The sequence below is a fragment of the Pan paniscus genome, chromosome 3, assembly GCF_029289425.2.
Source record: "Pan paniscus chromosome 3, NHGRI_mPanPan1-v2.0_pri, whole genome shotgun sequence".
Classification (NCBI taxonomy): Eukaryota; Metazoa; Chordata; class Mammalia; order Primates; family Hominidae; genus Pan; species Pan paniscus.
The window spans coordinates 171822900-171894988 of NC_073252.2; the positions used below are offsets into that span (position 1 = coordinate 171822900).

The 72089-nt window shown below is 36.8% G+C and overlaps 1 long non-coding RNA gene across 2 annotated transcripts; it reads right to left on the reverse strand.

The window, feature by feature from the left end:
* Positions 1 to 21562: 21562 nt before the first annotated feature.
* Positions 21563 to 50443, reverse strand: LOC117980121 (uncharacterized). 2 transcript variants are annotated; one of them, XR_010112073.1, is made up of 6 exons: positions 50203 to 50443; positions 49786 to 49980; positions 43920 to 45510; positions 27516 to 27778; positions 25272 to 25368; positions 21563 to 23217 (listed from the first exon to the last, which is right to left on the reverse strand). It is a non-coding gene; the product is annotated as an uncharacterized LOC117980121 (long non-coding RNA). The 2 variants fall into 2 exon arrangements; XR_010112072.1 differs by lacking the exon at positions 43920 to 45510 and having other exon boundaries at positions 49786 to 50406.
* Positions 50444 to 72089: the final 21646 nt, after the last annotated feature.

A 72089-nucleotide genomic window follows, 5' to 3' on the forward strand; every position in this document is an offset into this window, starting at 1 on the left:
ACAGAGTGAGAAATTAAGCAGAAGCCTGATGTAATTAGCTACAACAATCAGTGCTCTAATTTCTGATTTATTGTTTCCTGTTTTCCTGCTGCACTCCACTCTGTGTATACTGTATGTACTTCATATAGGTCAAACAATTGCCTTATCAGTCCTGGCAAAGCGAGAGGTCAGAGTTAACAATATTTATTTAAACATGCAGGATGCTTCCCTCTGCAATTAGGAAATAACTATTACTAATAGGTCCTTGGCACTATTTCCTCATTTATACAATTTTTGGGGAAAAAAGAAACAGAAGCAAGGAAGAATTGGGATTCATTTCTTACATATGCACAAAAGTTTATTTAGTTCTCCCTCTTGGATAATTCTTTTACTCTCAAAAGATCTATGATTCTAAAAGAGCCAAATGAATCATTACTGTTACAGATGAATATTTATAAAAATACAGTAAAAATATCTTTCTTGATAAATAGCGGGGTTTCGTTTTCAAAGCCCTGTTAAAAGGTTATTGCAGAACCCCCTTGGAAACTCTAGTCTATGGAGAATTTTCTTGCTGTCCATCATTCAACCACAAACAGAAAGTGGTGTTAGCTGTTCTTTTCATATTTTTAGAAAGCATTCTTTCAAATTGCATATAGGTTCTATTTTGTAGAACTATGAGCTTTCTTACATTCAAAATAGAATTTTCTTAAAACCTCTGAAATAAAGCAACAAACTTCTATAAGATAAAAATACGACTTCACTCAAAATAATGTTAACATTTCTGAAAGAATGAAAATAACTTAATTCAGGGTAAATTAAATGAAATTTACATCACTGGCATGTAAAAGAATAGGTTCTAGGTTTCTTTAAAAACAAAGGACCTGAATATAATAAGATAAATATTTCTGTTTGTATTCTTTTAAATAAAAAATTTTATACGTTAATTCTCTCAAGACACTGTATACCTTTGAGAAGATAAAATAGAACATACTTCCAAGGCTTTCAGAAAATCCTCAGAATCTAGTCAGACTGAAAAGCAAGATGGGACATAGAAGACACATTAGACTGCCAGGAAATCTGGATTTTTCTAAGGTCATCTCTTTCTTAACTAATAGCCTTGGGTAAATCATTTGACCTCTTTGAGTCTCATTTTCCTCATAGACCAACCTGTACTATGAAAGGCATGCATTCATTAGTTCTTTCATTATTCCACAAAATTTTACCGAGTGCTAAACAGGCACTGTTGCACTGTGCTAAGTGTTGAGAAAACTGGTGAACAGCAGCAAGGAAGAGAAATCTTTGTTCTCATGAAGCCTACTCTAACAACTGCAAGATAAAAGTAGATATGCTTCAGGACCAATGATAACAGTGTGTCATTAAGTCAGTGATTATAATAATGTCTTTTTCAGTTGCTGAGATCCACCAAAACGAGGGAGGGGAGAATGAGCAAATAAACAAATAAATGATCATAATAGGCTGAGAGAAGAAAATAAAACAAGTGAGTAACAGAGAGTTACTGGATGACAACTTGAAAGGGGAGGTCAGGGAAGGATTCTCCAAAAGGTAACATCTGAGTTGAGACTTAAGTGACAAGAAAGTGCCCACTATTCAAAGATCTGAGAATAGAGCATTACCAGGAGAAATAGGAAATAGAAGACTTCAAGTGGGAATAAATAAGTTGTGACTAAGCAACAGAAAGGAATCCAGTGTAAGCTGCTGTAATTTCCAAGTGCAGTAGTGGAAAAGTATTTAAATGAGGTCAGAGAAGTAGGTACAGTTGTTATCATACATTTTTAAAACCATAAGCAATTTGAAGTATATTCTAGGTTGGATGGGCAGTAATTGAAGCTAAGTAGGCTTATACTGTAATCTAATTTAATATGTAAAACTAATTCAGCTTCTAGGTAGAGAATTGAGAGCAAGAGTGGCAGCTATGGCAACTGATTGGGAGTGGATGGCAGTAGTAATATTGGCTTGGACTAGGCAGTGAAGATGGAGAGAAGACCAACATAATGAACCTTGGAGACAGTTGGTAGGACTTGCTCTTGGGTTGGATGTAGAAAATGAGAGGAAATGAGAAATCAAAATGACTCCTAGGTTTTGGACTTGAGCATCTGGGTGGATAGTGTTTGCATTAATGAGGTAGTGACTACTGATTGGGGTAGAATAAATTTGGCTTCAGCCATGGTAAGTTTCAGTTATCTATTATATGCCCAAGTAGCATATAAAATAGGTAGCTGGATATTCAAGTCTAACTAGCCAGATCAGGACCAGAGTTATTGATACAGAGATGGTATTTAAAGCCATGAGGAATTAGATGAAATTATCCAGAAAAACATTATAAATAGAGATGCAGAGAAGTCCTAAGACTAAACTCTAAAGTACCTTAACATTCAAAGGTTCAAGAAAGAAAAAGGAATCCACAAAGGTGATTGAGAAGAAGAAACTCCACATGATTTGATATTATGGGAGCCAAGACAAGAAAGAATTTCAAGAAGGAAGGAGTGATCAGTTTTGCCAAATATTACTGACTGGTAGAGAAAACTGATGACAGATGATGGTAAAATAGAAGTTAATGACCTTGACAAAAGTAGTTTCATGAACTTTAAGGTTACACATCTATGGATTTAAAAATCAGGCTTAGGCTGGGTGTGGTGGTTCATGCCTACAATCCCAGCATTTTGAGAGGCTGAGGTTAGAAGTTTGAGACCAGCCTGGCCAACATGGTTAAACTCCATCTCTACTGAAAATACAAAAATTAGCCAGGTGTGGTGGTGCATGCCTGTAGTCCCAGCTACTCAGGAGACTGAATCAGGAGAATCTCTTGAATCCAGGAGGCAGAGGTAGCAGTGAGCTGATTTTGCATCACTGCACTCCAGCCTGGGAGACAGAGTAAGACTCCATCTCAATAAATAAATAAATAAATAAATAATAAATAATAAAAGTAAAATTAAAATCAGGCTCTACAACTTAATAGTGAAGCAGGATATTTCCCTGCCCCTTTGCAGGTGGGAACTTGAGTACAGGGATGCTGGAACTAGCTGGCTGCTTTGGCACTGGCAGGGGAAAATTCCACTCACTTGGATCCACTGCACTTCACCCTTCATGGGAGGGGGAGTGTGCAGGTGAGGTGGATGCAGGAGCTGGGGCGAGTGCTTTTGAGCACTGGCAGAAGCAAAACTCTGTGGGGCCCCACAGCAGCATCTGGGGAGGTGCCCATGACCCCTGAAGCCCCAGAAGGAGTGTTACCATGCCCTTTTAGCTTTACTGTCCATGGACAGCTTAAGTGATAACAGCTCAGTGGAGGGTCATTGTGACAACATTTTGCACCTGCACTCATGGCACCCAAGTTCTTGTCCAGCATCCAGAAGGAATGAGATCGCATGAACAAATTGAAGATGGTAAACGAGGGGGATTTTATTGCCATTGAAAGTAGCTCTCAGCAGCAAGGGGAGCTGAAAAGGGGATGGAGCCGTAAGGTAATCTTCCCCTGAAGATTCCCCGTGGATGGCCAGACTCCTCTCCAAAGCTACGCTGTCAAGCTGTCCCTCTGAAGTAAAGCCTCTTCTGTCTGACGTCCTACCATAGTCTCTGACGTCCAGCCACTTCCCCTCCTTCTGCTGGCTGAGCCTGGGGTTTTTATGGGCACAGAATGGGGGTGGGGTAGGCCATGGGTGGTTTTGGAAAGGCAACATTCGAGCAGGAAAACAGGGATGTAAGTTCTCACTTTGGGCTGCAGTTACAGGCTTTTCGGCTTAAGGGTGGGGCCCTCACCAGGGACCTGCCCTCTTCTGCCCAGAATTTCCCTGCCTCCTGTCCCTATCAATAGCTATATGACCTTGGGCAAGACATTTAAATCTTCTGTGCCTCAAATTTTTCTTCTTGGCAATGGGAGTATAGCACCTACAGTCAGACTGGTTGAATGATTCAACACAGTAATATATTGGAAAGATCTTGCCATGACTCAATAGACCTTCTTTCTGTTCCCCTTTTCCCAACTCACCAGAAAATTTAAAATATAGTTAACTAACCAATTCTGTTAAAGTCAAATAAAGTCCATACATCAAAATTTGAAAAAATAGATGCTAGAATTCTTTAAGCTACTCTTGTACTCACAATTTTATGTAGGACAGCAAAGCTTAAACTTTGTAATGGAAATGGTCATAAGTTACTACGTAGTTATATGTAGTTATGTAATAGCCAATAATTCTAATAAATTATCTAAATTTCTATCACAAAGGAAATAACTAAAACATATTTTTTACCCTTAGTACTAAAATTTATTCTGAAATAAAGGCACAATGAAAGAAGAGATCATGACAATGGGAGTATTCTAACGCACATTAATTTTTAAATTAAATAGTATTAATGTCTCAGTAGGAATGAATCTATGCTTTTTTGACTAAGAGAACAATTTCATGTATAATCTCTGACAAGATAAATACCCTCCTTGCAATGGAATCTGTCGTTTTACAATTAATTAAATGTTTTAGCTAGGTTAAAGCTCAATCTCTGCCCAAATTCTTAAAGCAATATGAATTTCTACCAAGATATTGAAACACCTAAAACATTTTGTCATCTGGCAATTTCTGTAATATCTTCTTAATCATATGTTTAGATTAATAACATTTTCTAATTTTAGTGGACTCTGATTTGTCAATTTTTTTCCTGAAGGGTTAGCACATTATTTGTCTAACGAACTTTTAGAAGTTTTTTTTTTCTCTTCTAAGCATTTATTATTTATTTAACAATATTACTTCAGTGCCTTCTGGGTCAAAAATAGGATATAAAAGTTCTCTCTCTGCCTAATTGATGAGAGACATGGATCTTCTGCCCTTGGACTGGGACTTACTTCATTGATGCTCCTGGTTCTCATGCCTTCAGACTCAGACTGGCATTTATTTAATACAACACTGGCTTTCCTGGGTCTCCAGCTTTCAAACAGGAGATCATGGGACTTCTCAGCCTCCTTAACTGTACTAACCAATTCTTATAATAAATTTATAAATATATATGTATAAACATGCATATGTGTGTGTACACATATATCTCCTATTAGTTCTATTTCTTTAGAGAACTCTGACTAAAGAATGAGAGATAGAGATTAAATGATAACTTTATTTCCCATGTTGATATTCAATTGATGTAGTACAGTTTACTGAAAGTACAATCATTCTTCACTGCCCTGCAGTGTCAGTTTTTTATAAATTAATTATCCTTATGTGTGTGGTCTGTTTCTGAACTGTCTATTCTGTGCCTTTGGTATATTTGTGTATGTCTGCCTAACTTCTACACTGTCTCAATCGTATTAACTTTATACTAACTTATAGAAGAGAAATGACTCCTCAAACTTTATTTAGCATTTTAAGATTGTCTTAGACATTCATGGCTCTTTGACTTTCCATAGAAACTTTTGTATTTTTCATAGAGACAGGGTCTCACTTTGTTGCCCAAACAGGTCTCAAACTCCTGGCTTCAAGCGATCCTCCCACCCCTGCCTCCCAAAGTGCTGGGATTACAGGTCTGAGCCACCATACCACAGACTAGAATCTTCTTTCAATAGAAGGCTGTTTTATCTACAGTGAAAATTTGTTCTTTAGTTCAGCCACCTTCATCAATTACCTTAGTTAGATCTTCTGGATTACTTGCTACAACTTCTCCGTCAGCACTTGCTGCTTCACCTTGCCCTTTTAGGTTATGGAGATGTCTTCTTTCGTTAAACCTCATAAACCAACTTCTTCTAGCTTCCAACTTTTCTTCTGCAGCCTCCTCACCTTTCTCAGCCTTCACAGAATTGAAGAGAGTTAGGGCTTTGCTCTGGTATAGGATTTGGCTTAAGGGAATATTGTAACTGGATTGATCTTCTATCCAGACCACTCAATTTCCTCCATATCAGCAATAAGGCTGTTTTGCTTTCATATCATTTGTGTGTTCACGGGAGTAGCACTTTTAATTTCCTTCAAGAACTTTTCCTTTACATTTATGATTGGCTGACTGTTTGGCCTAGCTTTCAGCCTATTTCAAGTTTGGACATGTCTTCCTCACAAGCTTAATTATTTCTAGCTTTTAATTTAAAGTGAAAGACATGTGACTCTTCCTTTCACATGAACACGCAAAAGTCATTGTAGGGTTATTAAATGGCCTAATTTCAATATCTTTGGGTCTCAGGGAAGAGAGGCCTGAGGAGAGGGAGAGAGATAGGGGAACAGCCTGTCAGTGGAGCATTCAGAGCACACACACTTATGGATTAAGTTTGCTGTATTATAAGGGTGTGGTTTGTGGTACTCCAAAACAGTTATAATAAAAACATCAAAGATCACTGACCACAGATCACCATAACAGATATAATACTACTAACAATAAAGTTTGAAATATTGCAAGAATTACCAAAATGTGACACAGAAACACAAAGGGAGCACAAGTCAGTGGAAAAATGGCACCAATAGACTTGCTCAACACAGCGTTGCCACAAACCTTCAATTTGTAAAAAACACAATATCTGCAAAGTGCAATAAATCAAAGCACCACAAAATAAAGTATGCTTGTACTTATATATCATATCTTCATTATTATTCAGTTTTAAATATATTCTAATTGCAGTTATGTTTTGTTGCCCCATATATTTCTGCAAAATTACATTGGGGATTATATTGAAGATTTTCCAGTTAATCTTTTTAAATTTAGTATTTTTATGATGAATTTTAGCAAATGTTTAAAATACATTTGAAAAGCATAGGCATTCTTTGGTTACTGTGTACAGTGGCCTGTATCTATTGATTATATCAAGTAACTTAATTGTGTTTATAACCCTATAATTTTTTCTTGCCTGTTCTATCAGTTACTGAGGGATGTTTGCTAAAATCTTCAAATATATTGTGGATATTCTGCTGTCCTTTTAGTTACATCAATTTTTGCTTTATGAATTTTCAGGCTATGTATTAAGTACATGCAAATTCAGAATTCATAAGTCATTCTACTGAATGGAAAATTTTATCATTCCAAAATGTTCTTCTTCAGTTCTAGTAATGTCTCTTGCCCACAATCAACTTTGTCATTCATTTAAATATATCAGATTTCCTTTGGTTAGTTTGTACTGTATGTGACTTTCCATCCTTTTACTTTCAACACTTTTTTCCTTTTTTGAGGCATGTGTCTATTAAGTATTACATACTTGAATTTCTGAAGGAGTCTGACAATTATTGCCTTTTAATTAGAGTCTTCATTATATTGATATTTAATATAATTCCTGCTGTATTGGGATTTAAATCAATGCCTTGCTTTTTATTTCTTTTTCTGCATCCAACGTGTCTGACATTCCATTTTCCTCCTCTCTTACTTTCTCTATGGTTAATTAAATATTTTGTCTTATCTTATTTATCATTTTGTTTCTTCCTGGTAACATTAATATTTTTAGTCATTAGTCAGAAATTACAGCATGAATCCTTGACTTATTAAAATCTAATATAAATTAGCATTTACCACTTTCCAGATATTGCTAGAAGCTGAAAATAATATAACTGCAATTACCTAGCTTACTTGTTGTACAATTATTCTTATGTATTTTAAATTGACATATATTTCAAACCCCCTATTAAAAGACAAACTTCAGCTGAATTAAATTTAAAGGAGTTTAATTGAGCAATGAACAATTTGTGAATCAGGCAGGCCCCTAGAATCACAGCAGATTCTCAGAGACTCCAGGGATGCCTCATGGTCAGAATAAATTTATAGACAAAAATAAAAATGATGTACAGAAATTAGAGGTGAGGTACAGAAACAGCTGGATTGGTTGCAGGTTGGTGTTTACCTTATTTGAACACAGTTTGAACACTCAGCAGCGTATGGTTGAAATATGGCTGATAAGACTGACCAAGACTCAGCCACTGTTACAGGCACATACTCCAAAGTTAGGATTTCAATCTTGTCTACCTACTAAGTTAGGTTGCAGTTTGTCCACAAGAACTCAAATATAAAAGTACAGAGTCCTTCTCAGGCCATATTTAGTTTGCTTTAACACTCCTAAAGCAATTTATACAATTAATTTTCATTTCTATATACTCAAATATTTACCCTTTATTTTGCTTGTTTTTCTTAATGCAGCTACATGGTTCCATCTGGATCATTTCACTTCTGCTTAAAGAAATCCTCCTGAATATTTGCTGCTTTGGTAGATAATCAACACCTTCAAACAATTACTTTAAATTTTTGTTTAGATTTTCTAGTTATTATTGGTAGGACTTTTGGTCTGAAATAAGCTTGTCTGATATTGCTGGAAGCAAAAGTCTCACAAAATATCTCCCTCTCAAACCTTTCTCCCAGATTCATATATTCAAATACCTGCTGGACATCTCCATGTAGATGTCTAACAGCTCAAACCATATTGAAACCCTGGTCCTTCCCTCCCCTTCCACAACAAAAATCTCACTCCACCCATATCACTTCCATCTTATTTGATGAAAATGCCAACCTTTTAGTTGTTTGACCCCAAATTTTGGAGTCATCTTTTATTCCTGTCAGAAACTGTTGGCTCTATCTTCAAGACTTGTCCAGAAATCAACCATTTCCCTCCATCTGTACTGTTACAACTCTGTTCCGAATCACTATAATATATTTTCTGGATTGCTACAATAATTCCCTGATAGGTCTCCCTGAGTCTATATTTGACCCCCACAGAATGCTCAACAGTGCAGCTAGAATGACACTTTAACTGGTTAAATCAGATTATGCCACTTATCAGCTTATACCACCCAATGCCTGCCCATCAGACTAGCCAAAGATCTTACTATAACTTGCAAGGTCCTCCTGGATCATCCCCTCCTTGCCTTGGACTTCATCTTCTACCATTTTCACTATGCTCCATCACACTAGCCTCTTTCTGTTTTTAAACATAAAAGGCATTTTCATTCCCACATCTCAAAGTCCTCGCTCTAGCTGTTTCTTTTGCATGGAAGTCTCTTCCTCCTTATAATCTACTGGCAAACCTTTACCCTCTTGAGTCATTGCTGAAATCCTACCTTTTCAACAACCCCTACCACGATCAATCTGTTTAGATCTGCAACTCACCCCAACTTCTGCATGGCCCTCTCAATCTCCCTTACTCTGCTCTACTTTTTTTTCTATTGAATTTTTCATCTTCTAAAGTAAAATGTGCTTATTTTTATGGTTTATTTATATTTGCCTTCAACTGCTAGAATATGTGTCCCAAGAAGAAAGGGGTCTTTGTGTTTTTCATAGATGTATTCCAAACATCCACAACAATGTCGAATATATAACAGGCTCCCCATATATATATCTGTTGAATGAAGAAGTGAATGAATGAATAAATGCTTTCCTCTTTCTACACAGTCCTGCTTAGAAGGTGAATGAGACATTTGGTTTTCTTGAACATGGAGAATATATACCATTCCCTAGGGTATTACCGTTTGTATCTGCTATAAGAAATTACCACAAACTTGATGACTTAAAAAAACAAAAATTTATTATCTCACAGTTCTGGAGGCAAGAAATAATCAGATTGCTGGGCCAAAATCCAGGTATCCAGAGCCACACTACTTCCAGAGGTCCTAGAGGAGAATCCATCCATTCCTTGAACTCAGAATTCAAGACGGGAACTCCTAGGCTTGTGACCACATCACTCCAGTCTTCAAGTACAGCATCTCCAAACCTGTTCTGCCTTCAGTGTGTTTGTGTGCGTGTGTGTGTGTGTGTGTGTGTGTTTATAAAATCTCTCTCTGCCTTCATTTATAAGGATATAGGTGATGGCATTTAGGGGCCACCTGAATAATCCAACATAACCTTCCCATCTCAAGATCCTTAGTTTAATCACATCTGCAAAGTCTCTTTTCCCAAATAAGGTAGCATTTACAGATTCTCAGGACCTGATATCTTTTGAGGCCTAAGATCTTTTTGAGGACAGCCCACCACACCTGGGCACAATGTACAGTGAATATAGTTCCCTTATGACTTAATGCAGCAAAGCAGTCATGCAAGCCTTGGAAATCCTTACTTTGAGATACTAGGTTGAAGAGAAATAAACCTATTTTAAGCCACTGTTACTCTGGCCTTGTTGAGTTCAATCATAATGAATCCTAACTGATAACAGTGAATAACTGTGAATATTTTTAATTGAAATATTACATTTACCCAAATGGAGTTGCACAAACTCCAATGTTATGTTTCTTTGCTTTAGACTGGAATTTTATTGCCTATTTGGGTAACCCTGGTTATTTCATGTTGAAATACTCTCTGATACACAGTGGAAATAAAATGTATAACTTTAAAATAAAGTTTGGTAGATAGTTTAAAAACTTGAAGTGCCTAGAGAATATAAAAATTAATATTTAAAAATCTGATTGTGGAACTGTTTAGAACCACTGCTCTACATGAAAGCACATTAAATGACTGAACAGTTATCCTCTTGACCTACTACATTTTCTCCTAAAGCCTGATAAGGAGCAAATTGCAACAGCCTAGACTGAGTCACAAAGACATGGATGTTCACAAGAAAACATGTGCTAAACAAATACCATATTTGGTAAGTACAAGGGGTTAGCAACTGAAAAGCCTTGCTTTGTAAATAGAAAATTCCCTCTTTAACCTAATGGTAAAAGCTGGTATTTATTCTGACATGTTTGTCAAACAGTAAATTAACAAAAGAGCGGCACTTCTAATTCTGCAAAATTAATACCCAACAAGCTTCCCCGGATATCTTTGAGGATCAGATACTATTGGAGATAACAAACTTAAAAGGTGTTAGAAGATTGGAACTGTGAAAGACAGCTCAGCAATCTGTGGAATTCCAATGAACATTTGTGTTTGATCATTGCCATGTATGTTCTATTATTAAGTAACTCTTGGGTAACATGTCTCAGGCCAAAATAAACAGTATTACCTGATAGATGTATGCACTAAACATTAATATATTATAATTAACAGAGCTACATTGCTGCCCAAATGATCATATACAGATCATACAACAGTGTAATCTGTTTATCACGATACCAAATATCTTGCGTTCTGGCTTTTTCTATAGAGTATCATCAGTTAACATTCAGAATTAATGCGCCCCATCCAGCCAGCTGCCCAAGCCAGAGGGTTTTTTTTCCCAGTCAACCCCTAAACATCTAGTGGAGAAGTCTTAGCTGTTTAATATCTCCATCCATGTGTCTCCATCCCCATTGTTACCACTTAGGTCAACTCTTGAATTCACATTTCTCATTCAGGTTCCATTAAGCTCCTAAGCGAGCTCCGCACACCCACTGATGCCTCTTTAATACATTCTCCACTCTGCATCCAGAGGCATCTTCTAATAGTATAAATATGTCATTGTTCTGCTGAAAACCGTTTGATGATCCACTATATTCTTCAAGGCTATTCATAATCTGGCAATACAGTGGAGCCATCAAGAACTTGGGCCCTAAAGCCAGACAGTCTAGGTACAATTCTTGGCTCTAACACCAAATGTGGTTCTGGGAATTCACTTTATGTCCCTGCTTCTCAATTTTTCCTTCTGTAAAATAATTAATGTAATATTAGTGTTGCATTAATATGGTTGGGATTAAAAGAGATAATGCTTATAAAGCCCTTAGTCCAGTGTCTGGCACACACGTAGTACACATTCCATAAAAATAATCTGTTATCATGTCTTGAGTTCTGTGTTCTCTACAGTTAAAACAAACTGCTGGCACTCTCTGAAGACATTATTCTGCCTCTGGATGCTATCTTTACATGTGCTGCTTCCTCAGGCAGGAAACCAGTCTTCTCCCATGGCCCCAACACCACTTTCTCTAGTTGATTCCCACATTTAACCTTTAAAAAATCATGGAGATTGAATGTCCTCCTAAAAGCCTTTCCTCACTTTCTGCCATCTAGGTTTAATTCATACACTCATGGAGTAGTCCATACATAACACTACCCTAGGGCCTTACAGGTTATATTGCAATTGTCTGCCTAACGGCCTATAACCCCACGTGGGTTATAAGCTCTTTGGAGGTCAACAATATAACTATTTGTCTCTGTATCATTAGTTCATTTTTTGTTTTTTTAAGAAAGAGTCTCACTTTGTCTAGGAGGCTGGAGTGTAGTGGTGATCTCAGCTCACTGCAACCTCCGCTTCCTGGGTTCAAGCAATTCTCTGCTTCAGCCTCCCAAGTAGCTGGGCCTACAGGCATGCACCACCATGCCTGGCTAATTTTTGTATCTTTTATAGAGATGGGGTTTCAATGTGTTGGCAAGGCTGGTCTCCAACTCCTGGTTTCAAGTTATCCACCCGCCTCTGCCTCCCAAAGTGCTGGGATTACGGGCATGAGCCACCACGCCCAGCCTCATTAGTTCACTTTTGCACTGCTATAAAGAAATACCTGAAACTGGGTAATTTATGAAGAAAAGAGGTTTAATTGGCTCATGGTTCTGCAGGCTGTACAGGAAGCATGGCTGGGGAAGCCTCAGGAAACTTACAATCACAGAGGAAGGTGAAGGGGAAGCAGGCATCTCTTCATATAGGCAGTGCAGGAGCAACAAAGGTGGAGGGAGGTGCTACATACTTTTAAACAACCAGATCTTGAAATAACTCATTCACTATCACCAGAACAGCACCAAAGAGGAAACCTGCTCCCATGAGCCAATCACCTCCCACCAAGCCCCATCTCCCACATTGGGGTTTACAATTTAACATGAGATTTGACAGGGACACAGACCCAAACCATATCACACAGTGACTGAAGATAATAAGCAAAGGAGAAGTAGCAGGAATAAAGATTCTGTAGACTTAGATGAATCTGAGAAAAAGAAGACTGTCTAAGGGTCTCAATCATCAAGTGCATGGTCATATGCAAGTACTTAGGACTGTATCTTTTTCTCACCAGATAAATTCCAAACTAATTATATTCAAATGTAGAATATGAAACCATACTAGTACAAGAAGAAAACATGGGCTAACTCCTTTATGGCCTGAGAAAGGGGACAACATTCACAATTATGATTCAAAATCTAGAATCAGTAAGGGAAAAGATGGATAAATGTTAATCGAAATACGTATAGATAAATACACCCATATATACATTCATACCTGAAAGTTTTGCATGACAAAAAAAAAGCACAAGCAAAGTAAAAAACAAATCATAATACAGTTTTGAAAATCTTACTTATACAATAGGCAAAGATTTATTATTCCTAAGGTGCTTATTTTAAAATATGATAAGTAAAATGAAAGAATAGTGGGTTTTTCCTGCCTGGAGTGTTTTTAGATGAAATAATATGATGTTTGAAATTTGTTTTGTGAAAAAAAAAAAAAGCCCTCCCTTTCGACAAAAGTAAGGGGATAGGTGAAATAAGTTTGACAAAATGATAGCATTGGAATTATGCAATTGATTCATAGATACTCATTCTGCTGTTCTGTCTACTTTTGTGTGCAAACTTGCCATAATAAAAAAGCTTTGGAAGTGCATTGGAAGAAAATTATGCAATCATCTGAAGAGTTAGGCTAGTTGAATTCCAACACTTACTTATCAGTTTCATAAAATATATTTCCTAGGAAAAGCCTTTATCAATATTATAATTTTCACTTGGGATTGAAATCACTACATGCTAAGCTCTATAAAAAGTTAAGAAATTTTATCTTGCATGTTTTGTTTCAGGAAGGGTCAGCAACATTCAAGGACGTGCTATCTGAATTAGGGATTGAGCTTCCTAAATCTCAGCTTAAGCTTGAATGTGTCAGAATGGTTCCCAGCTGTCATGATTGCACTCAATTAGGCTGAACTTCTGGCCATCATCTAAACCAAGACCTTGCTAGACACCTCACAGGCCCAGGCCCACACATTTGAGCTGCTTTGAAGCCAAGGCAGGTCCAGGATATTGATATATACCATATACACATGACTGTTACACAACTGTGGCAGATGCATCCTTACCATCTCACCATCTCCTACTGCTTCCCAGTAAAGTCTACTCTGCACTTCACTGCAAAATTATTTTTCAAGAAGGTCTTTATCGCTATATTCCCTTTTTGGAAAACGATACATCTTTAGCTGTAGATTAAAATTCACAGTGTGGTATTCACTGCTCTCAATCCAGGCAAATTGAGAAGCTTCTGGTCTCACCTTTGTGGCTATAAGCCTCCCTCAAATGTTTTCTCCCTAGTCTATGTTATTCTCACTGGCAACCTGTACTTAAAGCGCATCCTCTTTTGAACAGGTGCTTTTCTGCTTGTTATACGATGCTCGACATTTGTAAAAGTAAATGTCTTATGTCCCCATCCAGATTTTTGAGATTTCTTCCCAGTATTTCCTGAATCCAGCATTAGGATAAGGAGTGGGCACTCAATAACATCGATTGATTCTTAGAGTCGAAGCTGTAGAATTTCGTGGTGAGGAATATGATTCTTGCAGGACAAGTCAATGAAGATACCATCACAAGCTACTATATGGTTCTTTAAGTGGCACAAAATGTGTGAGAGCATTTAGTGTGTCAAAGGAACAAGATTATCAATCATTGAACACATATAACAATTTCTACTTGTCCACTCATCACTATAATTTTCAAGTGTTCATTTCATCTCATATACTATTTCCGGACTTCAGAGTTATTCGTTTAGATTCCCCTTTCAACTGACTCATATCCATCCTTTATTCCAGTTTTCCCATTATTCTCACCCCATAGTTAAGTACCTCATCACTTCCTTCCTGAACTGGAATGCTTACTATTAAAGGAAATCTCTTCTTCCTCTATGTCAGTGATTTCAACATTCAGCAAGAAGCCACCATTCCCCATGACAATCATCCTGCCATAAACCACTGTTAACTGATCAGAGTGTAACAACTCCTCAAGTTCAGGGAAAAAATCATTTTGAGAATTACTTCTCCAATCAACTTCCTACAAAATTTGTCCTAAAATTATCATCCTAAAATAGCCCTGTGATCAAACTACTCCCTACTAATAAACCTTCAATGGAATATTGTTCTCATAGAATAAATTGCTAACTCCTTACAATTTCACATTACCTGACATATCTACCTGTAACCTTTGCACATTTCAAGGTAGCTCATCCCTTATCTACACAGAGCATTTCAAACTTACCTCCCTCGGGGCCTTTTCTCAGCCGACTCCTTATCCAAAAAGCTGTGCATTGCCTGCGGCACATCTTAGAGTATCATGCTTTTACTTATTTTTATAATTGTATTCTTTCTACCTCCACCTTGACACTAAACTTCTTAGACAGTAGAAACTACATCTTAAAATTATTTTTCTCCCTCAGCATTCTTAACACAGTGTTGTAATGTGTAGTCAACAAATTAGATTTATTTTTACAGTACACATTTATCAAGCTATAATTTTCACAATGTTTTAATTCTGTTCTGAGGTCTACAGATATCTCTACATAAACACTAAAGCCAGTGATTTAATAAGTGAAAGGAATGCATACATTGCTTTGCAAAAAAATTAGCCTGATACATTTATATCTATATATCTATATATTTATAGAATCATTTTCCCAAGGCTCATGAAACTAAAGTGCACACATACACCATACACACACACACATGCACACACACACCATTATAGTCAATTCAAATGGATTTATATTGTGTCAAATTAAATGCCATATGAAATTTATAATCAGATACACAAAATATGAATGGAATCATGAATACACTGTTGATAACGGATACCATAGCTCACAAATATGATCTCCAGTTAAGAAGAGAGAAATAATTGTTTCATTGGATTTTTGGTATGCGCTAATCACCATCACAAAAAAATCAATTTAATTACACAGTATTCAGAAATTTAACAAACATGCAGATATTAAGTTGACCACAATAAAACCTTTAAATCTGCAAAAAGACATGAAAATATATGGTCAATAATACCATTGTTCACTTGAGTCAGCTTAACATTTTACTTTATTCAGATGCCAAAGATAAGGTAGTTAAACAAGATAACCTGTTAGGTTTCTTATTCTGGATTTCTACACGCCAGCTCTTACACATCTGAGACCAGGTATTGAACTGTAGTTCAAAGGAGCTTATTGGTTTGCAAATGTGTTTTAAATAGATCCACTGTTAGATCACTAAGCACATTGCATGACTCATTTTCAGAAAACTTACATTTTCATACTTATGTAATTTTCCCGATAAACCTAAAAAGTTGTTTTTATTTATGTATTTTTTTGATTGATTGATTTAGAGACACAATCTCACTCTGTCATCCAGGCTGTAGTGCAGTGGCATGATCATAGCTCACTGCAGCCTCAGACTCCTGAGCTCAAGGGATCCTCCCATTTCAACTTCCCAAAGTGCTTGGATTACAGGTGTGAACTACCGCACCCAGCCTATTTATTCTATAAATAAACAACTCTAACAATTATTTGTTAGATCATAAGTTTACGGTGGCACAGAGCCTCTGGGAATTTATGGGTATGTGAAAGAAAATTTGTATGTGAAGTGGCAATTGCTTACTTCCCTTGTAACATCAGATGAGACCTTTTCTAGAAAGGTATAATAAAATTTGGGAAGCCAGGATTCGCTTCAAATTGGCAAGCCCCAAGCAATTTTTTCTTAAAACTTTGAAAAGTTTCTAATAATGATGATTATTCCTTAAAAATCAAGATTATGAAAAAAGTACGTTTAGGATGCTAATAATTCAAGCGTATATCTGAATTTATCTGTCCATCTATCCATCTAATCTCTCTTTCTGTCTCTCTCACTGTCTAAGGCTCACTATAGGAAAATATAACATTATGAATAAAAAGTGTTGCTCACTTTTGAACTGCAAAGCAAAATTTAGTAAAAGTATACGCTGATGCTTATCATCTAAGCATGATCCGTTACTTCATGGGAGTTTGGTTTTCTTAAACGTTAAAAAAAAAGATTATCCTATTCATAGCTACAATTGCTGAGATAAATCAAAGTAAAAGACACCATTTCACTTCTTCATATTACCAAAATCCACATGTTGTTGCCAAAATAGACACGTGCTCATTTTTCCAGGGGTCTTTTTAGGAGGGAAGTCCCTGCAAGACGTTATCACTAATTTGCTGCCAGTAAATGTGTGGTACAAACCAGAATTTCAGTTTGACGCTTGATTTTATAATTTAATACCAATATTACTTACATTATTAGTTTTACTGGTAAATCAGGAGTAAGTTGTTGGAGTCCAGCTGTGACCCCAGGGCAAGAACTTTTTGCCTGCTCTCACCTTCTGACAGTTTAGGCTGTTAATTACCTCCATCAACTAGAACACAAGCACCTCTCTGTCTGCCAGCTGGCAGGCTGAGCTTCAGAAATTGGTAGCTTGGGAAGATCTAAAAGCTGTAAAGGGGGCTGCTATGTAAACAGTTTATTGTATAATATTTGATGACCACAGTAGGCCCGCATCAGTAATCAAAGGTAGGCTCCGCTATTGGGCATTGATCGGTTAGCAAAGAAGAAAGTTTAAAATAGCTTTTGTTTCTATGTTTTTTATCCGGCAGAGTGAAACTAAGGGTTTAGTTCTGGAGGCATTATGTTGGTGGCCGTGGGAGGAAGTCAGTCAATCATTTAGTTCTGCTGAGATAAGCTTGGACCCAGTCGAAAGAAAGGTAAGTCAGCGGTTGTGTGTGCGCCTTGAAAGTTTAAAGCTCACTGCTGGTTAAGGATACTCTATGGACATTCCCTATAAAAAGGAACTTGTTACCATAGGCATCTGTGTAAATTATGTATGCACTGTATGGAATAACAAATTATGTTTGCAACTATATTCTGATCAAAATGCCTTTCCTAACATATCAATGATTTTGTTTTGTTTTGTGACGGAGTCTCACTCTGTCACCCAGGCTGGAGTGCAGTGGTGCAACCTCAGCTCACTGCAGCCTCCGCCTACTGAGTTCAAGTGATTCTCCTGCGTCAGCCTCCAAAGTAGCTGGTATTACAGGCGCCCACCACTGCACCCAGCTAATTCTTGTATTTTTAGTAAACACAGGGTTTCAACATGTTGGCCAGGTTGGTCAATGATGTTTAAGACACATTTTCCAAAGCCATGCTCAAATTTTGAGATTGTATCTGATATTTCACAGTCTCCTTTCCAAACTCCACAGAAACATTTATAAATGTTAATTTGATAAGACTATCAAATAAATAAAAATGTTAAAAACAATACTGACTTAATCTTTAATTCTATAATTCTATTTGAACATTAAAATTCTGTCATCTGGTCTTTGTTGATTAAATGGCTAATTTCATAAGCCACGTGGGCTTAAGTTTAAATCACAATCAAAATCCAAGTTACTTATTTGTTTTAAAGAAATAAAAACAAGCATAATACACTGTGATAAAACAACATTCATTAATTTTCAGCAAAGAAATGCAACCAAGTTAGCATGCATTTGCCTTTGATTCATTTCTTTGAAGCATTTCTTCATCAGTCTTTCCAGAGAAAAAAGTAGCCCTCCTGACATTTTCTTTGGAGCCTCTTTTTATAGAAATTATCAGACCTGTTTAGAATTAACCATTTTTATTCAGGTGCATGCATGAGTGCGTACACACACACACACACACACACACACACACACACACACACACGCCCCATCCAAACATTCTACAGGTATAAAGATGACTCTACTGCAAAAAGACTTGAAAACTCTACATCTGCATAAGAGGAATTCCTACAGGCCTGTAATCTTTGCCTTTGCCTCCAGAGAAGATCTCAGATCCGCATGCCCCTCATTCTTTTTAACCTTCCCAAAGGATCTGTCACTAATATTGGTAATAGTAGCTAATACAGATTGCTTACTGTATGCCATACAATATGAGAAGCACTTTAAGGGCATCATTTCTCATTTATTTTTGGCAACTGTCTTATGAGATAGATTATAAAATTGCCCTCACTCTACAGATAAAGGCCAGATAACTTGCTCAGAGCCACGCAGCCTACAAATGTGAAAGCAGAGATTCAACAGGAAGTCTTTCTAACTCCTGGCTCCAGACTCTAAATCACTCCACTACACCACCTCCCAAGTTACTTTCTTGAAAGACAATCCCATTTCTGTGCTTTCCTGGCTCTCCTTCTTTCTGCCAAAACTTCATCAACTTTCTATTATTGTCTCTACGTACATGAAAGACTTTTCCCATTCCAAGCGCTTCTTCAAATTCACTGTTCTCATTTATTTCAGTAGTTTTGAATTTTACTACTATGGGTGTGGTTCTAAAATCTTCATCACTTTTCTTGAGTCCCTGAACGCTCTGTTTGGCTGTGGTTGTGCTTAGCCAACCAGGCTATGACTGGTCTGTCCAACATGGTGAAACCCGTCTCTACTAAAAATACAAAAATTAGCCAGGTGTGGTGTTGCATGCCTGTAGTCCCAGCTACTCAGGAGGCTGAGGCAGGAGAATTGCTTGAACCCAGCGAGCCACTGCACTCCAGCCTGGGTGACAGAGCGAGACTCTGTCCTCTCTGGCAAACCTGCCCTTCCACTTGTAATTGCATCTTAGTTGATGGCGCACCATCCACTCAGAATTTAGGATTATCTTTCATCTTTTCATTCACCACTCATTCAGGTGAAAAAAGTCTCATGAATTCCACTTTGAAGAAATCTTTTTTTCCTGTACTTGTCGTATGGCCTATTTTGTGTCCCCATTGTTACTCACCAAAGTAATAATGCAGCAGCCTCCTAACTGCTTGCATAGCCTCTTGTCTCTGTCCTCACTAATCAGTCCCACATCGTATCACCAGAAGCATCCTTTTAAACACAGAACCAGTTCTTAAACTCTCCTCCTCAAAAACCTTCAGTGGCTTCCCAATGTAAACAGATGTCCAGTATCAGTAAACCCCTGGACTTAGTTCTGGCTTATCTTAGCACAGATTAACTTCTACTTCAATACTCCAAGAGGCATGTGCAGCCATTCCCTAATCGCGCCCTCCCCTTGCCTCTCCTATGTTTGTGCTATCCCTTCTTTGTGGGCTTTTTCTCCTTCTCTCATCTTAATCCCTCACAATCCACCTCTAATTTCCTCCATGAAACTCCTGATGGCCCTACTAAAAATTTATCCTTTTCTTCATTTACTTAACAACTATTTATTGAATATTTACTAAGCTTTAGAATCTTAAAAATAAAAGACAGGCTCCCTTCCCAAGAACAGTCTATAACATTCTAATGGGGAAGACAAGTAAATAAGCAATTAAAATTACATATGGTTTTCATGAAACACACAAACTACCAATGCTCTCTCAAGAAAAATAAAATTAGTATTTTATTAATATATTATATTATTTAGTTTTAAAAATTTTGTTTTGCTATAATTTTGTTTAAACAAAAAAAAAGATTGTTGGCTGGGCGCAGTGACTCACGCCTGTAATCCCAACACTTTGGGAGGCCAAGGCGGGTGGATCACCTGAGGTCAGGAGTTCAAGACCAGCCTGGCCAACATGGTGAAACCCCGACTCTACTAAAAATAGAAAAATTAACTAGGCATGGTGGCACATGCCTGTAATCCCAGCTACTCTGGAGGCTGAGGCAGGAGAATCACTTGAACCCAGGAGGTGGAGGTTGCAGTGAGCTGAGATTGTGCCATTGCACTCCAGCCTGGGTGACAAAAGTGAAACTCCGTTTCAAAAAAAAGAAAGAAAGAAAGAAAAAAGAAAAAAGAAAGATTTATTCACTAGTGAGCTCTTCTCAACATTTAAGGAACAAGTGATACCAATTTTATACAAACTCTTCCAAAAATTGAAGAGTTCACTAGTACACTGATATTAAAACCAGGCAAAGACCTTATGGAAAAGAAAACTGGGCCAGGTGTTTTGGCACATGCCTGGGCTGCTTGAGGCCAGAAGTTTGAAACCTGCCTAGGCAACATGGCAAAACCATGTCTTTACAAAAAATAAATAAATAAAAAATAAAATAATTAAAAGTTAGCTGGGCATGGTGGTATATGCCTATAGTCCTAGCTACATAAGAGACTGAGGCGGGAGGATTACTTGAGCAGTCTTTAATTGCTTCGGTTTGAGGCAGCAGTGAGCTATGATCATGCTACTGCACTCCAACCTGGGCGATAGAGCAAGAAGACTCTGTTTCAGAAAACAAAACAGAAGAAAAAAGAAAACTAAAGATCACTATCTCTCATTAGTATAGATGCAAAATCCTACACAGTATTTTAGCAAATTAATTCAAGCAATATATTTAAAAGGATAATGCTTCATAATGAAGTAGATTTCATCCCAGAAATATGAGATTTGTTTCAATATTTAAAAATCCATAAATGTAACAGTTTCTCAAATTTTGCTTGTTTCGATGACCTAGGCAGTTTTGAGAATTACCAGTTGGGTATTTTTTAGAATGTTCTTTAATTGGAATACATATGAAAATTTTTAAATAATTAGTCTGGAATTATGGGAATAGGAAGAAGAACACAGAGGTAAAGTGCCTTTTTTAAATCACATCATATCAAGTGGACATGACATAAACGTCACTATCACTGTTGATGTTGACCTGGATCACTTGGCCAAGGTAGCAATTGTCAGGTTTCTTTACTGTACAGTTATTCTTTTTCCCTCTTTTCATATTGTACTCTTTTGAAAGAAATGAGTATGTTCACGTCCGACTTAAAGAGCATAGAGTTATGCTCTTCCTCACTGAGGAAGTAGTATCTACATAAATTCTTTCAAATTTTTCTGCACAAAAATTTGACTCTTCTTCCTCATTTAATTATTTTTTTATTTTACTTATGCTTTAAGTTCTGGGATACATGTGTAGAACGTGCAGGTTTGTTACATAGCTATACATGTGCCATGGTGGTTTGCTGCACCCATCAACCCATAATCTACATCAGGTATTTCTCCTAATACTATCCCTTCCCTAGCCCCCGACCCTCTGACAGGCCCTGGTGTGTGACGTTCCCTCCCTGTATTCATGTGTTCTCATTGTTCAACTCCCACTTAGGAGTGAGAACATGCGGTGTTTGGCATTCTGTTCCTGTATTAGTTTGCAGAGAATGATGGTTTCCAGCTTCATCCATATCCCTGCAAAGGACATGAACTCATCCTTTTTTATGGCTGCATAGTATTTCACGGTGTATATGTGCCACATTTTCTTTATCCAGCCGATCATTGATGGGCATTTGCATTGGTTCCAAGTCTTTGCTATTGTGAACAGTGCTGCAATCAACATACAGGTGGATGTGTCTCTATAGTAGAATGATTTATAATCCTTTGGGTATATAGCCAGTAATGGGATTGCTCGGTCAAATGGCATTTCTGGTTCTAGATCCTTGAGGAATCTCCACACAGTCTTCCACAATTGCTGAACTAATTTACACTCCTACCAACAGTGTAAAAGCGTTCCTATCTCTCCACATCCTCTCCAGCATCTGTTGTTTCCTGACTTTTTAAAGATCGCCATTCTAACTGGCGTGAGATGGTATCTCATTGTGGTTTTGATTTGCATTTCTCTAATGCCCAGTGATGATGAGCTTTTTTTCATGTTTGTTGGCCACATAAATGTCTTCTTTTGAGAAGTGTCTTTTCATATCCTTCACCCACTTCTTGATGGGGTTGTTTGTTTTTTTTCTTGTAAATTTGTTTAAGTTATTTGTAGATTCTGGATATTAGCCCTTTGTCAGGTGGATAGATTGCAAACATTTTCTCCCATTCTGTAGGTTGCCTGTTCGCTCTGATGATAGTTTATTTTGCTGTTCAGAAGCTCTTTAGTTTAATTAGCTCCTATTTGTCAATTTTGGCTTTTGTTGCTTTAGTCATTTGCCCATGTCTGTGTCCTCAATGGTATTGCCTAGGTATTCTTCTAGGGTTTCTATGGTTTTAGGTCTTATGTTTAAGTCTTTAATCCATCTTGAGTTAATTTTTGTATAAGGTGTAAGGAAGGAGCCCAGCTTCAGTTTTCTGCATATGGCTAGCCAGTTTTCCCAAGATCATTTATTAAATACAGAATTTCTTCCCCATTATTTGTTTTTGTCAGATTTGTTGAAGATCAGATGGTTGTAGATGGGTGATGTTTTTCTGAGGCCCCTGTTCTATTCCATTGGTCTATATATCTGTTTTGGCACCAGTACCATGCTGTTTTGGTTACTGTAGCCTTGTAGTATAGTTTGAAGTCAGTTAGCATGATGCCTCCATCTTTGTTCTTTTTGCTTAGGATTTTCTTGGCTATATGGGCTCTTTTTTGGTTCCATATGAAATTTAAAGTAGTTTTTTCTAATTCTGTGAAGAAAGAGCTATGATGACTAAATGTAATGCCTTAGCATGGGTGGGATTCTGAAACAGAAAAAGACGTTGGATAGAAACCAAGAAAATCCAAATAAAATATGGAGTTTAGTTAATAATAATTTGTCAGCATTGTTTCCTTAATTGTAACAAATATACCATACCAATGTAAGATGCTAATAAGGGAAACCAGGTGTGGGGTACACAAGAATTATCTATAATATGTTTATAATTTTTCCGTAAATCTAAAGCTGTTCTAGAGTTTTAAGTTTATTTGTTTTTTAAACGCCTCAGTTTGGAGGCACCATATACTGATGCTTGAAAGGATGTGGTCAGGTCTCTCAGAAAGAGTGAAGAGGCCAGGCGCGGTGGCTCACGCCTGTAATCCCAGCACTTTGGGAGGGCAAGGCAGGTGGATCAGGAGGTCAGGAGATTGAGACAATGCTGGCTAACATGTTGAAACCCTGTCTGTACTAAAAATACAAAAAATTAGACGGGTGTGGTGGTGGACGCCTGTAGTTCCAGCTACTGGGGAGGCTGAGGCGGGAGAATGGTGTGAACCCAGGAGGCAGAGCTTGCAGTGAGCTGAGATCAGGCCACTGCACTCCAGCCTGGATGACAGAGCGAGACTCTGTTTCAAAAAAAAAAAGAGAGAAGAAAGTGACTGGATAGTTGACCTGGTATTTATACTATTGGGAAGCACTGACCCTATCTAATGTTGGATTTCTGGGCTTCTGGTATACTCTTTTCCTTTTTCTCTCCTGTTCTCAATTAATATTGTAGCCCACTCTCCCCAGAAAAGAGCTTTTGGTGACTTGGAAATGAATGAGTTTCATTCCCCCTGCCTGAATTATAGATTTAACTGTAAAAGAGATACCGTCTAATTTTATTACCGATACCACTAAAGCATAACCCTAGTTTGGAGAGAGGTCTGATCTTTATGCGGTTTGCATAGTAGAATGTAACCACCAATTTGTTTCTGGTATTGCTAAATGAACTAGACTTATACTTTTGTTGTTGTTATACTACATATAATTGCTCTTTTGTTACTTTAAAAATTCAAATAGTTGTAATTTCATCTGGTTTGACCAAATAATAATGTCAAGAATAAAAGGGAATAAACATTTATTTGAGCATTGAAAACGAATCCATAAGTGTAATTCATCATATCAAATTAAATTTGACTACAAAAGAAAAGCCATATGATCATCTCAATAGATGTAGAGAAACCATTCGACAAAATTCAATGTCATTAGTGCATGGTAGAAACTCCCAGGAAAGTATAAATAAAAGGGAACTTTCTCAACTTGGTAAAGGGCATCTACAGAAACTGTACAGCTAATCTTATTACTAATGGTATATGATAGTGAAAGCTTTCTCCCTAGATATTAGAATCAAGAAAAGATGTCTGTTTCCAATACTTTTATTCAACATTATTCTGGGGATCTTAGTCAGTACAATAAGCTTTGAGAAAAAAGAAATAAAATAGAAACAAATTGGAAAAAAAGAAATAAAAGAGTACTTGATTATAGATGACATGACAGTCTTGGTAGAAAATCCTATAAGATCAAAAAAACCATGGCCACGCATGGTGGCTCACGCCTGTAATTCCAACACTTTGGGAGGCCGAGGCAGGCAGATCACTTGAGGTCAGGAGTTTAAGACCAGCCTGACCAACATGGTGATTCCCCTGTCTCTACTAAAAATACAAAAATTAGCCGGGCATGGTGTTGCGTGCCTGTAGTCCCAGCTACTCTGAAGGCTGTGGCAGGAGAATAGCCTGAACCCAGGAGGCAGAGGTTGCAGTGAATGAAGATTGTGCCACTGCACTCCAGCCTAAGCAACACAGTGAGACTCTGTCAAGAACAAAAATGTCTAGAAATAATAAGCGACCATAGCAAAGTCACAGGATATAAAGTCAGCATCCAAAATATATTGTAGCTGGGCGCAGTGGCTCATGCCTGTAATCCCAAGACTTTGGGAGGCAATGATGGGAGGATCACTTGAGGCAAGGAATTTAAAGCCAGCCTGGTCAACATAGCAAGACCCCGTTTCTACAAAAGAAAAAATTTTTTAAAATGTTAGCTAGGTTTGGTGGCATATACCTGTAGTCCCAGCTGCTGGGAAGGCTGAGGAAAGAGTTTAGCTAGAGTCCTGGAGTTCGAGGCTGCAGTGAGTCATGATTACGCCACCACACTTCACCTGCATGACAGAGCAAAACCCCTAAACCCTGTTTCAAAAAAAATTATATATATATATATGACATTAAAAAGATCAAATTGTAAACTGCCTCTGAGAAATTCACCTGACCAGTAAAATATATATGTAAAATATATATAAATATATATAACATATAAAAATATATACAGAATATATAAATATATAGATAATATATAAATATATAGACATATATACAATATATAAATATATGACATACATATAATACAAAAAGTATATTTATATATTATATATTCTATATATAATTTTTATTTGAAATTTCACTATATATACTGTTTTCATGTATTAGAATGTAACAATTAGAAATTTTCAATAAAAATAACAGCATAAAAAGCTAAATATTTAAGGATCAATTTAACTAAATCAGTGAAAAATCCTGGAAATTTCAAAACATTGTTTAAAAAAATTAAAGAACACCTAAACAAATGGAGACATATGCTATGTTCATGTATTGGAAGGTCCAATATTGTGAAGAAATCAATTCTTCACAAATTATAAATTCAGCATAATCTCAATCAAAATCCCAACAAGCTTTTGTTGTAGAAATTGACAAGCTGACTCAAAAATATATATGAACATGTAAAGTACCCAGAATAGACAAAACAATTTTTATCTAATTTTTTAGATTGACAAATAGTTATTGTACATATTCTTAGGATATATAATGAGGTGTTGATAAATAGACAGTGATCAGATCAGCATAATTAGCATATCCATCATCTCAAATTTTTATCATTTCTTTGTGTTAGGAACATTCAATATCCTCCTTCTAGCTATTTAAACTACATGATATATTATTGTTAACTATAGTCATCCTACAGTGGTAGAGAACACAAGAACTTCCTTTCATCCAGTTTAACTTTTATATTCTTTAACAAATCCCTTCCTATCCTTCCCTTCCCCCAAGTTTTCCCAGCATCAGGTATCCTCTGTTCTATTTTACTTCTATGAGTTCAACGTTTTTTTACCTTCCAAATATGAATGAGAACATGTAGTGTTTAACTTCCTGTTCATGGTTTATTTCACTTAACATAATATCCTCCAATTCTATTCATATTTTCACAAATGATAGCATTTCATTTGTGAGGAGGCAAAAGGTAAGAAATTACTTAATAGGCAGCCAGCCTGGGGTCATGTCTGCCCTGGGGTCATGTCAGCCTGGGCTGTTACTCAGATGTAGGATGTGGGCTTTTGGCTGTATGGCCAGCCTGGGATCATACCTGCCAAGAGTGGCCTGTGAAACTGTTTCTCAGGTCATGATGCTTCTTAGGTCTGAAACACAATTGCAAAGATGCTTGGTTGGCTCAGGGGTGTCCCCACCAACAGCAGCCCAAAAAACTGTTTCTCAGGCCCGGAATGTGGGTACATGGCTGCTTGGCCAGCCTGGGGCATGTCCACCTGGATTGGCCCACAGGGCTGATACTCAGGTCTGGGATAGGTGTTTTCGGCTATTTGGTCAGCTTAGTATCATACCTGCCAAGAGTGGCCTGAGGAATTGTTTCTCAGGCCCTGATTGGGGATACGGGGCCACTGGGGCAGGCCAGGGTTCTCTCTGGAGGGTGCAAGTGTGCTGTGGGACTGTTTCTCAGTTCCTGGGTGCAAGCATATAGCCACTTCACTGGCCCTGGAGCATGTCAGCTGCTCACAGGCTTGGGGGCCTCTCCTGCTTTGGGGAGGGTATGCAGCAGTTTGGCCAGCTCAAGGGCAGGTTCACCCTGAACAGAACAGGACCAGAGCCACAGCCCATCCTGGGCCCATGCTTTACGAATCTGGGATTGAGGTGTTCAGCTTCCCATATGGGCTTGGTGGAATGAAGATGGAGCCCAAGTGCTGGAGAAGTGCAGTGGCTACTGGCCCTCAGAGCAGGGCACACTGCAGAAGTGGCTCTGGTCTCAGGATGGTGCCATGCTATAGCACCATGGCTCACAGGGGATGAATAGAGGGTTGGGGGTCCACACTTTGTTCTCCTAATCTGAGACAATGCAGCTGCGTGAATTCCCAGCAAGACTCCAAACCTGTCTCAGGACTTGTGAGGACTGCTGGATTCACCTGCTATAAGGACTGTAGGTGTTTGTGATGGCAGTGGGCACTGGTGGGGATCTTCTGCTTACCTTTATCCTTGCAGCAGGAAGTCCTTCCTGACTCCAGCAGATCTCACCCAGATGAAGAAGACAGGCTTCAGAGGCCAGGTGCCTCCAGCTGCCCTCCTGTACTTCCAGCCACCACAGCTGCATCTCCATCCCCGCACTGCACTCCAGTGCTCTCCCTTTCATACTCTAGTAAAATCTTAGCTGTTTATTTGTTGCCTGAGTCCTTTCCTGTGGAGGAGGGGATGAACACCAGGTGTCTGTATTCAGCCATCCTGCTGACATCACTGCCAATACAATTTTTTGAAGAACAACAATGTTAGATGGCTTATAAGCCATGACTTTAAGAATTACCATAAAGCAGGTGCTGGGATAACTGGCTATCTATATGCGGAAGAATGAAACTGGACCCTTATCTATCACTATGTACAAAAATTAATTCAACATGGATTAAAAACTTAAATGTAAGACCAAAAACTATAAAAATCCTTGAAGAAAACCTAGTAGGTACTCTTCTGGAAAGCCTCAGCAAAGAATTTATGACTAAGTCCTCAAAAGCAATTGCAACAAAAACAAAAATTGACAAGCGGGAACTAATTAAACTACATAGTTTCTGCATAGCAAAAAAACTATCAAGAGAGTAAAGAGAGAATCTATAGAATGGGAAAAAATACAAACTATGCATCTGACAAAGGTCTAATATCTAGTATCTATGAGGAACTTAAACAATTCAGCCAGGTGTGGTGGCTCACACCTGTAATCCTGGCACTTTGGGAGGCCAAGACAGGCAGGCAGATCACCTGAGGTCACGAGTTTAAGACCAACCTGGCCAACGTGGCAAAACTCCGTCTCTACTAAATACAAAAATTAGCCAGACGTGGTGGTGGGCCCCTGTAATCCCAGCTACTTGGGAGGTTGAGGCAGGAGAATTACTTGAACCTGGGAGGTGGAGGTTGCAGTGAGCCAAGGTTGCGCCACTGCACTCCAGCCTGGGTGACAGAGTGAGACTCCGTCTCAAAAAAAAAAAGAAAAAAGAAAAAGAATTCAACAAGCAAAAACAAAGAACCCATTAAAAAGTGGGCAACGGATATGAACAGACATTTCTCAAAAGAAGACTTACACGCAGCCAACAATCATATGAAAAAACGCTCAACCTCACTAATCATTAGAGAAGTGCAAATCAAAGCCACAGTGAGATACCATCTCACATCAGTCAGAATGGCTATTATTAAGAAGTAAAAAAAAATATGCTGGCAAGTCTGCAGAGAAAAGAGAATGCTTATACACTGTTGGGAATCTAAATTACTTCTGCCACTATAGAAAGCAGTTTGGAGATTTCTCAAAGAACTAAAAATAGAACTACCTTTTTACCCAGCAATCCCGTTACTGGGTATATAGCCAAAAGAAAACAAATCATTCAGCCAAAAGACACATGCACTCATATGTTCATCACAGCAGTATTCACAATAGCGAAAACATGAAATTAACCTAGGTATCCATCAATAGTGGATCAAATAGAGAAAATATGGTACATAAACACCATGGAATCATTTTAAAAGAACAAAATTATGTTTTTAGCAGCAACATGGATGCAGCTAGAGGCCATTATCCTAAGTGAATTAATATAGAAACAGAAAACCAAATACCCCATGTTCTCATGAATAAGTGGGAGCGAAACGTTAGGTACACATGGACATAAGGATGGGAACAATAGACACTGGAAGCTGCTGAAGGGGGGAAAGTAGGATGGGGACCTATTGGGTACTATGCTCACTACATGCGTGACAGAATAATCCCACCCCAAACTTGCCTCACACAATATACCCGTATAACAAATCTGCCCATATACACCCTGAATCTAAAATAAAAGTTGAAATGTAATAAATAAAAGACGAATTACCGTAAAAGCAGGGACTTAGCAAAGGACAGAAATAAAATAAGCTTAAGGTAATTCAATGGTGAATTAATCGTATTTTCAACAAATCATAATAGAACAAGTAGATATGCATATTAAAAAATAAGCTTCAAGCTTTGCTTCACACCAGATATAAAAATGAACTCAAAATGGATTATAGACCCAAATGTCAAAGATAAATCTATTAAATTTTCAAAAGAAAACATAGGAAAAAAATTATGACCTTAGGCTAGGTAAAACACTTTTTAGAGGAGATAACAAAAATGCACAAACCATAAAAGAATAAGTTTATCAGATGGACATAGTCAAAATCAAAAACAGCTAATCTTTGAAAGACAGTATAAGAAAATGAAAAGACAAGCCACAGATTAAGAGAAAATATTTGCACAATACATAACTGATGATCTTCCAGTATCATAGACTCATTAACTCATGAGTTATTCATTCAAACAGCATTTTAGTCTAACTGACTTTTCTTAGGAGATAAGTTTAATCAAGTACAAAATTTACAGTGAGAATTGTTTTGTATTGAAACAATTATATCTTTTTCTAAAACACATTCAGATGTGAAATGAAGCAATTATTTCTTAATCCAAAACTTCCAAAGCAAGTAATTCCTCTGTGGTTAAATGGTCTGTATTAAATCTGGTTATGTAAGCCAATAACCCAATATTTTAACACAATAGAAGTTTGTTTCTTACTGTTGTCACAGTCAGTTGCAGTTTGAGAGGGTCTAGGGATGATTCTGCCCTATGCCGTCATTTGAAGATTTCATCTTCTTGCTTCCTGTGGTTTTGCTACCTTTATAGGGCCTCGTGTTATTGCACTGGACCTAACTGGAAGACTGGCAGAGATAGAGTGTGGCAATCACAAGATCGATTTGAAGTGCAAGGTCTGAAAGTGGGGTACATCACTTCTGCCTGCATTCTATTGCCAGAACTCAATGCTGTGGCCACACCCATAGGCAGGGAAATGTAGTTAAGCCATGTGCACAGGAAGAAAAGGAAGCAAGTGAGCATATACAATTGCCTCTACTACAGTGACCATGAGAAGAACACACACTTAACCATTTTCCTTTAGTACCACATATATTTTAGTTGCCTAAAATTTTTTGGAGCAAAGTGGATTATAAATCAATCACTTACACTTTCCTTGTCATTAAATTATTTTTATTTATTTATTTATTTTTTGAGACAGGGTCTTGGCTCTGTTGCCCAGGCTGGAGTGCGGTGGTGTGATTTCAGCTTACTGCAACCTCTGCCTCCTGGGTTCAAGTGATTCTCCTGCCTCAGCCACCCAAGTAGCTGGGGCTACCAGCACGTGACACCATGTCTGGCTAATTTTTGTATTTTTGGTAGAAATGGGGTTTAGCCATGTTAACCAGGCTGGTCTTGAATTTCTGAGCGCAGGTGATACCCCCGCTTCAGCTTCCCAAAGTGCTGGGATTACAGGAGTGAGCCACCACGCCCAACCATCTTGTCATTAAATTATAACCAGTTCAACAACAGGGCTATTCTGTACATGAAAACTTTCCGTAGTACTTTATTATATTTACCATTATGGAAGGAGATCATTAAATTTTTGCTATGATCATCAAAAAAATACTATAAAAATGACATCTAATGAAATTCGAAAGTTTCCACATTTGCACCCATGTCTGTAAATATGACAGACTACACATAAATATCTGAATCCATGTTTCCAGATAAGTTCAAAAAAATAGGTATAGTTCATTATTTATTTTCTTTATTTCTTCTTCTTATCTAGGACAAAAGTACATATTGACTACCTCATTATATCATCATGTGATAGAAAGAGAAGTAGGGATCCCAGTCTCTAGCTCTGACTCCAAATATCTGTGGCCTTGACAAACCAGGTCATGTCTCTGGAATTCACCGGTAAAGTAAAAAGTGCGTGCCAGATGATCTCCAAGGTACTTTCTGTTTCTGGTATTCTCAGAGTCTTTATGGGGCCATCAACTCAAGCTAGCTGGCTCCCATTTGGGTCAAAGTGTCTTATCTTTCAAGAAGTGAATATTTTGGTGTCAGAAAGTCAACTGAAATGAAAAGAGAGGGAGTAAGGGAGGCAAGGCGGGAGAGAAAGAAACTAAAGGGAACCAAAATTCTTCTTTACCCTAGGAATTTGTAGAAATTTGTACAATTAACTCTACCCAGGGAAAATTAGTTATTTCTTTTCTCCCCACAAGATGTTATTTGGGCCACCCTATGCAGCATAATGAGGCCCTGCCTCTACAAAAAAATTAAAATAAATAAAAAATTAGCTGGGCATAGTGGCACGTGCCTGTAGTCCCAGCAACTCGGGAGACTGCGGTGGGAGGATCACTTGAGCCTAGGAGGTCGAGTCTGCAGTGAGCCATAATCATGTCACTGCACTCCATTCTGGGGGACAGAGGCTGACTCTGTCTTTTAAAAAAGAGATATTTGGGGCTCAGAAAGTCAGTAAACATTGCCACAGATTATAACCTAATCTACCCTGCACCTATTGATTGTGCAAGATGTAACATTTCAATGGCTAAGACAATCAAATAAATATTAAAAATATTAAAATTTCGTAATCACCTCTAATTCATTTATAAGGACTAACCACAGATAAGATGATTTAGGTTTCAAAAGAAGCCACATGAAGTAGTGAAAAGAGCACAGAAATATAAGCTTGAAAATCTATATTCTATTCTGTTCTCTGTTCTGACCCATTTGTAGGATACTGGCAAGTGACTTAAGATCTTTAAATCCCAGTTCATTAATTGAAGAATAAAATGTTTGGATTTGTTGGTATTTAAGATGTCTGGCAACAATGGAATTTCTTGACTCTATGAAAGATGAGACTTACTGAGAAATAGAGGTAACCTTATAACACTGAAAGCCTATCCCAGTTAGATGCAGTAGGAAGGCTCATAAGCAATGTTTTCTTAGGAACCAGAATTCTTGCTTATTTTGGATTTACCACCACCGTTATAAGGAGCAAAAGAAAAACTTTTCCATCCTGGTTAGAAGATAAAAGGATGAGTTAAGATCGTATGTCACAGATCTCAAGCCAGCAAAGTTTACAGGTAAAATAATTTAAAAATAAGCAAGCATGAAATCTAGATCAATGAAAACATGGGAAACTTGTTTTTTTAATCATTAATTAGAGCAACAAAACTGGGCAGTGGGGGTGGGGGCAAAGGCTTCTTAAGAGAAATTAATCTCAGTTTCATGCCTCAACTTGAAATGTACCAAACTTTCAGGTAATAGATTTATTTCATAGAAAGCAAAAAGAGAATATATATTGAAAAAATTATTCCAAATAAAATGAAAATGATTTCCAGCAAAGATTAATATTGCTCTTAGAACTTAAGGTACAGGAATTAAAAAAAAAAAAGATTTCATACTCAGAAATATTCTGACAGCAGGAACTTTTTCTAGAGTAATATTAGAAAATTTCCTGAATATTATAGTAGTGAGAAACTTCATTTTAATTTAAATCTATTTTGCTGTTAGAGTTCACACACCAAACATCCTATTAGTCTAGGTGGTTCAATTGCATAATAACAGTATTTTTTTTATCGCCTTAGGTGATCTCTTTAGATCTGCTGGATAATTTTATCAATGAGAGAAAACGAAGACTGTTATTTGATTACTCGAGTCTTAGGACAATCATAAGTATTTAGATTCATAAAGCCAAATAAACAAAAGGGGAGTTTGTTGCTGGCCATATGATGAGCACCTAGCTTCTCTGTGGTCAAAAGTTTCCTCACACCTTACGATGTAACAAAACATTTCACAAATAGCCAGAAAGAAAATCAGATTCTTGTGAGGCTTCTCGAGATAGTTATTGTGAATGTTTGTGCATAAACATTCTGAGACAGACGGGGGTGCACACCCTCCTGCACCCCACCGCCACACACAACCTGTCTCAGAAATTTGCAAAAACATAGTCTAACAGTTTCTGTGGAAAATGCCTCATTAATCTTGGGTGAATCACCATAGGAACCTGTGGAAGGTGAAATCTTGAACAGGATGGAGTCTTCTCATCAGTCATTGATTAGCGTTAGAAATAACTCCTACTGTTTCATGTTACCTACAATCTTCAAAGTAATAATGGTTTTCAGTACAGAAATAAGTTAGAAATATTTCGAAGATAATGACTCAGATGTTATTTTAGAATTCCCCATTACACTAAATATCTAAAACAATAAAATGTTTACAGTTATACTTTGTTCTCTGCCCGATTTTTTGTAACTTTCCACGAATTCTCCTGTATCTCTGGATTATCTATGCCTCTGTTCTCAGTTAAAATCTCCAAAGAATGGAAAGACTGAAATACAAGAAAAAGAGACAGAAGCTACAAGAGAAGAGAGAAGAAATAAAAAAGAAAGACAGGAACTTCACGTTCTTAAAATAAAAGGTAAAACTTCCCTTCTAGACTCTATTGCTCAAGATTTTCAGCATTGACCGCGATAACAAAAACTTCTAAGGCTTTTCGAAGTAAGTCTTTCGAAAAATTTCACTTATTTTTTTTAACTCACTAACTATATCCAGAGGGAAACAAAATTCAACTGAAATATGAAGCTCTCTTGGATGTCATAGACAGCCCATACTACATGTTTTCCAAAAGGGAGGAAGTTTTCCAAAAATCTGTAGAATGAGGTAGGTGTTTGTTCATTCTGGGCAAATCATCCATTAACATTCAGAAGACTTTTAAGTATGCCATGAGAGATTCTACCCATAGCCTCTATAGCACTTGTATTTCTTCAGCTAATTATATGAATACATTAATTAACAGTGGCAAGGACAAGCCTCAGCCCTCTAAAGGCAGGCAGTGACTTTACAATTCACAGAGAATAAATTGGAATCAAAATAAGGCTTGGCTTCTGTCAATGGTGTGCTGGTGCGTGTGCCAGGCTTAACGCCAGGCTTTCCAGAAGGGAAATAAATAAATATGTATATATGTATATATTATATATATCTATATAATATACCTGTGTTTATTATTTCTTATAAATTTTACTAATATACACAATGTATAGTATACAAATTATAAGTAATAATGAAATACCTAAAACTATTTTACATTTTATATAGCCAATTTATTCTCACAGAAGGCTTTTGTTTATTTTTGCCAGATTCTTAAATCCATAATCAATCTCTTTACAATTAATGAATGCAGTATCAACGTGAATGTTGGCTAATATTCCATTTACCTTAACAAGCAAGGTGAAAGTAAACACGTCAAAGTATGTTGGAACTTTATTCATGTATCAGGGATGTGTTCCTTTGCTGAATCAGATAATAGTTTGCAAAAACAGTACTGGAAGGATATGTCATCAAATTGTGTACTATTCACAAGGTAGCAGCTACAGCTACAACATCCACATCCTTTTAGGTTTGATCTGTGTTCTTAACGTTTCTTCCATCACTTCCTCAAGTCTAGACTACCAAAAATAAATAAATAAATATTAAAGGCTTGATTCTTAGTGTTTGCTGATTTCCATGGTTTAAGTACTCCCACAATGACAGAATTTAAGCTACCAAAATCCCTGAACATGGAGTTTGGAAGAGATATGCAATAGCACAGCATTATATAGTATTTCCACCAGACAGACACAATAATTATAAATAATCTCAAGAGCACAGATAATATTATGATGTAAGTTCATTAGAAACTAGTGAATTTTGATTATTACCTTTCCTTTTGATATAATTTATTTAATTGTAAGTTTATCCACTCCAATTTTCATTATTGGCTGTCTTTAACAACCAGATCACAAAATACCTATTTAATAATCTGTTCTTGTGAGCCAGTGTGAACCAGCTACAGCACTTCACTGCCTCTTGTTCAAAGTTTACTGGGAACTTGAGTACTGAACATTTTGTTACAGCTTCATGAATCTAAATTCCTGTCCAGGTAAAAGATTACTGGAGTTGCCAGAAAAGAATTTTGTTTAACTTCATCTAAGACTAAGACTATACCACTTAATAAGTCCTAAATTTGACAAATGCTTTTGAAACTTAATTTGTTAACATTATAAACTTCTTACATCAATGTGTATTTACACATCACTGAAGAACAATAGAGGGTAGTTTACACGGGTTGACATGCTACATAGGTTTAAGGGCTTTCTGTTTCTTTGTTTCCAAAACAGATTACAGTGATCAGAATAGAGGTAGCAGGCAAATAGTCTGCTTATTCTCACTGAAGCCATTCAGAGCAAAATTTATTTATACTATAAAATGCCAAGGCCTATAAAATTCCCAAAGCCCCATCTTTAAGAATGTAAGCAACAGATACTTGGATGTACAGACCAGAGTTTGGCCAGAATTCCATTAAGTGATCTTGAGTCCTATCAAAAAGCTAAGCTAAAAGATACATTAAAATAAGTAATATATTTAGTTGTGAATAAAACTGTGCCTCTAAAAAGTGAAGAGACAGTGACAAAGCAGAAGGACTAAGAGGGCCAGGAAGTTGGCCTCAAAGAGGGTCTGAATCCAAATTCCAGTCAAGCAGCTAAACTAACCATGTAACTTTGGTAAATTATTTAATCAGTCTAATCTTCAATTTCCTCAAAGATAAATTAGAGATTGCAGTACTATCAGGATTATATGAGAGACTATTTGAACATTACCTGGCACATAGTAGCAGATCAGTAAGTGACAGTATCATGAAAACATACTCCCTTCTGCCTAACCAGAAAGGCGAAGACTCAGGTGGGAACCTCATTGCGAATACGTGTGAATAATTACTCAAGATTCTTTTTCTTGGAAGATTCTATTCAAAGGTGAAGTAAGCAAATACTAGCATTAGCTCCAAGGCTACCTCAGCCCCCAAATATCTACAACACACAGTTGGAGTTTGTCCTTTCAGTTAAGGCAATGCACATGAAATATGGGACTCTGAAGCTATACAGTATTTGATCACCATCAAATACAAGATATTTGGAAGTACTGCTAAACCTCTGCAGTCTGTTACAAAACAATAATAAAGCAGAGGTGTTAAATATCTGCCATCTGCTATTGAAAGAAATACAAACCATTCAAAATGCACAATTTAGATATGATGAGATTAGAAAATTCCATTTTAGATGCATATTTTACCTGAAATTGATTTCCTTAGCCCTCAGTAGCCACTAATTTATTAATCTGTATTAGTTTTTCCATTTCATTTTTCTGAGAGAAGGTGGAGCAAAGAACAGGTAACTGATTTAGGTGAGGATGGGAAACTCCTACCACCTGGGAGGGCAGTCTTCATGGCATGAGGCAGTGATGGGCTTGGGCTGACCGCAGCTACTGGGGAGCAATGGGGGGCAAGACAAGGGAAGAGCTGCTCCAAACAAAATGATTTCATTTTCTAGTTTTTTTGTGAAAACACTTCTGTCCACAGTCATAAAATCACTTTCTTTGAGACACACAATATTTTCTTGGCTATTCTCATTAATATAGCAATATTATAACAGTTTTGTAAATTTTAAAGAAATTACTGGGAGCTTTAACTGCAAAGTCATCTTGTGAGGTAATGAACAAAAAGAAATGCTTCAACTGAATTAACAGTACCTCTTCATGCTTGTAGGACTCTAGAAAAAATGTATGAGCTAGAATTTTGGAAATAGCACGTAACAGAAAAAACAGCCAAGTGGGAAATTAAAGTCCAAAAGCAAAAGCAGTGGCAGTTCCAGAATGTTTCCAAAGGAGAGGCATAGGGGTCATCTTTTAGATGGAAAGAAAACTAGGGAATTTTCCTTGATGCAGTATTTGCAGAGTTTTTGCTTACAGGATATATTTATTTAGAGTAACTTGGTACCAGGAGTTGGAGGGGGCCCTGACGGACATTATGAGTGAAATAAAGTCCCTACAAGACAAAAAAAAAAAAAAGGTCTCACATTTCTTTGCCCATATACCTGCAATTGCTAAAATGAGAAGGGAAAAAAATCTAAAATTATATCCTTAGCTGAAAAACTTTACCCAATATTTTTCTGCTTATAAGAAACTAAGTTTAATCAATAATCAATCAACATTGATTGCCTACAATATGTTTGGCATAGAAATTGGTACTGGGTAGGAACAAAATATGTTCTCTGCCCTCTTGTTGCTTAAATCAGGAGAGAATATGGACATCAGGCAAGAAAGTGGTGTGACTGGCTTCAGAGTAGGAGGAAGGATGAGTGGAGATTCAACCTGGTCTAGAGGGTCAGGGAGGTCTCCCTGAGGAAGTGGCATTCCAAAAGGGGTTGCCTAGGCACAAGCTGTGAGTTAAGGGGTGAGAGAGCTGAAAGGAGAACAGGAACAGAAAACATTTCTAGCAGAAGGAACTGAATGTGGGAAACTCAAGAAGCAGAACGATAAAGAGTCTGAGGAATTTAAAAATCCTGTCTGTCTGGAGCTGTGAGGGTGTTATCGGCCGAAGTCTGTAAGAAAGAGGAAAACCACATTGGTAAGTCTAACAAAGAGAATTGAGAATTGCTTCATAGGCATAAGACAACAAAAGACTATAACTTCAAGAAACAGGAATCCCTAAGGCTAGGAGTACAAGGAGAAGAGAATAGGGTTACTAGAACCTAGAAGCTTGGAGGAGGGACCAGAGCTGGAACCTAGACCTCGGAGAAAGGGACTCTGGCCAACAGATCCTGATGGTATCTGTGGGGACACAGTGAAGCTGTTTTGGGTTTTGCAGGGAGGCTGGAGCCCACTGCTATTAGGGTGAAGAGCTCCTGCTAGGGTGATCTGCATACTCCGGAAAAACTCAAAGGAGCCTGCAATCACCCCCATCTCGTTGTTGCCAGCAGCATCTCATCCTTATGCTGCTGTTGTAAGATCAGGAGGCTGTTGCCCTAGTCTAGGTGAGAGAAGGCAGTGACCTGGACTGGGGTGATGTGTAGCAGTTATTTAGTAATATAAAATCTGAAGAATTTGTGATGGATTACACTGGAAATGGAAGGAAAGGGGAGGAACAAGGACAACTCATAGATTTCACCGGAGCAAGTAGGTGGGTGCTAAGGCCATGAACCAATACAGGGTTCCAAGTAAGAAAGGAGGGGTTGAAGAACAGAAGTTTAATTTGGGTCACCTATAAGGCATTCAAGCAGGAAGAGGGGCTAGAGCTTGGGGGACATATGTGATCTGGAAATATAGTTTGGAAAACTTAGGTAGGACAGATAGTAGCTGAAGCCATGGAAATGAGTAATCTAGCCTAGGAGGGTATTTAGGTCACCAAAGAGGGCTTGGACAATGCTGGAGCAAACTTTTAAAGGAAGCTGTACCATACATGAGCTAAAATGCTTCTCTTTGATCATCCACACGTACAGCCGTGAACTGGAGAATTATCACTGAAATATGAGAGACAGCAACATACCAGCAGAAGAAAAGACAATAACCTTATCAGTCGAAATTATTCTGGTTGTTGCTAAGCAATTTAAATCTGATAGAAGCATAAGTTTACTTCTGAATAAAATTACCTGTCAATTTATACCTTTTTATCAACCGCTATCTTCCACCACTGGAAAATAATGCAATAGAATCTGACACTCTCTTTAAGAAAGTCTCCACATGCATATCCAATTGCATTTTGATATGGAATTGCCCCCCTTTTTAATATTAATACTTGATTTACAACTGTATATTCATAGTTAAAAACTACCATTTTATTAAAGTATATCAAGTTATTTTATTCTCCATTATTTTGCTTTTCACTTAATCTTTTTAATTCCTGCCCCAAATTAGAGTAATTCACTCCAACCAAAGCCTATTGTAAATGTATGCTGCTGGCTAAGTGTTCTCTTTTCAGGTTAAAGGGGCATCAGTCAGGACTCTCCATTCTTCCCAAAACTGCAGAGTGAAAAGTACAGCTGCTTCTTTCAAGGAAAGTGAAAAAAAAAAAAATGAAAAAAACTGAAGCCAAGTGTTTTGCTTTTCTGTTATTTTAAAATTCAAACTCTCAGAAGAGCTTCAATTTCTGTCTTTGATCTCAAAAGCAATTTAAATAAGAAGAATTACTAAAGAGGTGGGATTTATCCTTTTCTTTTAATCCAGATTTTTCTGACATTTCAACTATTTCTAAAAAAAGATGAGAAGGTAAGATCTCTGCAATAGCTCTACAAGGGTGAAATAACAGATACAAAGCTTTATAACATTTTTATGTATTGAAGTTTTTAAACTATACTAGAATAAAGTTACAAATTTCAGGTAGTTAGCAAGAAATTTTGCCTGACCTTTGTATTTTTTTCTCCTCAAATCACCTTACAAAGTGTTTTTAAATCGTGACAACCTCCTGAATTTCTCATTTTATTTGTCTTGGGCTCGTAAGTCTCTTTCATAGATATTTCAGCAAGGATTGGAAAAGGCAGGGTGAAAAAAAGAGTAAGACTTGCTTCATCATTTTAAAAACATCAGAACTAAAATATATTATTGACATAAATACAAACTTAGAGTTTCCAAAGTGGATATAATTTGTGCGGCTCAATGTTTGATATCTAGATATATTTGTAACATCTCAAAGCACTCTGCCCTGATTTTTTTAGACAGATTTACAGAACCCAGCTTAAGTTAACAGAAGTTGTAAATTATGTCTAAGTGGAATTTATAAACAAAAGTTAAAGTTGAGCATGCAAGGGAATATTGAGAAGTTTGCATAATGCTGTCAACATCTACAGTGCCAATGTTCATCCTTTCTTTTGTTATTAGCTGAACTTTTTTCTGTATACATGGATATATGTCTGAGTAAGTATGTGTGTACAGATTTATGTTTTCAAATGAAACAAAGCTGTGCAGTTATTATTGCAGGGGTCGACTGGTCTCTAGGAGCACGTGCTTCCCCTGGCCTATTAAAATACAGTACCAACATTTCCCTCCTGTAGCATTGTGAGTGTGATCTGACGTGAGCTTGCGTTTCTGGGAAAGCGCCTGGAGAATAGCAATTTAATTTAGAAACTGCTCAGCGTAAGTGTTGGGTAGGGTTTGACGGTATTGCATCAGGTGATGAGATAAATTTTCAGAGATACCACAAAGAAAGGTTGGAAATGTCGTCCGAGAGTTTATATTAAGCGTAGTTTTCCTACAAAGAAATTGATTTTAAACACCATTTAAATTTATAATCTGTGTCAGATTTCAGTGTTTTATTGCATTACAGAAGTTAGATGTTAGTACCTTGTTTTCATACTGTTTTGGTACCTAGTATGGACTTTTTCTTGAATTGCAAACATTGCTATTCTTTTGGATACTATTAAGCTAATAGCCAAAATGGAAATTCATATGTCATGGAGATGACAAATATGTTTCCTGCTAATTGAAATGCTCTAATGTTGTTAAATAGTATTTTTGGATATGTTTACTCTTCTATAGCCTTTTTCATTCTTATTATACAGTCAGATGTTAAAATATGTGCACATGTATATATATATATATGCACACATGCATATACACACATAATTTTATAGTGTATTTATATAAATTTATAGAATGTCTTCAAAAAAATTATGAAAAAATTCCTCCTTCTCCACTTATCATCATCATCTAAAAAGCATGCATTCAGCTCAAATTTTATTGAGCACGCACAATGCATCTTAAGTAGTATCATATATTGTCCCTGAAATTAATAGGGGAAAAATATTTCAGTCTAGATGAAAATCGTGTTCATTAGTAACCGATATAATGTTATTTCCAAGGATACTCAACTTTATTTTCCTTTTGATGACACTCCGTGGAGAGAAAAAGTTGTTTAATTCTAAAATTGGACTGTTTCTTCTTAACTGGCCTATCAGCTTGCTTCTCTTCCTGCCTTTTTATTGAATCCATACTTTGTATTTCAGTGGCCCATTAAATTCTTCCTGCTTTTTAGAGTTTCTTTGAAAATATCTTGTGAATACTGCAGGAGAAAAATTGCACTGAGTGTTACAAATCTCCTGTATTCTCTAAACAGGGACAGAAATGTCTTTGGGTTTTGTTTGCTTTGTTTTGTTTTGTTTTTAAAGGAAGGATAGAACATTAACACATGACAACAGTGAGATTACACAGATAAATTTTTGAGTCCTTTTATCTAGTAAACATTCTAATGACCTACTTCAAAGGCAGGCTGGGAAGAAGCCTCCTTGTCCTCCTGCCAGAATGAGAGGCGAAGCTCTTTACCACTCATATGGGAGATATGAGGAGACTTTGAATGGATCATTGCTTTTTATGAGTAGTAATGAGGTGAGAAGTATTCTAGTGTGTGGCACAGGCCTTCATTAAGAAGCGTGAAACAGAATGGCTTATGGTTAAAGGGGGTAATTTGTTCTAACATACTTGCTAAATTGTGTTGTAACCATGCCAGTTAACAGCACTATATTTTCCATAGGATTCCTGAGTGCATTTGTGTGCAATTATTCTTCCCATACAAAATTCAGGGATTTTTCCAATAGCTTGTGTTAACTAGTTGACAATGCTCACTCCTTCAGTGGAAAGTACACGGAGCCCCACCGTTAAAAAGGGGTGAAAGAATCCAGAGATGTTCTCATTCTCTTTCTAAAGCCAAAGGGTTCTTGTAAAATCAAAAATTCACAGAACGCAAACTTAAATGAATACCATTTGTCCAAAAGGTAACATCAGAAGTAATAGGTAGTTTAATAACTACAAAGCTTCAATTTTCAAATATGCATTATAATTAATAGAATCCATAAGAAAGAAAATAAGATTTGGTGGTTTCAAGTCCTTCATTAAAAAAAAAAGACAAGAAAAACTGAAAAGTAAGAGCAATAATTTTGCTACATTTGTGAGGAAATTCTGCTCATAACAGAACTTGAAGTTCTACAACATACCAAGATTACTTGTTCAGACTCTTACTGGGAACATCGAGCTAAGATTTTGTTCACTGGAAAAATCTTTCTACTTAGAGAAACATAACATGAAAACATAACATGTTTTTTTCACATGACCAACTATCAAACGAGAAAATGTTGTAGGACAGAAACATAAAGGTTTGGACAAGACCCAGAATTTGGGTATGTCATATGGGAAAACTATTTTATAAGTGGCAACTTTTTAAGACACATTATTACACGGGAAATGTTATAACATTAAAATTTGAGGGGAATATCCCTATGAATTTTCTGGAATTTTCTTGAAAGGCAATAACACGAATATGCATTGTTTTATAAAATATTTTGTAACTGATGGCACAATATTATTGTAATAAAAACATTAATTAAATATAATTGATAGACAATCACAGACTGAAAATGGAGACTTAAAATTTAAGCACCAAAAACCTTTACAGTGAGACAGGAAGTATTCATGTTTGTCCACCCTCTGGAATTTTTGAGCCTTTGCTGTAGGGGAGAAGAATTTCCGTTTTGTCACTTTCCATCCATTTCATTATTATTCAGTTTTTGCACATTCGTTATTTGATATTTTGAAAACAATGTTTGCAATCATAGGTAAGTACATGGTTCTAGCTTCAAAAATAAATACTGTCAAACTTAATAGAAACCAGGCTGTGGGCCTCCAATAAATGTAATAGGCCCAGCCTCTCCTTTCTACTTCTTTTATTGGGTTTTCAGGAAAGTCTATGAAAGAAATTCTAATTGCAGCTGCTCCTAGCCAATGCTTAGGTTCTCTTCCCCTTAGAGAGGGAAATGGTAGCTCTGGGCTATACGGTGGAATGAGTGGTTTGGTGTTTGTTTTTTGTTTTCAAGCTAATTGAATATGTAGCATAGTAAATAACAAAAATTATACTTACACATTGCCTAATTTTCCTCACTGCGCCACAAGGGGTAAACCAGATACAGCTGTTATTTGAATACAAAATAACATCTTATTCAATGCTAAATTCACTGACCTAGAATGTTGCCCAGAGAGAACAAATCTTTTTATCAATGTCTGAATATTCTCAGAATGAATTTCACCTTTCCTCAATTTAACACAAATATGAACACTCTGAGTTAATAAGTGACAACTAGGATAGAAAACCTGGAGACTGACATAGGAAGAAATGTACTTTAAAGGGATATTTACCATTCTTTAAGCTTTCTTGTTATTTTTACTTCTTTTTTTTTTAAGCGACAGAGTCTCACTATATTGCCCTGCTGGTCTAGAACTCCTGGCCTCAAAGAATCTCCTCACCTCTCCCTCTTTAAGCTTTCTTTTGCATTGTGTCTTATTTATATCTGACTGGAAAAATTAAGACTTGTGAGACTGATAAAAAGAAGTAATACAAGGATTATATTAATACAGTGTGAAATGAATGTATTTCATTGAAACTGTTCCGAGCTAAGCTGGTCTAATTGTCTTATGACATCAGGGCTTCCCATAACTGGGAATTCTCATAGCTTCATGATATCAAATGCCTGCACTGGCTTGCATGTAGTCTGGAGGTTTCTCTGAAATTAATTTTTTCAAATCAAGAATAAAACAAATATGAAGAAACAAAAGCATAATAACTATCAGAAAGAAAATACGTATCCACATATGTTGAGACTAAATGCTATGTAATAAAACATGAGTCCTGAGAGGGAAAATAGCTAAAATATTCCATGCCAAGTGTATACTCACACTTGAGAAAAGCTTTTATTGGAAGAGTACTAGTGGTTGCATTTTCATAAGAAAGGTGAAGCCATTTAATAAAACTCTTGCATGCTCCAAGCCTCTAGCAGGTGTGAAGGTGACAATCCCATTCAGCCAGTAGGAACTACCTGGGCAGTTGAAACGATGTGACAGCTCCATTCTCTCTATTGTGGACATCTCTACTTAGGTAGGATTAAAGCAGTGGAATGCATAGGAATATCTAAAAAAAAAAAGTCCAGTTTTATTCTGTTTCATCAAAGTGTCTGAAAATTGAGGAGTAGAAAGGAAGAGGGATAAATATACTTGGGGCAACACTGGCAGAAGCCAACATTTTAAAGCAATCATTGTTGATCTTTTGATTCTCCTCTTTTGGTTGTATTAGACATCTTTCCAAATCCTCCTCGTGTGAGTCTCGGAAAGATGCTAAGTAAACTTAAGCATTTCCTTCATGACTTGGCACACTTAAGGTGGTACCCTAGCCTCCCCAAAGTTTGTCACTGCCATATTAGTCATTACGGTACTTGAAATTTTACCTCTGTTACATCCATTCAAGTACATCTGAAGATACCCACTCTTGATTTATACTATAACCCAAGGCCCAACTCAAGTGACTTCTACACATAAATTGGACTTATAAGCTTCTGCCCTTTGGAACCCCCTTGTCCTGGCTAGTATCTGTATCACATTTATTTTAGGTGGTTTTATTTAATTTCTCTACTTACTATTAGCTTTAGTTTGTTCCTAGATTGTTTCATGATAAACTCCTGAGGACAAATAACATATATTACAATTTACAATTTTTTTTGTTTCACCAAGAGTAATATACAAACAAAAAGTAATAGAAAAGTTGAAAGACACCCAGCACTTTGGGAGGCCGAGGCAGGTGGATCGCTTGAGCTGAAGAGTTTGAGACCAGCCTGCGCAACATGGTTAAACCCTGTCTCTATCAAAAATACAAAAAATGTAGCCAGGTGTGGTGGCGCAGGCCTGTGGTCCCAGCTACTTGGGAGGCTGAGATGGGAGGATTGCTTGAGCCTGAGAGGAGGATGCTGCAGTGAGCCAAGATTGTGCCACTGCACTCCAACCTGGATGACAGAGTGAGACCCTGTCTCAAAAAAAAAAAAAAAAAGAAGTTGAAAAACAGAAGAAACACACCAGCCTCAATACCTCCTTTCTTATTGTGTATATTAATATCTTTTAAGGAAAGACTCCAACCTTAATGCCTGATTTCTAATGAATCTCATAGTGGGAATTACTATCTCAATAAGAAGAAAAGAAATAAAATTGGCAAACAGCAGAAGTCTTGAGATGAGCATTACTTCGTGGTACTTCTTGAGATTTCTCCCTATATTACCCAGTCTGCTTGGCATTGTTTAGAAAAGGAGAGAGCAAAAAATGAAAGCAAAAATGAATCTGAAATGTTAGATATTTGGAAATGAATGAGAGACTGGTTTGAAGAAATATAAGAGAACAAAGACATGCTTGCATTTTGAAAGCCGTTTTCCATAAATTCTTCAAGAGTTGAATATGCTAATTTAGCACACTGAACCGGTGATTTGATTTATCCTGTTCTGGATTTCTGTAATATAAAGAAATTATAATACAGTGAATGTCTAAAAATAGCAAAGTGCAACCAATCATGTTCCTTATTTATTGAAAACCACTAAGTGAACGTGACATGAGTGGTTCTATTCATGATATTGAAAGAATTCCTTTTTATACCTCACAGAACAGAAAAGCCTTTTATCCTTTTAATCAGAACAACACCTTTCCAGATTATCTAACAAGTCAGAAAACCCATTTCTTATAGTATGATATGGCATGTTTTAGGTTGCTGGTCAAAACCTCCTTTAATTAAATTGGTCATATATATGAACCCAAAGTATTTAGAATTAAGGTCTCTGTAGTAAGACTAACCCATTTAATTTTCTTATTTATGCTATTCATAACTGAAGGAAATTTAAAGAAACTGCTAAATACTGCCCATTAATTTTCTCCTTGCTCAATTTTGATGTAGAAATAATTTCACTTTTATTTGTTTACCAAGAAGTACCATATTTAGGAACATTTAGCTAGACGTTTCAAAGCTATAAATAAAATTCTAACTTAATTCTGCAAACCGTTCCGTACCCCAATAACTAGAACCATAGAAAATAACTGGCTGGCTGCCAAAAAGTAAGGCATGGGATAGAAAGCCTTTCTAGTATTCAAGTTTCTGAAATGAGAAATTGAAATGAATGCTCCTTATGATGTCAAGAAATCTCCATCCTGCTTAGTCCAACTCAAATATTTCCAGTTTTCAAGTTAATATCTCTGTTTAAAATAAGTAAGTGTGGATTGGTCTTCAGTGTTTGTCTGGATACTTTCTGGCAGTGGAGAAACGGGCATGCAAGGGTTCCCAGATTCACCCCACAGCCTCGCATTAGAGCAAAGGTGTTAATTTCCCTTGTAATTTTTCCTTCTCAATAACAGCATGCTCAAACCCAAATATTTCTCAGTATATTATTACAATTTTAAAAAATTGCTGGCGTATCCAATTCTGATCTGAAAAACCTTTCTCTAATTAGTGTCTTTGCAAAACTGAACTCAGGCAAATTTTAATCCCTCATTTACTGATTTTATTTTAATACTATTACTCAGCATATGTTGGCTGCATTAAACCATTACAGTAAAAATTAAAATGAAAGTCATATGATTTATTCCCCTTTAAAAGTGCTCAATTGGTCTAGTAAAAGTCAAGTGCCAAATACCAGATGTCGGATTTAAAAGAAATTCTGAACAAGAAGGAAAAAACCCTCCCATTACTCTCTTAAGATATTTAGTTGAAATTAATGCCATCCCAGAAAAAAATAATATTAACATATGAATACATTAGTCTGAATATATTTGATTTAAGAAAGAAGATGCAGGGAATAAAAATAAAAATATATTAATATTTATTGATTTAAACCCACCTTTTGAAAACTACATTTGTATTGCTGTTACACACAATTTTCAAGCCAACTTGATATTTTACAAAGAAAATTAGAGTGGTTGTTTCAATTTAGAATGCAGAAGGTCAGAATAGGAAGACAAGAAATAATATAGATACTTATATCAAGTTTTTATTACTTTTCCTCCAAACTTTTGTTTCTCCTCACTATTTATTTATCAGCATAATTTTTAACCAAAATCCACTTCCTGGAAAAATAAACTGATGTGCTGAAGTTAATAGAAAGATATGTTCAAAAGAAATAGCCAAATAAAGATAACTACCTTTTCAGTTCTTATCATACTTTCAAGACAGCTATTTCATATTCACCACTCCTAAAACATAGTTATTCCCCAACTCCAGATCTTTGCCCACATTACTTTTTTCTTTCAAAAATTGCTGTTCTCTTTCCAACAGTTAAGACCTACACCTCAAAGATGGTCTAACTATAGCATTTCTTCCATAATTTTTAAAAAATTATTCCTCCCCCACCCACTCTGCCATAACTACAATGCTGCTATAGTAGTCACTGGCTAGCAATTCCCAAAACACTACTGCCTTTCTCCCTGGATGCGGCAAGATTACAGTCCCCGGCTTTCTTTTTTAGTAAGGTATGGCCATGTGAAAGTAGACTGACCAATGGGCTGTCCGCAGAAGTAGTTATACCCTCTGTATGGGTATTTCCTTTCACTGTGCTGGCTGCATTTGATTGGCAGTATGATCGTGGCGGAAGTCCGTGCTGGAGGTGGTAGTTCTGGGGTTCCTGATGGCTCCATGCGGTAGATCCTGCCCTCCTGTTCACCCCCAACCCCAAACCCAGCCCTCCGTCCTATTGAACTTTACATAGCATAAAATATTATACTGTGTTTATCCACTGAGATTTCTCAGTTCCTCAGCAGCTGACAATATCTTAACTAATGTAAGTAAAATTATGATCTCTCAGTTGACAGAATATACATAATATTTTGTGTTTTTCTTGTCACTGCCTATATTCTCCTTATTTGTTAATGATACCTCTTCTGACAAGTTCCTTAAAGTCAGGAACTCCTCTTTTTTTTCAGCTTTTATTCCTTACAGCCTCTGGTAATAAGTAGATGTCTAATGAATTGCTCTTTATCTGTCAATCTGAGTTTATTATGCTACCCAAAACTAACAGTCTGTTGGTTCATTCATTTATTATTTTATTCATTTATTTATCCAAAATATCTGTTGCATCTTTGCCATTTGTCAGTGCATTAGACACCTTTGGGATATCTTCCCAGCTCACATTAACTCCCCATTCGTAAGGGGTGACCTTCGACTATAGTCTCAGTGCCTAAGCTTGTGGCTGACTTGACCAGAGTACATTATCTCACTCAAGCTGGGCCAGTTAGATCCGGTCCCCAGGCAAGTTGCTAGGAAATAGCTAGTTCATCCCAGCTCATGACTGAAATTGTACTCTATCTACTTGAAAGCACTGGCAGCTATGTAATGCCACATTGACCTGAGAAGCCCAAAAAAGTATAGAGCAAAGAAGAAAAATAAAATAAGCACCCCCAAAACGTAAAACCCTGAAGCCTCTCCATGGCCTGTCTGCAATTATCTCCTTAGACCAGCCTGGATTCTACCACTGTGCTCTATAGCTTAACTATACATTACCTGTTTTGTATAAGCTATGTCAGGATGGCTCCTGTTACTTGCAACTAATAAAATTTTAATTAATAAAACAAGACATTTTGCTTTTCCCAGGGATACAATGATGAACAAGAGATATATAGCTCTTACTCTTATGGTAAAACCAATAGGTGGCAATTCAGTAACTTTGCAAGGGAAAAAAATGAACTTATTTTTCAACCCTCTCAGATGCTGATTTTCCTTCCTTTTGAAGAAAAAGATTTGGGGGTGATTTTCACTTGTGTTACACATGAAACAAGAGTTTTATTATTCATGATAATATCACTTTCTCCTCTCCTAATGTTTTTTCTCTTGTTATTTTGCGATTCCAAAGTGTAACAAAAATTGTAAATTTAAACATCGGAAAAAGAAGTCAAATACATCTGTGTTGAAAAGAGAAAGGTGGGAAACTTTGAATTGGGGTGATGGTAATGGCGATGTGACAAAGTGGAAAGATATAAAACATTAGTGAGATGAAAGACGCGGAGCTTAGGAACTAACTACACACAAGAACAACAGAGGGGAGAACCAAGATGGCTGTGTTTCAAGCATGAGTCACTAGGAAAATGGCGCAAGACCAGGATGCTGGTTAAAGGAAAAAAAATGACACATGGCATATTGCTGCATTTCAGAAAGTCTCCATTCTCAGGGTACATCAAGATATTTTGGAGATCTTTGAAAAGATACAATTGCCCCTCCTTCAGCCCCAGAGATGATGAATCCATTGGTCAGGAGTGATTCTGTGTATTAGTGTTTTTAAAAGCGCATGTTGATGGGATTGAGAACAAAATTCATTTGAAGTGTCTGGCTCTTCCACAAAAGTATTTGCTTGTTTACTTTCTAAAAGATGTTTCTTAGTAGACTCTGGGGACTTCAAAAGTGTGGAGGGAGGAAGAGGGCAAGGGTTGCAAAACTTCCTTTGGGTACTATGTTCACTATTTGGGTGATGGGTTCAATGTCAGAAACCTGCATGTGTAGCCCCTGAATCTAAAATTTTAAAAGAAAAATAAATCAATTTAAAACACAAAAATGTTTTTTTTTATTTAAAATAGTAAAACACTGTACAGAAAACTTGAAAACCATGCCACTTAGTAATATGGAGTTGAAAATTAAGGCAGAAGATAAGAGGAGGAATGAAAAAATGAAAACAAAGCAAAATACCTATTAAGTAATACAGAGGATGGAAAGGAAAGGGTATATTCTGTAAGTCCTGCAGTTTCTTTTCCTTACCTCAGATACTGAAGCTTCTAACCATTCAGAAAATCCAGAAGACTCTGGGAAGTAGGTGAGGTTTGACTTCAATTCCTCTTCTTGCTGAATTCCCAATCTTTCCGTGCCTCTCACACCACACTCAGTAATTGCCTGTTGCTTTTACTTACACAGACACTCCTAATCACTGACTTCAGCTTTTCTCTTCATTGCTTTCTGGGATGGAAAAGAAGGAATAGTTAGCTAGGGAATTATCCAAAGCATTGTTAATAATTACCTACAAAACAATTCGCTTCTATAGCTACTGAATGAATGAATAAGTTGCTACATAAGAATCAACTACAATTCTTTCCTTTTTCTCCTCTTCAAAAGGAAAAAAGAGAAGAGGCATTATCTACTATTTATTAAACTGAACTTAAACAAGAGATGAAACCTAACTCAGCTTCTCCTCCCTTACAGAATAGGTAAAACAGATATGAATCAGTGAAGCAGAAATCATGTAATAGAAAAAGTGGAATATAATGAATTTGGATTTGATGATGTTTTACAAGCAGATATCGCAAGTCAAATTTCACAGCAGTAAAAACAACAGAAGTCCACAAAGGATAGATGAAAACATGTCTCTCTCCTGTCTCTCTCCAATCTCTGTGTGTGTGTGTGCGTGTGCGAGCGCGTGTGTGTGTGCGCGTGCGTGCGTGTGCGTGCGTGCGTGTGTGTGTGTGTGTGGTGTAGGGAGAGGGATAGATTCCTTTTCAAAAAGTGTCCAGAGGGGGAAAAAAATGCATCATGCCACCTAGTGGCGGAAATTAAGTTGATTCCTTTTAACTCGACAAAGCGACTTTGCCTTTCTTTAGAAAATCAGATGAATTCATTAACATAGTGGAATCTTGATTTGGCAAACTACACAGTAGTTAAAATGTAAATACCAGGTCTATGTTTTAATTTTTCATCCACCAATGGCATTAAGAAATATGATGAACTTTAAAGAGCCCTGAAGTCAGAAGCAGGATATCTTTCCTTCTCTTTCGACCAGGTCACTTAACCACCCTGGAGCTCAGTTTCCTCCATAAAGGGCCAGAATAGATGAACTCTTAGCTCTTCAATTCCATGTTTCAAAGTATGCAATAGACCACATAATCAGGGTACTCTTATCTAATGCAGTTCCTTGTGACAAAGTCAGGCCACCATCTTCACTGATTAAACGCCGGATGACACAACATGCCTTCTACACTTTCAGGCTCATTCCAGTCACATTTTACAGAGTCCGTGCTTCATTGCAAGCCTTTCTTTATTACTGCTTTGCATTATTGGATGTCTGCTGCTGAGAGTCCCTAGATTACAATTCTTAACTTCTGTGAACTGCAGTGGTGCATATTTGTGATGTATTTTTCTAACTTACGTGAATGTCCACAAATTCCCCTTTGAAATCAAGTAAAGTATTCCTCCAAGAGAAAAAGAAATAGTTTGGAATTATGTAGCAATATTTTTCAGACATTGTGAAGTATAATTGCCCCTTTCTCCCACTCTCACTAATAATATACATCCATAATGATATACATCTGTGAATCAGATTTAGAAAGGGCATTAAAAGCAACAATTAATCTGGGCTATCCAGAATACATAATCTCCTACTAACTAATCTGTCCTTGTAACTTAGCGACTAAAGTGTGAACATTTTGTTTTAATTCAAAAAGAAATAAAATTTTCTTAAAATATAAGATTTTCTTTTTTATTTATTTTATTTTATGTATTTATTTATTTACTTTTTGAGATGGAGTCTCACACTGTTGCCTAGGCTGGAGTGCAATGGTGCAGTCTTGGCTCACTGCCACCTCTGCCTCCTGGCTTCAAGTGATTCCCCTGCCTCAGCCTCCCGAGTGGCTGGAATTACAGGTGCCCACCACCATGCCCGGCTAATTTTTTGTATTTTTAGTGGAGACTGGGTTTCACCATGTTGGCCAGGCTGGTCTCGAACTCCTGACCTCGTGATCCACCCACCTTGGCCTCCAAAAGTGCTGGGATTACAGGTGTAAGCCACCGTGCCCAGCCATAATATTTTCATTATTCCAAATGTGATGGAAAACCCATAACACTTAGCTGATGCAATTGTTTAAAAAGTATCAGATACATAGATGAAAAGTCTTTTTAGTCAGATATTTGACTTTCTCTGCAGCAAAGCCTTGCCCCTCACCCTCAGCCCCAGCCAGCTGAGGGAAGAGTAATTAGCTCTCCAAAGAGAATAAGTGGTTAATGCAAGAACATGTTTATTTGCTCTAAGAAGACTGTCTTAAGGTTATATTCTCTACCCAGATTGCATCTTCACTGTTGACAACACAGTGTGTCACAGATGAAATTATGCTTGGGGTAAAATTAGTATTTCCTTCTCCAAACTGGAGATTAGAAAATAAATGGGTCAAGCATAGGAATGGGATAGTACACACATTAGCATTCTATGAACACACAGAGGGACTGGCAATTAGATTCATGGTAAATATTGCTGACATTCCCCTGATGCAAATTCACAAATATAAGAGAGAGAATTTTCTAGAACATGCTTATCAATGTATTTGTTTCTTTGTTCAACTCCCTCCTTAACATTGTCCAGACATCCTTTAAGCCTCCAACCTCCCCCAAAGACATGCATACAAACATATCCAAACACTTCATTTTTTCACGCAGTACCTTATAACACCTCTATTTAAGCCTTTAAATGATATGTTTACTTGTCTTTCTATCTCACTAGACTGTTAATTACAGCAGGCAGGGACCTTTTCTTTGTTAAACTTAGGACTTACTGCTATGACTAGCATATAGTAGGCACTTTAACACCCTTGACTGAACTGAATGTACTGTGTTAATTTAAACAGTGCATTATTAATACTGGGACCAGATGAGTCTATCTTCCTCCTATGTCTCATTGCTAAGGAGCTGTGGATTCTCAATAGTAGAGTGTCACAAAGGGAGCAGCCTCTACTTCATTTGGAACTATTACAAAACATTGCTTTCCTCATGCTTTTTTTAGAGTATGGACAACAAAGTTCCTTTCATACTGTTATGAAACACTTCTGATAGCTGGGCAACAGCTAGGAAGTCTCTTCAGTGAGGCCAGAGGCAAGAATCAGAGGATGTTATTCCCTTCATTTCCAGCGTATTATGTGGCAGGACAAAATTTTAAATTTCCTTCAAACACTTCATTCCTTCCCTTCTTCACCCATAGTAAGGAAGAACTTTTAGCATAATGACACACTGAAGTTAAACAATTAGACATGGTAAAGTTTAGAGAAAGATGTTTGTTTCATTGTCATTGATATTTTTACTGTTCGAATAGTTCACTCTGGAAAAATCTCCAAAGACAACCTGAGCTTGTTCCTAGGATGAATTTATTTATTCCTATAAATGGAGCCAAGAATAAAAGTCTCAGAGCCTTTGACCTTAGCATGTTACTAAACAGAAGCCAGGACCTTGGAGCAAGGGATGGAGTAGGCAGATGGGTAGAAAAAACAGGAGAATGGCCCCTTGACTTCTGTTTGAAGTGAACTCTCTGAACTAAAAGGTGCTGTGATGGAAAAACACTTGGCAGCACTTTCCAGATTCTATGCATCTTTATAATAAGCAAACATTAAGATTATTTTCCAGTAAAATCATCTTTCTGATAATGGTCTATATCCACATATCCTTCCAGATGTTGGAGGAAATAATGAAGTGATTACAGTCACTGGATTTCTAGACAAAGCTGAATGAACAGCAATCTTGGGGGGTGGTGTTTATTAAGGCATCAGCAAGTTTAATACGGAAGGAAGGGAGCCATTTCACACTTTTCTATCCAACTAGTAGCTAGCTTGTCTGACATTAGGTTGCTTGTGGATGCATTGCTTTGTCAAATATTTTTAGAACTTTAAAGGAAAGAGCACTTGTTGATTCCTCAATTGGATTGTCCACAGCTTGAAGACAAGCTGAAGACATGGTGATATTTATTGTTTCCTTCTATCTCCTCTGCAATCTTAACCTTCCACTGTCATCCACAAATAGTATTTCTCCCCAAAACAAATTGTATATGTGGATAAACTCTTGAGTTTGTTGTGCACAGAATGATGCTAATACTGGAAGGAGTTTAAAGAGTGCAGCAGGGTGGGAGAAAATATAACTGTCATGATGAAATGTGGAGGTAATTAAGGCAAGTGTAAATAATTAAAATTTTGTGCCTGATGATTTTTAAATAATAATAATAGTCACTATTTACCGAGCATTGATTAGGTGCAAATTACCATGCTAGATCATTTTCATATGTCACCTAATTTCATTCTCACAAACACCCTGTAATATTGAATATTACTAGCCTGGACTGGAGGGACTGACTTGCCCAAGGTCACTCTGTATGTAAGTGGCAGAGCTGGTACTCAAACCTGGATCTGTCAGACCCCAAGTTCCTGATTTCAGCTTCTACAAAGAAAAACATTTTCTGTGCTTCACCAGGAGTGTGTTTTGGTTGTTTGTTTGTTAGTATGTGTATCTATTTATGTGAGAGGGATTGTAGTTTTACTCAAGATAACTTAAGAAATGTGGCAATAGAGATAGATACGATATTCCAGACAATGTAAAGAATGTCATGGTAAGGTCCCAACAAAATATTTTTAAATCAAGGGTATATTTTGCCATATTTTTTACTATAGGACCAAGATTCATTTTATCTGGGGATCCAAATATTCAATGGCTCTATTTGTATGTCTCACAAACCTGGAGCTTGATGAGTCCAAAACAAAGCACTAATTTTCTTCATCCCATCCATGTCCCCTTCCTCCCCCTCTTATTCTTAATCTTGGTTGGGGGAACAAAAATGAAGCCTCCAAGACAGAAGCTTGAGAATGTTATTTAACTCCTGACTATGATGGACTCCTCACCAATCTGACTTTTCTGCCTCCTATTTCTCCATCCCCTCCTTCTCAGCTCCTTTTTAGGAGTTTCCTTCTGCATGCATCTCTTCCTTGCTAGTGTTCCTGCACTCAGCTTTCTTCTCACTTGTCTCTCTCTTCTCTCCTTATGTAAGTCCACTGATGCTTAATGCTTTGCATACCATCTTAACATGCTAATAAATCCTAAATCTGTGTCTCCATCCTAGAATTTTCTCTTTCTCTCTCTATCTTCAACAGATACCCAAAAATTAAGATCTCTAAAGCAAAATTTTGTTATTTCCCTCCTCAGAATCTGCACTTCCTCCAATATTTAAATGGCATTACCATTCATAAAATTGAACAAGCCAGAAACATAGTGGCATATTTATCTCTCCTCTTTACTCTTCCCATCCCTGCCTAAACACCAAACCCTTCACAAGTCCTGCTTACTCATCTCCTAAACATTTCCTGAGTCTTTCCACTTAATACCATCCCCTTTGCCACAGTTTCCTAGTTCAACGCCCCCATCCCCAAAATTCTTTCACACATGTTATTGCCCAGCACCTTAGATGGTCCTCTTGCCTCCAGGCTTGAAAGGAATAGATCCTTTCAATCTATTCTCTATTTGGGGTAGAGTTGCTGGAGCATGCAGAGAGTATACTAAGGAAGAGAACAGGCAGGTAACTGACTCTACTATCTCATTCTAATACACTATATCTTACAGTTAGAAGAAACATTAAAAGCCATTTAAGCCAACCATTGCATTTTAGATAATGAAATCAAGGCTGATGATATGCATAACATCTCTTTTCTAAGTCAGTACTACTCCTTTACAATTTATGCTCTTACATTCTGTTGAGTTTCACATGTTCCAGTCAAATGAATCATGCCCTTTTCTGACCAGATATTAAAATGAATCCTTCGTAGTCAGAAACGTTTTGAAGGTAAATAAACTGAGTAGAAAACTGGGAGCATAAGCCCCTCTGACAATAGATCAGAGGGTACTTACTTCTCCCACTGTATTTTTTCACATACAGTCAATTCTGAAGCCAGTGGACGTAGTTGATTGCACTTAGAGGGATCCTCACTTTTTTTGTCTTGTGCATTTTGCTGTGTTACATGTGACTATATGAATATAAATTTAAATTAATGAAATGAAATGAAAAATTTAGTTCCTCATTCACTCAAGCCATATTTCAAGTGCTTAGTAGCCACCTGTGGCTCATGGCTACTGTACTGGGCAGCAAAGATGAAGAACATTTTCATCACCGCACACAGCTACATTGGGCAACACTCATCTAGTGCTCTGTAAAACTGACCACAATACCTCCTGGCCTAGATTCAGGTAGGAAAAAAAACAGCCTTGAACGGAGTGATTAAGAGAAGGAATAGAAACTTTGGAAACCTTAGCCATACAATACCCTTTTTAAGAAATGCTACTCCTCCAAATCATGACATCATGAAAAATTGTTTTCTGAATGAAACAAAGTATAAGCATCTATGGTTGGTATGGTTGAAGATAATCAACGATTTTCATTGAGAGAAAATCAAGATCCCAAACATGAAAAAATAGACACATCTTTCCCTTTCAGTGCCTGTTAAGAATCCAATGATCAAAAGTAATTGCTCATTAATTTTACAATCAGAGGTAGTGAGAAGGGTCAAAAAGTCACCAGGGCCTGATAGAACTGTAAAAATGAGTTTTGCAGAGACATGCCAAGAAATATTTGAAATCACTGAAAAGAATGGAGCTTCACTGAGCTGCCGAGTCCTCCAAATAATGAAAAACAGCACAATAGGCCATCAATTTCAACAGCACCTAAATGAGTCACATATTATGGCTGATATATATCAGATGTATTTTTCTTTTATTTTTATATAATGTCATCTTTTAATAAAATGTTTTATTTTAAACTTTCATTTAATTAAATAAATTCAGGTAAGCTTTATTAAGAAAAAGATGGCATCAAACCATGTATTCATAACTTTTGGGCTAGTAAATAAATATGGTGTCCATATGTGAGTTGAACTATGAAATTGCCACAATTTAACTATTTTTGCCTTACAAAAACAGCAATTTCATATGATTCAACTACCTGATTTAGAAAAGCTATTTTTAATCTTTGAATAAATAAAATGGAGTGTATATTAGACCTGAAGAACAAATATCATTTTGCCCCAGTATTTTAAATGGAAAAGAACCTTTAAATTCTCCATTTTAACCTTTAGTCTTTATGATTCTCTGAAACGATATAAAAGAATGTTACAAAGGCAACACTATCTACCCCCTAAATCTGCTGTTGCTTGTCAAATTTCAATTAGTGAAGGGAAAAGCATGCATTATAGCTGTAATATGTTGCCTTGAAGTTTAATTTTCATAGTTCTGTTTTTCCAGTTTGCAGTACTGATGGTTCACCTTCCTTAGAAGAATAGGTATAAGGCAAGTAGCCTCAAGCAGTGTGTAACAAGCTACTTTATATCATGCTCATTTAAAATCAATGCTTCCTCACCACTTTTTAAGTTGATCAGCAAGGAGACATCAGGGATGTTGGCTTTGGGTCTGTGGGGGACTGACGTAGATTAGTATATGGAGTCACTGCACCCCTGAGCCCAGTTTGTGACCTGAAATATGGTCGTGAATTTAAGCTGATGACCAGGAGTTGTAACCTTTTGGATTCATGCCTCACAGAAAGCATTAGCCCTTCACCTGAACTTGCAACTAAGGAAATAACCTTATTGGAAGACCCATGGCAATTGGGGCTGTTCTGGTTCCATCAGGAGCAGAGAGATCAGAGAGCCAGCACAGTCCACTCTCACCCCCAGCCTCTACAGTTCCATTCCCAAACCTCAGAGAACACGCTGCCCTGCTGGCAGCACCCCTTCCACTTTCCTGTAACCCACACCTCCTGCTGGAGACACTCAGCTGCTGCTGATCTCTGAGGAGCCCCACAACTGCGGAGGTGATCCTTTCTACCAAGAAAGGTGTTTCAGTGCCTAGGGCCACTGGCCTGCCCCCATCAAAATCTGTACTGTCAGCGAAGAGGAAATTGAAAAAGCTTTACACCACAGGGCCCTAGCCTCATAACCTAGCATCCTTTTCATGGAACATCAGATTAAGAAATGAGCATCTCACCTTCTGAAGATGAGTTTCTACAGGGAGCGGCAGAATGCTGGCAATGTGGGGAGTTGGGAGCCACACCCGGCTCTCATGATTTAGACACACCTCCACTAAGCTACCCTTTACCCTCCACTGCCATTGACAATCAGAGTTACGATGGAACTCGGCAGCTAACAGGGAAGGCTTGGAAACTGGGATGGGATTTGACTGGATTTTGAACTTTCTGTTACTTAGAAAGTGGGGATCTTGCGTATCTGAATTAGGAGGACTGTATGGAGTAAATGAATTATACTTTTAGAGTGCAAGGTGAGGCTCCAGTTACACAGGCCTTTGTGCTTAATTTGGTTTCACATTCTACTTCTTACAGATTTATCAAACAATGATTATCTAAAATGAATATCTAGACTAGCAGCTTTGGTCAAAAGAAGGGATTCGTATAGAACATCTGACATGATTGTAGACATAGAAGCTCACCATTTTTTTTTTAGGAAAAATTGAACATCAGATCTTGTAGGAAATTTTCCTACAAGAAACTTAGAACTGTCAAATGTAACAATATCCAAAAGTATTTCAAATTGGTTATTTTATCTGCCCAAACTATTTAATTTTAATCAAAATCTTAACAAAGTTTTGAAGCTGAAATAATGATCACAAATTGTTTGGGATCATGTGTGGATCATGGGGAACATACAGTTTCTTGTTTCTTCTTTTATTTATTTATTTTTTTTGGAGATGGAGTCTCACTCTGTCGCCCAGGCTGGAGAGCAGTGGTGCCATCTCGGCTCACCACAAACTCCGCCTCCTGGGTTCAAGTGATTTTCCTGCCTCAGCCCCCGGAGTGTCTGGAACTACAGGCGTGTGCCATCACGCCCAGCTAGTTTTTATATTTTTAGTAGAGATGGGGTTTCACCATGCTGGCTAGGCTTGTTTCGAACTCCTGACCTCGTGATCCGCCTGCCTCGGCCTCCCAAAGCGCTGGGATTACAGCCATGAGCCACTGCGCCCAGCCCACTGTTTCTTCTTTAACCAAGTTCTATGGTAGTCATATACAATGCTTTGTATTTTACATTCACACCATCTGTATTAAAGGAAAATATTCAGATAATAAGCATTAATTAAGAAAAACTGCTTCCATTGGCCAAAATTGGGACAACATGGGCATCAAAAAAGTAAATGAAATCAATTAATACACATTGAATACATATACGTTTTAAAAGTTTATGTTTCTGTAATACTGCAAATAAATGAAAAACCAAACAACTCAAAACAACCTGTAGGCAGCATAGGAAATAACTACAGCACCAAATCTTCACTGTTAAAATATGAAAATCAAGATTTAAGCTGACTTAAATGTATAAATTACCTTTGCACCGTTCTTGTATGAATTGTATTTCCAGCCATTTTTCAGACAGGTAAATTTGATTATGGACTGCATATTAAAAGATACGATGTTACTCTTCATTTTATTTGGTTAGATTGTGCTTATACCCATATGCATTAGTATGGAGGGGTAAAGTGATATAATTACTGAGTTCTTTTTAAACGTCAACTAAAAAAAATAGATAAAACAAATGTAGCAAAATCTTAACTGCATAATCTGGAAAAGGTATTAAATGTGATTCATTGTTCTACTCTCTCTACTTTTGTCTTCAGTTGAAAATATTTCAAAATAAAAATTTTGTAAAAGAAATATTTGCTTTTTAAAGTTTCAGTTAACACCAGTATATTTGGGTCTAAAATATACCGTGCCAGGTAGATACCACTTCCTAAATGCTCTCAAATCTGCCCACTTCTCTCCATTCCCACTAATGTCCTTGGACTTTTATCTCTTGCTTCAGCAAATGAAATACCCTCCTTTTAATTGTCCTTCCTTACTCAAAGCCCATCATCCATGTGGTGTGCCTTTGGCCCTAGCCAGGCACCAACCAAAGGTGCTGAAGCAGCAATCGGGAAACAGTCCTATAAGACAGGTCACACAATTAAGAGAGGAAAGACCAGATAAATGAGAAAATATGCAGAATTCAAGAGGTTCTAATGATGTAGGGCTTTTGGGGTTCACTAGATGCCAAGTCTAGGGGAGTATGGGCCATTTTCATGTATCATGGCCTCTTTTCTGGTGTATACTCTTCTCATTCATCAAATATTAGGTGCTTATAGGAGTCTACCATCAACCTCTGGTTCCCATCATGGGTTTTGAGGGATGTGAGCGAGATCTTCATTCTGTGCAGCTGGAGAGTATAATGTCTCTGCAAGGATGCATCAACCACAGCCATCCCATCGTGGGCTAGCAGTGCCATGAGCTACCACCTCGAATGGCCATTTGAATGGTTTGTCCCTGCTTTCATGTGATTCTCAGTCTAGGAAGATTTTCTTAATTAATAAGTGTATTTTTCTAATTTTTCTTCAAATAAAATATAAGGTTTCAAAAAGTGTGAATCTGGGGGCAATTTCTGAAGCAGACAGTAGGATAATGTTTAGAAGTTAAGGTGGCATGGAAAGTTGCTTTCTTCCAGGTAGGGGGAATAAAATGCACACAGGTGGGACAGCATGAGGTCCAAGAGAACTGCATATAGATCTGTGGGTCTATCAGGTGGGTATATTGATTATCTCACATAAGCCCTTATGGGCACTAAGCTCATTCAACGGATACAAAGATGAACAAATTACGTTATTCATACACTAATGAGCCAGAAACATATTGAAAACGTACCACGTGGCCGGGTGTGGTGGCTCAAGTCTGTAATCCCAGAACTTTGGGAGGCTGAGGCAGGCAGATCACGAGGTCAGGAGTTCAAGACTAGCCTGACCAACATGGTGAAACCCCGTCTCTACTAAAAATACAAAAATTAGCCAGGCATGGTGGTGCGCGCCTGTAATCCCAGCTACTCAGGAGGCTGAGGCAGGAGAATCTCTTGAACCCAGGAGGTGGAAGTTGCAGTGAGCTGAGATGGCGCCACTGCCCTCCAGCCTGGGCGACAGAGTGAGACTCCATCTCAAAAGAAAAGAAAATGTACCATGTGCCAGACACTGCAATAGATGCTGAATAAGACATGGTTCTACTTCTCTGACTTACTATTGGGAAATTTTGGTGCTTTGTTCATTAGGCTGCTGCTTGGGGAACAGGAGGTCCATGCTCAGGTTTATGACCTCATATCAGTGTTGACAAGAAGTTAACTTTCGTAATTTTTTTCAACATATTTTTCGGTGCTTAAAAAATTGAATATAAGAGCTGTTCCAAAAATAATTACTGGATTAGAAAAGTTAAAAAGCATATGTGTGATGGAAGAGTATGTTTTTAATATATATGAACTTTGTATGAGAGGAAACTGGTACATATTAGAAAATGAGATAATATGGTAGCTTAACAAGAAAAGACTGGCTAGGGCGCAGTGGCTCACGCCTGTAATCTCAGGACTTTGGGAGGCTGACGTGGGCGGATCACCTGAAGTCAGGAGTTCAAGACCAGCCTGACCACATGGTGAAACCCTGTCTCTACTGAAAATACAAAAAAAAATTAGCCAGGCATGGTGTTGCGCGCCTGTAATTCCAGCTGCTCAGGAGGCTGAGGCAGGAGAATACTTAACCCAGGAGGCGGAAGCTGCAGAGAGCCGAGATTGCACCATTGCCCTCCAGCCTGGGCAAAAAGAGTGAAACTCTGTCTCAAAAAAAAAAAAAGGACTGGCTAAAATTAAAACCTCATAAGGTACTAAATGTAAGTCATTTCTATCATTTAAATTTGCATTTGAACCCAAGGTGTGAGTGACCTGAGGATAATTTTTTATTATAGAATTCTACCACCTCAACTACAACTGAACCCAAATTTCACTTGCAATGCATTTGTCTTTCTCCTTATTGATTCTCAAATCACAGTTAAAACTGCTAATTTAGGATCTAAGGTCAGGAACTGGATGGATTGAAGGAGTATTGCAGTGAACGTGAACAATGACTACTAAATGTTCATATAGAAGGGGGTTAAAGAGTAGTAAAATAAATTCTTGTAGGTTGGAGCCAAAAAATAAAAGCTCATACACATTTGTTTGATCTTAATGTCACTAAATTTGGAGTATGTTTCCTTTAAATAAATGTAGGACACTAATCTCTTTAAATTTCAAAGGGGAAACTTTCAGATGTGCTATTAGTAAATGTGCTATTATAGTAAAACTCCAAATAAATGGTGGGTGGAAATCAAGCTGTTAGTGTAAAAGCAAGACATCTTTTTGGCTTTTGGCACTGGAATATTGCCTTTGGTTGATACAGCACAAAAACTAGAAAAATGTTGCAAAAAAAATGTTTTAAAATACTTCCAGGAATAGACAGCTAGAATGGGTGGGCCATACTTCTATCTTAATGGCCTGTACATCAAAAAGTTTTTAACTCAATTTATTGGAAATGATTTTTTCCACTGGAAATCATCTTCACTAGAATCCAAATAGAAAATCCCATTTCCAATATTTGCTTTACAGTCATTAACATGTTTGTGTTGTTTAAAGTGACGTCTGCTCCACTTCTTACAATTGTGATTGTTTCTACCAAACAACTTCAAGATAACTTTAAAAAAATTATTTACTAAAACAGAAGGAAAGTAATGCAAGTCCTCAAATTATAAGAATCACTGATGGTGAAATGTCTCTATTTTAAAATTTAATAATTAGAATGCTATATTTATTTAGTGGATATAATGAAAACACAACATTTTAAGTCTGTTCTTTAGGTATCATCTTACTAACTCAGTGTTACCTTAAGAAGTAACTACTTACCTTAGCCACAAAAACTTTTTTAAGCTTACATAGGTTGCATGAGGCATCAAATAACTGACACTTTATACTTTAAAAGTCAATCCAATCAAAGAAGAGAATCCAAACCAATTGTTTTACAGTGGGAAACCTGGTTGATTATAGACACTCTTCTGAGGCATACCTCCACAGCTCCATTTCGACAGCAACAGAAAAAGCTTAGCAATAATCCAAACATACATGCAACTTATGCCAATTATTTGTTATTTTCCTGTTTTGGATACAATTTTTACATGAATATATAACATATAATTTATTCGTGTATAAAATTTTCCTACCAGTAATCAAACTAAGAAAAAAAAACATAAAATAATTGAAGATCATTGAGAAAGTTACATTTCAGGATACCAAATAATGGAAATCATAAAAAAAGATCAAGGTTATTTCAGTTATTGAGGCAATATGACAAAGTTATATTTGGTTAAATAATATACACTCTATTATGACAAGTAAAATAATCAGTTTAAGTCTAAAAGTCAACAGTACAGACACTCTTTTGTGCTTCTACTAATGACAATTTTAAAAGAATTAATAATATAATTTACTTGGAATTTTGTGGATCTTTAATGTTTAGTAATGAATGTCTCTTTGTTACTTCAATTAGTAACTCCCCCAAATTGCAAGTGATCCAAACAATTATTTGTACATTTTTCCAAAGAGATTTTTCCCAAATGTTTCAACCATGAGGAAGAAAAAAATATATATATATAATAAAAGGAGAGCTTTGTGTAAGTAATAAATGGTGAATATATTCTATATTAGTGTTTATTGAAAATCAGATATTACCAAACAAAATGTTGAAAATGTATTTATGTACAAATCCTCTTTGTTTGTTTTTTAACATTCAAAGATCCCACTATGACTTTAATTCTAGGATTATACTTTTGGATTTTTTTTTGTTATTTATTTTAAGAAACAGCTCGTATCTTTAAAGCTCTGGAATGGTGTAAATCATTACAGTGGTTTCACATTTTCATGGGATCAAGGAAACAACAGTAAGCTCATAAAACAGATACCACTAATTATGCAGAGAAGAAGCCATAAAGTCACTGGGAGAAGCATGTTTTATATTCATGAACACATCATTAAAAGTTTAAGACATGCTATCAAATTCTACATTTTAATACTATGCCCAACAGCATTAAACCCTCCCAACAAGAAAATCAGATTGTTTAATGATCCTTTTTGTGTCACACTGGTTTTATATGTCTGCAGTTGAAGCAGATGTGGAATTTGTATTGCTGAACTTTTTTTTTAAATCATTGGATAGTTAAAAAATCATTTATCCTTTATATCTAGTTAAAACAAAGAAGGTCTGAATCATCTTCCAATGTATATCTCTTAAATAAAATGTATTTGTTGAGGTAATAAGCCTCAATTCCATATTGCATGTATTTTTTAAATAATAATTTGGGTTTTCTTTAGAACATGTAAAAATGTAAAAGGGATTAATAAGGATAAAATAGCTTCCATTTTAAATTAATTTTTAAAATGCTAAATAAAACAGAAATCAAATGAAATCAAATTTTATGAGGCCATATGAAAACACAAAAGTATGTGATATCATTAAGAGAAATCCAAGAATCATACAAAATGTTAATAATATTACAGACAGCAATTTTAAGAGCTGTTCATAGAACATCACATTTGCCACCAGTGCCGCACAGATTTAAACTGCAGCCTCTCTTCACTTGCCCACAAAGGGACTCCAGATGCGCTAATATTTTAATTTGCGTGTAATTCTAAAATGTTTCCATTTGTATATAAGAAAATGCTCGGCATTCCACAATTTAAGCACATCTTGTAGACAGCTCAGCAATACACACTTTCTTGGATGGGATTTTACATAGTAATATGCTTCAAGCTTAATCTCAAAGTGAAAGTAAAATGGAGTTATGACAAATTTAGAGAGGAGGCCAAAAATGCTGCAAATGGGAAAAAATTAAGTAGGGGGGTTACTTGTTGTGGACAAGAAATAAACTATATAAAAGTAAAGACATTGAAAAATACTTAAAATGTATAGGAGAGATTTATGCCCCATGGACAGAGCCTGAATAAAAGAGCCAATCACTTTAACGAATTTAGTGGGGATTGATTATTTGAATTTGGTGAAGACAGTGTGTGTGGCATGTGTGGCGTGTGTGACGGTGGATGTCCATGGCAGAAGACAGGAAGCCTGGGGCTGCTCTCCTGCTGTCTGGCTTGGCAGTTTTACTTTGCTATGATTTCACCTACATTAAGTAATTTTTGATTGTTTTTCATGCCTTGTAGTAGACTTCCAGTAATGAAGATGTGTGGATAAAATACTAACCAAAAAATTCGCAAGCTTTGAATTTTGGACACTTCAAATCAGGATAGACATTGAACAGTCTAAAAGCCACAATATTTATTATAAAATGTACACTAGCATGTTGCAGCAACACAAATCGATAAGCGTTGTGGACTACAAAGTGAATAAAACAATAATTCTATTGAACTGAAATATGGAGGGAAAGGTAGACAGATAATGAGGGATTATTATTATATGCCAATTTACTGTTTGATAAAACTACATTCAATCTATACATATGCACACACATCTACAGAATTGCAATTACTGTCAGGCATTATCCTAAGCATGTATATTAATTTATTTAACATATACTGATTTGTTTAACGCTTTCAACAACTTAAGAGGTACCACTATTATTGTCTCCATTTTATAGTGAGGAGACTGAGGTAAAATAATTTGTTCAAGGTCCCAGAGTTTGTAAATGGAAGAATTGAAATTAAAAACTAGGCAATTTATAAAAAGTTCTCGGACTATGATGTAATATTAGTCTATTCCACAAATCGGGAAATATATATACAAATTACTCAGGCTTTAAATTATCTGTAGGTATTTTTATAATGCATAGAGATACTTATTAACATTTCTAAGCTTGTGTGTTTTATTCTCTCTGAATCTCCACCTGTGAGCAAATCTTCAGTGTTAGGTATCTAAGGACACAATGACTTCAGGGCTAAAACCACTGAAACCTGTAAACATGAATAAATGCAAATTTGGTCCTTTGAGGTTAACTAATATGTAAATGTTTTTAGTGAAACTACTGGTATATAGACAAGCACAGAACTTTTCTAAGCTTTCAGGAATCAGCTTTTACAAATGCTGAGCTGGTTTTAATTTAAGCACTGCAAGTGAAATAGAACAAACTCGGAAGAAAACATGGTTGCTCATTTGCATCTCCAATTTAATAACGCCTATAATTGTCCAGTTACCAAAGTTAGATCCAAATGCTTTTTCTCTGCCAAACGCAGCTGCTCGAGAAACCGAACACTGATTTGATTTTTCTGCAGGGTACATGTTCACTCGCGGCTCTCATGATGAATAAATAATGCCATGATGCCGAGGAGCTGCGGACCTTGCCCTTCTGTGAAAAGGGCTGCATCTGCTTATTCTCAGACATTCACGATCCTAAAGGAATAAGACACCAGAGGCCTGTGAATAAGAGGGCCTTTTCAGACTTACAAAGCCTTCGCTCCTGAATCCACCTTAACCAGTTGCGAGAAAAGAGCTTTTGGCACCAAGTCATCCTTCAGGAAAAGACTGATAATGATCACTAAAGACATACTCGGGGCTGCTGCCTCACTCACTTCAAAGGCTTTCTCTCTTAATCAACATTAAATCATCATTTCGCCAGGGATATAGGGACAGCTGTACACAATCTATTTATTTTAAAACAGATTACAACCAGGTCCCTCTGCCAAAATATAAACTTCTTAATGTTGCATGTTACTTCAATATTTTTCATCTTGGAACTTTTATTTCTAATTTAGTGTCCCAAATTAGCATTTCTGTCTCAGCTTATGGACTGCATCTTCCCACAAAAGCTGAGCTATTAATTTTATCAATTATACAGATAATTTAAGCAACAAAACAAAATAGATCAAAACAAGACTTTACATAAATTATCCAAATGTTTTAGGCTAAAAAATATAAAGTCTCCATTCGCTACATCATATTTGTGGTTTGTACCAGACACAAGGCCTGTGTGATTGTCTTATTGGTTGTTATTAACCACTTGATATTTCGTCATGCCTTCTCTGTTCCTCTTTAAAATGTAGACCCCTGTGCCCTATATCTTTTACCTTTGTTTTGGTCTCATGACAGCTGTAACCCTCATCTTACTTAACCTCGAGGAAAACTACAAAGGCATTTTTCCCCCTACAAGCTAATTCTTTAAAAAAGATAATGATCCAGGACCTTTATCCTGTTTATCACTTCAGTTTTATACAAAAGAATATTAAGCTACAACATATAAAGTTAATCAATGATCATCACTTCAAAAATGTATGTAGTAAGTAGGTACAATTAAGTAGATATAGGTACAATTTCTGCTACTTTGAATTATAATCAACTAATAAAATGGCTTTGCTTCGTTAAATTTGGTTCAAAATAATATCATTAATAATGCAAGTGATTGAAGAAGATGTTCATACTGTATAATATTTTTATTGATTTTGAGTAGTTCACCTTTGTTGATAGTTTATTATGAGTCATTGCCCACTTGGTGCTGATTACTGAATGCAACAACACAAAATAATTTTTAAAGTTTTAATAAATTCCTTTGCTACAGTATTAGATAAGAATTTAAAAATATTTACTTTGGTCCTATAATTCCAGTATCTCTTGCTATCAACATTTTATAAAATCTCTTACATTATTTGTTAGAGATGTAGAAAGAAAAAAATTAAGGTAGATTATAATTTTCTTACTTAAAATATATAACAGAAGATAGCATTTTATAAATCTGTAGAATCTTAAGAAAGTCCTCTCTGCTAAATTAAACTTTTTCAGTTAGAATTTATATTATACAGACAGTGGTGAAGGCTTTTAATGTTTATTGGAGAGATTCACTTAATTTCCATTGTCTTTCATCATCCAGAGGGGTTTTATAAATGAAAACCCAAAACATGAGGAAATACAGAATAGAAGAAATTAAAGACACCAGATGGATGAGCACCTCTTTTTTTCCACTCCCATTAGAAAGAGTGCCAACTGCCAGGAAAGGCAGGTGCCATTGAGTCTCCTTCTAAGAGTAAACAGGGTCTGGAACCTCCTACCCCAACCAACCCCATGGGCTAACCATAGAAAGATGTAGGAGAGATCTGCAAATCACAGCTATGCCACCTTCACACCTTCCAGTGCAGGAGGAAACTTCTGCCTCTGTCCATATTTCAGGTGCTGACACATTTCATAAGTGCTGTAAGGAAAGTTCAAAAGGACTTCTACCTGAAGACCATGCTACCACAGCACAGCAATGGACGAATAGGAGTCTCTAACCCAGCTCAGGAGATCTGGAAACTACTTAAAAAAAAAACTACTTTTTTTTAAAAATTCTGTTTTCTCCCCTTTCCTTTTTCTCCAAGCCTTCAGCCCTCCTGATAAAATTCTTAATTTGATGACCCACTTAATTCTTGAGTTTTCAGACAGCCATAAATGGTACAGTTATGAGGCAGTATAACCCGGCAATTGAAAGCATGGACGCTAGAATCACATGCACTGCCCGAATTCCAATCCTGGCTTAGCCACTGTCTAAGGGTGTGCCTTTGAGATGTTACTTAAGTTCTCTAATACAAGTACTTAAATACTTGCCTGTAGGATTGCTGTGAGAATTAAATGAGGAAGCATGTAAAGGGTGCTTAGCACAGTACTTAGTATATAGTAATTGCTCAATAAGCATAACATATTATTATTATCACCTCACCATAAATAGCATTCAGGTCTGTGAGAGAATAGCATTAAAGCTACAAAATAAAGATTATTAATTATAGGGTGATATTATTATTCAGTATCTCCAGTTGGCATTCACCCTAAAAAGACAGCTCTTGTTGCTTTCCTGAACAAAAATGAATATGACTCCAAAATAATAAACAACTTTTAGAAACCAAAATTGGAAAAGAAGAAAAATTTACTTTTTGGTTGATTGATATGAAGTTGTAAGAGGCTGCCTTCGGAATTCCTAAAAAGATACCCATCTCCCAAGGAAAGCAATGGAAATCCTTTGATTGCCGCATTCCACAAACCATCATGAAAGTATTTATTTAGTCTAAAAGCCTAACTAGTTCATCATCTCTAGAGGTTTCATATCTAATAGTTTATCCTTAAGCTCAGGAATTCATATCACCAGTGGAATTTTTTCCATCAGAGTGAAATAGCTGGGTTTCAACACTAAGGAAATACATGCAAGCATTTTATGACTGGACTTCTCAGAACCAAACTAAGAATTCTATTTTAAATGTTACATGATGCAAACATTTATTCTTCATCTTTTCTTCATATTATTAATCAAGACATTTCTCTTAGTTATTTTCCTTGAAATAATATTTTATTGGCATCTAATACATTTTATTTTTGAAAATAAAGTTATATTATTTTGTGTATTTTTATAGCCAACGTTGCACAAACTTGAAGGCAGTATTTTGAAATATTGAAATATCAGAGGCCTGAATACTGAACGGGGGAAATTATGGACAACTGAAATATTAACAAAGCATGTATTCGAACTCCTGAAACCCAAAATAATAATATATACTATGACAAGAAAATAATTGGCAAAAACTTTATTTAAAAGACACCCAATGAAATAACCAGAAAAGGAAAAAAATCTCCCTAAAATAAGAGCATATTAGCATTGATTTGAATAAATTCTATTTCATGTCCTTTTAAAGGGGAATATTGATTGAGGTATTTCTAAAGGAGTATTGATAAAGGTTGTGTAACACTCCAAAAGTTATCCATGTAGTATAATCAATATACACATTACAACAGCATAGAAACACATAAAAGAAGCATACCAGGGCATTATCATTGGGGTAATTTTATTTTGGATGATCGAACTACTTAAAGTAAAGCTAGATTTACATTCCTTGATGTAGAGCCAGCTAAGAAGTTACCAAATCTGGTACCCACGACTTCCTCTAATCCCTCCTCTTTATTTTCGGTCATGTGTGTCCCCTGGTGTGTGGCAGCCCCATTTTATCCTCTGATGCTCTGCGGCACACTACCCAGGGCAGAGTTCCCTCCACCAAAATATATTCCCTGTGAATCTTGCTATTGAAAGCTGCTCACCACTGCCTGGAAAACTATCTGACAGTTCATTCATGATTAGTGTGACTAGCTGATGAGGTGGTTAAGGGAATATCTAGTTTAAATATTGTATGAGTCTATGTTTTCATGTGTTACCATTTCCAAGAGTTAAGGGGGTGATTCCTTAACAATCGACAATTCCAAATTAATAGTAAATGCTGAAATTTCTTGCTGGTGAGAGCTTTCTGAAACTTGTAAGAAATTACTTGTTTCCGCCGGGTGCGGTGGTTCACGCCTGTAATCCCGGCACTTTAGGAGGCCGAGGAGGGCGGATCACGAAATCGGGAGATCCAGACCATCCTGGCTAACATGGTGAAACCCTGTCTCTACCAAAAATACAAAAAATTAGCCGGGCATGGTGGCAGGCGCCTGTAGTCCCAGCTACTCGGGAGACTGAGGCAGGAGAATGGCGTGAACCCGGGAGGCGGAGCTTGCAGTGAACCGAGATCGCGCCACTGCACTCCAGCCCGGGCACAGAGCGAGACTCCGTCTCAAAAAAAAAAAAAAAAAAAAAATTACTTGTTTCGCCATTATCTGTTGCTATGCAATTGATCACCTGAGACACCGCATTTGTTACAATACATCCTTTTATTCATAGCATATAGATCACTCCTTAGAATGTTCTTACTTTGTGTTAAAAAAAAAAGCTATATGAAATCATTCCACCTAAAAGAAAGAAACAAGTTAATGATAACCTTCTCCAACATTTTAATGATCTCTGAGGGAGAATATATTAAAGTAGAAGAATGGTTCATTGGAGATTTTCTAAGCTTTTTTATACATAATGACTTCAGTCCATATATGAAAAAATAAAACTATATGTAATAATTTTATCAGCAACGAAAGTTGTTTTCATACAAAGTGAAGAACTCAAGCAATCATTAAAAGAAATGTCCTCCCCAAATGCTCAATTTCATGCAATATTAAGACGAAATGACTTTCCAGCTTGATCTATGTGGATAATTGGCTCAATTCTCTAATTTATTTTGCAAATATAGTCACCATCAGAATAATAAAATTATATCTATTATAAAGATACCTCAAAAGGCTGAGCCATCCAGGTCAGAAAATTGAAAACAAAGCCAAATATTTACCCAAAATCAAACCCAGAACTTCTTTTGAAATTCACTGAAAGAGCAATCATTTCCAATGTCTTTTCACCTTCTGGTATGAGATGGAAGTCAAACTGGAAGTACTGAAACACTTTAAGAAAGGCAGTAAAACAAAAACAAGCCTTCTTGTAAGACTTCCAGATGAAAGAGTTTTGAATAAGCATTTAATCATGTGTATCCTGGTTCAAGCCAAGCTGAACCTCAAAGGTTTACCTGCGCTCATTATTTAGAATTCACAATGAAATGGAAACGCATTACATCTATTGGGAACATTGACGATATGATGAAATGATTTTTGTAAGAAAACTGAATGTTTACATTAAGCCCATAGCCATGGTTCATCTGGCAATAGGGAAAAAAACACAATGCTGCACTTTTGCCAGGCTGTGTGGAGGGAGTTTTGTTTTCAACTTCAGTATTCGCACAATCTGAGTCTTTTTTTATGCCTGCATGGAATTTTGAGACTAAGTCAATGCACAAACTAATTTTTCTAGCTTGTTTTAGATTTCTGTGATTGTAATGTTTCTATGTAATGAAATACCATTTTGTTAAAAATGTTTTAGGAAAGATAGTTGTTTACAATATGACAAGGAATATTAATAAAGTTAAATATTACTAACTATAAGTTGCTCCTAAAGCACATGTCTAATGAACCACAATTTAAATTTAACATTTAATTTAATTAAGAATGCCAATTTCCAAAGAAGTTTTTGAACTTGGAGTATTTTAGAACTGGTAGTGTGTCTGACCGGCTGCCACATTGGCAAACTGGCCTGGTAAAATCCATATTTTCTACTGTGTTATGAAATACATAACTAATAATCAAAGAGGGAAAATAAATCATGAGTTTTCTGCAAGTGGAATTATCTTTCAGAACACCAGGGTCAAATTTCCTGACATTTTGTCTTAAGAATCACTGGAGATTGTAAACTGAATAAATTGGCACTACCAAGAAGTGGACCTAACATAATTTGGCGTAATTCCGGAGCTGATTTTATTTCTTCTTCCTTTAGAAGGTGACAGCGCCTCTTCTCCAAGACAGGATATCCAAGCGCACTGTATACATACTCTGAAAAAATGATGCTTACAACTGTCACATGAAAGAATTTACAAAATTACATTTCCACACTGTTTTGGCTTCCTTCATATCCTGACAATAACCAGACTATACGTTTCACTTGTTCTGCAGCCATATATAAATAATAGAATGATATAAAGAATAAAACAAACTGCTTTCCAAAAACAGGGCCTGTAAATCACACAGTGCAGCAGGTTTTGCTTCCA